This window comes from Mytilus californianus, unplaced genomic scaffold, assembly GCF_021869535.1.
Source record: "Mytilus californianus isolate M0D057914Y unplaced genomic scaffold, xbMytCali1.0.p SCAF_9, whole genome shotgun sequence".
In the NCBI taxonomy this organism is placed as follows: Eukaryota; Metazoa; Mollusca; class Bivalvia; order Mytilida; family Mytilidae; genus Mytilus; species Mytilus californianus.
Genome location: NW_026262745.1, coordinates 47,364,150 through 47,436,238, shown reverse-complemented (window position 1 = coordinate 47,436,238; position 72,089 = coordinate 47,364,150). Strand labels below are relative to the sequence as shown.

Genomic DNA, 72,089 nt, shown 5'->3' with positions numbered 1-72,089 from the left:
ATTTGTATTTTGATAACGATAAAGGCTATTTTGTTCCAATATTTCACCAATTACACCGTAAAGTAATGGACTTCTAATAAAAATTCCAATTTTGCTATTTCGAGTAGAATAGGAACAATTTTAGAAACTCTTTGTTTGTTGGTAGAATTTTAATTGTTGCTTAAACGGATTGTGTACTTTTTAATAACACGCTAATACTGCTGTTTTAAAATCTTTAAAACGCCCTATCCATTGACAGCTTCTTATTATCCAATATGAACACAGCTTGTATTTCAGAAAACCTAAATAAATTGCGACTCTGTGGGGTTCACGCAATAATTAAATGATTACTGTAAATTATTAATTACGTTTTTGTGAGATGCAAGGATTTAAAATCCTTGTGAATTGAAATCATGCATGATTTAGTCTCAGTTTAAACTTAATAATGTTAAGGAATATTCTTTTGGTCTTTTAGTATCTTTAAATAAAATTAGATATTTTTTGTCGAAATATCGTTCTGTTTCATTATCTTTCTGCTTTCCGACCACTGTGTTTCCCACCTAAGATAAATATTTAAAACAGAATTATCGTTTTGTCATTTGTCGTCTTGCTTCCTACATTCGACCCGGCTATGATTGAGATACGAAATATCAGTGGTATACGTTCAGAAATAATTAGTTCAATCTGGGACATAATATCACAGGTTCATTATCACAGTGCACAATAGCACGTTGTATTAAATACTACTCACACAACGCGAGTAGGGACCGTTTTAAAAAATGAATAATATAATTGCGTAATCATAATACTTGATGTCAAATAAACATTCGCATTATGAAAAAAGCATATGTTCTGTCAAATAGGTTCTAATATTTAAATAGTTGTTTTTACTGCAATTTAGTGTTTATTCTGTTACTCTCCGATCTACAAATAAGCTTTGATAGTTGAAATATACAATGTCATGTGGTAGCCAATACATATAGGGACCTATCAAAGACATAGATAACTACCTGTAAAAATGATCGAACATTTTCGAGAATCCTGTTTCCGAGGATATCTGAATGGACCATAGAAGCTAACAAAATTCATCGATTGATAGGCGTGAATCCCTCAAGGGGATCATGGGGTTCACGCAAAAAGAAGATATAGGACGATCGAAAACATGAACACTTACCTCAACAGACAAAAGGACTTGGATATATATGTGAGCAACTATTGAAGTTGATGTTTATAACATTTCTATGATAACGATAATGTGTTAGTATGTATATTTTTACCGACATAATCACAAAATTAGTTGACCGACACACTTTGAATAATTCAAAGATCAAAAGCGAAATGTGTTGCAGAAATAGATTTTATTGTGATGATCTTTATATTGTTTGAATCAGATTATAACATCGGTTAACTACCTTGCCCCTGATTTAATTATAATTGGTTTCTCAGAGAACTGCAAACACTTTAAGTTCATGAACATGTACTTATTTTAAAAAGTAATTTTTTCCTCTTTTCAGATGATAAGATAATGATACTCGGATCCATTTGTTTATACATTACTCTTGTATTGGCATTTGCAAAAATAAATTTTCCTTTTCTTATCTACAAATCAAATTTCCCTTACTTTAACAATGTTTAAAACAATATTTTTAATTAAATACCATAAGTGGTAGATAAAAGTGTATATATTTAGTACTATTATCAATCAATATTTAAATACACATTGACTGTAAATGTTTTAATTGACGATAAGTTAGAACAATAAATCCTATGAAAATATGTTAAAAATATGAAGTTACAAGCATAAATGCCAGCTAAAATAAATACCATTTAATTACAAAGGTTTGAAACGGAATGTATTCACTTTTTTCACATCAAACACATATTTACTAATAATATTATTTTTTTTCAATTTTGAATGCAATTTCTAAGCAGTTGTAACGTTAATCTTTCAAATTGCACTGAACGAACCATGGACGGGATGGCGTTATATTTTTAATGTAACTATAACAATAATTTCGTTTCCTAGACGCAATTTGTATGAAAAAAAAAATATCTAGTTGCAAAATCATAATACAAATTAAGGTGTGAAGTCACCTAAATGAAATTTCCTAACAGCACATGATCAACTTTATATGATATAGTCTTCTTTTTTTAGAATATATAATGCATTCCTTTAGAATTATTTTTTTAAACATTGAATTGACAAAGTGTGATAATGTTATGAAATTGTATAAAGAACATGAAATATACACTTACATTAATTATAAGATATGTTAAAATTGTGTGTACAACTAAATTCGAATTGTGATCTGTAATGTTTCTCACAAATATTATAGATTATTTGAGAAATAAAGGAAAATAAACGACAAATGATGATCAGAATAACATCCATCTCGAGTTTGGCTTAATTTCTCTCTAAACTGCACGTGAATGAAAAGAAATGTACACCGGGATATGAATAGCATTGCAGATTGGAAGATCGGTCATTATTTATATAACAACGCATGGAACAAAAGTAAGGGGGGGTGTGTCAAAATTTAAGATCTCAGTTTCTGAATCATATCTTAATAGAGTATCAAACGCAAGTCAAAAAAATGTTATTGTAACCCGATGCCAAAAAGGTGATTTCAAGCAAATTGCATAATGTTATCATGTGTTTTCTTAGGTTACTATCCTATAATTTTTGGGACAGAAGTTGCGGGGAAGAAAGGGGATTAAGTACTTGGAGAGTTTTAGTAAGGACTATTTTAATTTGATTTTGTAAAGACAATAAGTTATTATGATTATAATTTGTTTTCGCTAAACAATATTTAGTATATGTGATCTACTTGTTCCCTAGGCAGATTTCACCTGATCTATATCTCATTTCATTATTCAGTGCTTAACACTCAGTGTTGGTGATCAGGTCAGTTGCTTAATAAATATTAGCAATATTTCAGATCTATTTGGTATATAACGATGTTGTCTATCAAACTGATATTTATAAATTTATGACTGCATGATGTGCAACATAGTTATTTTTTTTATTTTTTTTTTATATATATATACTTTCCTCTTCATGTAAATATTCTGTCGCCTGCGGACTTTCTTACACACAATATTCTCCTCATAACATCACAACTATAGAGACCGTTATAATACAAAGACATAAGTAAATAATAATGCTTCTGCAATGAGGAGTGATTAAGGATAAACACAGCTGCAGCTTCACTATTACCGAAGTCTACCTGATTTCATTAAATAATATACCTAGAATTATTTCTCAACACACACAATTGACCATATCAATTTAATTTTGTCTTGGACAATTAAATATGCAGTAGAGATGAGGAAAAGTTAAGGAGTACAGATCTACGACAAATAAATACGTTGAATAAATGAGGATATTTCTAGCTTATGAAAATCATCTATATCGTCTCTCTATGTTGTCTGCAATTAGAACAATAAGTATATAGAAAAGAAGGTGTTATGGATAGTATGGTATCACAACGCAAATTGATAATAATCGTCTCAGTCATACAATATATATAGCTTGATAACGATGATCATGTTTTACAGATTTATTGATATATGTAATTTTAACATGGTTTTGGGCACTATTTTATTTATTTTCATATTTCGAATACGGAGAAAAACGTTGGGTGCTCATACAACCTACCAGATCTGCGATACTAATGATGAGTATACTTGAATGCAAAGAACTACCACCAATTATTAAACAAGGTTTAGACACAAATATACTATAAAAGAAACAGATCGCTTGAAATCGACATTTTTCCTGATAATACATTTATACATCATAGTTTATCTACTAAAAATAACAATGTTGAAAGGTTGGTGCTTCACGAAATTGGTAGCATAAACAGTTGTTCGTTGTTTTCTATTACCTTATCAACACAGTATGCCATGCATTATATCCTAGGGAGATTTGTTTATTCATCTAGCAAAATAGCATGACATGCGTTAACCAACTTAAGTGTGCTACGATAGAGGAATTAACTTTTACAGAGAGATATTTTCAATCGCCACTTATATTACATTAAACTGCAGTTATTCAGAATAAATATACCAAAAACTAGCGTAATTAACTGTCAATGTAATGTTTTTACATTGTTTTATCTGACTGTCAAATTAATTTACGTTAACAGGCATCTTAAAAACTGCCATTTTGTTTTTGTAACAGAGTAATTATTCATCAAATTATTATCAATCATTTTTGTCTGTAAGATCAGTTGTATAAATAGTGACCCATTGGCTACAGTAGCATTAAGCTTTACAAAGAGCACTATTTAAATTTAATTTAAAGATACAACTAATGGTATCCAAATCACATAATTCAAACTGGGATGCGTCGGACATCTGACGGATACACCCTGAATAAAACGGGTAACAAGGCAGCCCTCTCGTCGGGTGAACGAATCATTCGTTTGTCCATTTGACAGTTCTTTTGGATAAATGTTTTAGTGTGCAAATGCTTTTTGTCACTCGAGGTTATCCGTCTCAGGTTGCAAAGTGAGCCCATACCCTCTAAGGATAGGCTGGGCCAGCGCTCAACATGCAGGTATATAATTTTAAAGTAGGTATTAAATATACTTGAGTTACCTATGTTTGACATGGGATGGGCCAGCACTCAACATGTCACGCGTAGAGAGGTATAATATCTCGAAGTAACACGTGTTCTTCGAATTATTCTTCGAGCTCTTGTCAATACTCTCTACTAAAGGCTCTCTTTGTTATTCAGTTCACATTGTCTGAGGTTTCATTTAATACTCTACAAGTTATGTTTCTTTAAGATGTATACTCAAGCGGCTCATAATTTTCTCCTTATGGTCTAAGTTATTTGAAGTCACAGTAATACATCTACACTCTATCGTCTATTGCAGTTGCAGCAATAGATGCTCAAATAATGTGAATTCAATTTCGAAAGTTCCGAAAATATTTCTATAAAATTTTGTTATGTCTAGTAAAATTTGAATTTCATGGTCATTTTCTTTGTTACTATTATCTATTTGCTATTTTGTTTAGAAGTATAATTTTTTTAAACAAAAATTAAAAAATTAGAAATAAAAACATGTGTTGCCAGTCTTCCTTTACTCAGTATATTTTCCAACTGTTCATATTAAAATATGTAATGTTATTGTTAGGACGCACCTCAGTCGGATTAATAAAGCTTATGTAAAGTTTTATATAAGTCTAAGATTTCAGAGCGGCAATATTTGATTTAGCATGTTAAGATGAACAAGTATTCATAAAATATATTTTTTTCTATTTTGTTCTTTTGATGCCCTTTCTAAGCTTGGGATGCATTATCATGTTGCAGCAATCCAAAAAATATGTTTGATGTCTTTTAGAAAGTTTCTTATTTTTTTTTTAATTTAAATGTCTGATTGCGCTGTATTACATCTTTTCGATGAAAAAGATTGACATTTTCAATAATTACAAGGTTGTATATCATAAAGCATAATTTTTTGGTTTCTTGAAACTTCTCGCAGTTTACTATAACCGTGAAACGAAACAGCCTGTCCTGAAAATATATCATGTAAAGTCATTTCAGTGTGTCTATGCAAAATTAATCGTTTTTAATATACTGTTATATTTGTATGTGCATGTTTTTTAATCAGTGTATATGCTAATTACACCGACGATACTTGTTAAACATTGTAGTGCTATTAAATAGGAATTTTCATATTAATCCTGTATTACGTCCAAGTATAGTCATATTGGGTCGAGGTTATATTTATGTTCTCGAGGCATAGGCGGGGGCCAATACAACTTCCCGAGGATCCAATACGACTGTACGTTGGCATAATACAGGACCAATATGAAAACACCAATTTTATGACACCTTTTTTAAAACATGTAAAACGATGGCTTAAAAACACCAAAAGCTGACTGGAAACCATTTCAATTGTAGGAAGACTAAAATTTATTTGATTAATTTGCAATTCAATGCCGAATAATACTGAACATTAATAATGTGCGATGAATTACCCTTAAAATCACCGGTGAAAAGTAAAATAGCAAAAATACCGAACTCCAAGGAAAATTCAAAACGGAAAGTCCTTTATCAAATGGCAAAATCAAAAGCTAAAACACATAAAACGCATGGAAAACAACTGTCATATTCTTGACTTGGTACAGGCATTTCCGTATGTAGAAAATGCTGGTTTAAACCTGGTGTTATAGCTAGCTAAATCTAGCTAGAATGACGCTTTGGGCTTCTTATCACAATTTTTATATTTCATCAAAATGACATCACTGATGTATGTAAACAAAATTGCAACGGCCATATTAGAAAATGGAACTTCATCGAATGAGGGGTCAACCATTATTAGAAATTCATCTTATGCCGAGGATAACTTTCACAAGGGGCCTTTTCGGTGCTTTTAATATGTTACAGAAAGAGTCTACCTTTACTGTAAATACGAGGCATTTTAAGACACAAAATCATTCTCTGACGCAAGTGTGTTGACAATCTGTTACTACAATAAGGCATGTTCGAGAGCTTCTTTACCGTGTATCTAAAATTCGAAAGGCTCTTCGACCGTTAGTTTGGTACAATAAAAATAACTTCAACTTTTTAAGTTATTTCACTGCGGACTCCGCCCTCAGAGAAATAATCTTTTACAGTTGACAATTCTGGATGTTTACCCTTTCTGCGGGCAACAATTGAATAAACACAAAGGGAAAATATCATAACATATAAAATATAACAATTATTATAGCTTTAACGTCAAACTTGTTGAAATCTAACATTTCGTGTAATAAACACTTTCATTCTTTTACATCTTTTTTGTAACAATAACCTTAAGTTAAAATCATGTATTAGACCAGTTCAAAAAGACAGACGTAAGGAGTACACACTTAGTAACCAATGGAAAACCGACCGTTAGTCCAGAATTTTGATGATATCATTCTCGTGCTATTTAATTTTAGAATCAGCGTGATTTTTCATGACCTTAAACAATATATTTGTAATAACGAACCATATTTTTGTAGATGACGATACTAAATATTTTTTTAAATTATACATAGATGATGATATTAAATATTTTTTATATTATATATTTATGACTATGAGGAAGAGTAGTGCAAAACGTACATTGTTCACATTGTTAATTTCTATTGCAGACATAATCGTTAAACCTCTTTCCGTGTATTTCTTTGCTCATTTGCATACGTTTTAACATATTTCAAAAACGATGTGGAAGTGAAAAATAATTTTGTTTCACAGATTTAAAGTAGAGATAATAATTTACATATATCATTCCATTCATGTTAAAAAGAATTTCGCTCGCAAGTCAAATGTTTGATAAGTAATTCATATTTGCTATCGTGGTTTGCAATGATAAAAATCCTTACAATACACCACACGCGGTTAGAATTTGTTGACACATTATGTACATTGAATGAATTAATGATCAAACTATTCTATACAGGTTTATTAGTCGTGTAATGAAAAGTTTGTTCTCTATCCCATATGTACATACTTTCTTTTATGGTTAGAAAACAACATATTGATTATAAATTATCACTTGAAGCGAAAAACTATATTTTATTAATATATATTAATATGTTCCCGACAAATCTACATTAAAGATTGTATATCTAATTATGTTTTGAAGAATCGAGAGGAGCTATAACTTTGGCATTATTGATCTGTGATGAGGAATTGTAAAGAACAATGATTGCTTCAGTCTGTGTTCCCATGAATTATATCAAAAAGCTTCTTAAATTTTAGACCAGTCTTTTTCATATTCCCGTAGGCCTTACAAAATTGATATATGTATCTAAACAAATATTATTGACACAATTTACATAATTGTAAATTCGCGAATGATTAAACAAAGCAGATATGTTATGATTAGAAAATGTCAAAATATAAAGTAATTAAAATGAAGCTATCAATATTCATAATTTCATTATTATCAAATTTAACAGTATGCCTCATATGTATTAAATTGTGTGTTAAGTACTGTTTGTGCTGAGCAACAGGGCAACTCCCCTCCTATTTCTAATTAATATGTGTGTTTTATTTTCCAAGAGAAACTTCTACAGTGATCCAACATCTTCAAGTTTTATTCCAAAATTACCCAAATGTTTACATATTGACAAAGTTATAGCTATGCGTATGAACTATTTTGTTTTAAATATGTGTAACTTGCTTGTGTGTTCATTCTAACCGGGCCCGACTTGATGCTTTTTTACTTTGGAGAATTCAATTATATGACTGCAAAACTGTCAATCAGTAAAATACAGCACAAGCAGCAATATTTACCGAGTGAAACGAACTATCAGGAATTCCTGAAGCATTGTACATATTGCTCTCAAACCTGTTTTTTTCACTTATATAGTAGATAATTCAAAACATTAATTGATCATGTGAATACTTTTATTTGATGGCAGAAAATTAAGACCAATCAGATGATAGCACTCTGATTTGATTTTTAACAAGACTGCACCCTTCCAATGCTCTTCTACGAAACGCCCGTCTGGCGTACAAAATTGTAACCCTGGTGTCAATGATGAACTTATTAATAAAAGACCAAAACATAATGAATTATAATATGCAGTCTAATATGTACATTTGAAAAAGCTTGATGATAGACCAATCGACCTTAATAATGTTCGCTCCTCTATTTCAAAATAACAAACCTTTTAAAAGACTGTTATAAATTGATAGTGAACAAATAACAGAACTTAACAAGTAGAAAAATTGACAGGTCCGTGTCCTTGTTCGTGTTGTTTTTGAGACATAATCCATTGAAAATTTGGCCAGAAATGATTTTCTCTTGATTTTTCATTTAACATTGGCACTTTTTACTTTCAAAAACTATGAAAAAAATAACAAGGATTGTATAATATTTTGAAAAATGGCTATTTGTTATAAAATAATGAAAAGAAAAGTAGGACTTAGTTTGCACATTTTTATTGACGCTATATGGATAACATAGAGGATACCAAATATCTGACATGAAGTCAAAAAAAGAGTAGCGAACATCCTTCACTTAGCTGCGTAATACAAATATCCAAATTAGGACAAACTCCTATAAAAAAATTAATTTCTTAAAGTACTTACTTGCTTCTGTGATAATTTAAAGGCGAATGTATGACCAGGCCACTGTTTTGGACTCTTTTATCGGAAAATCAAAAAGTTTTATACATTTATCAAAATCATCTTTCATGTGTTAATAAGACATTTATTTGTCAGATATCAGTACTGATAAAGGTGAGTTATTTTGTAGTTTGTAATTCATATTTTGATATGAGTCAAGGTTTAACAACAAATATGACCTGCCTTTAAAGACATATTTGAAAATGATATGAGTATATCCTTTTGAGCAATCTTTAGCTCAACAGAAGATGTAAAAAACTAGACTAATTGTACATGTAATACGTCTATTGCAGGTCATATATGTAAATTTCGACATGTTTATGACATCATTGCGACTTCAAACGTGACTAAAGTGTCCAGATTACATAAACATTTTAATTTTATTATAAAATCTATATAATCACGAAATATTTCTACATTTTTGCAATTACAATGGCCAAACGGACGACTCTAAACATACCTAATGTCTTAAAATAAAACATATAAAACAATCAGTTTAAATTAAGAAAACCACATTTGAAGTGTGACTAATATTCAAATGATGACAAAACTAAGCTTTCGTCCATATTGCATTTATAAAGTTTATTTCTTTAAATATTTATGAAAATTAACGCACTGAACTTTCTTTAATGTTCTTTTTAAACTGAAATTAACAAGATTTATATAGTATGTAAAATAATAAACAAAATGCATCATATTTACCCGGTGTATCCCCTTTATAGTAACGCCAGTTAGCCGATACAGTTGTAGCCGTCAAGTCATTCAGAATAGAAGTTACCAACTCACATTTCAAGTCGTTTGCATGAAAGAAAAACGATTCACATCCGCTGGCTCGGGAACACAATAATGCGCATTTGACAGAAGATACAGGTCTTAATTCCAGAAGTATATTTGAAGCACCAACACGATCATTAAATTTTGAATCTACGATGTATGTCTTTGACAATTCTTGTCGTGTTCCCAAACATACTATAAAACACGATGAAATCAGTAGATTCCAAATATGCATGTTGCTTGTATCATACAATCGAAGTTATGATATCTTCATTACTTTTTTAACATAGCACATGATTTAATTAGTATTTAATTTATTCATAAACAATATGTTTCGTTGTCTAATGATTATATTGATTTTACGTACTTATTGAAACATGTTAAAATAAATACCAAGTTGAACCCTTAGTGACAGTACAGGAATCGAATATTCAGGTAGGAATACTATACAAATAGCCTTTATTTTATCTGTTTTAAACGTCTGTTTGAATTACTTGCACTGTCTGCATAGTTTAAATTTAAATGGGAGTTTATAATGTGTGTCTTTTTATTTGAATTTGCATCTAAATATACGCGTATTGTCAAATCGCTATCAATATTGCGCTACCCAGTATCTTTGTCAACATTAAGATAAATTATGTACAAATAACAGGTGCGCAAATTAGTTTTTGCTTGATATGTACGTTTACAAATAAGTCTTTTGATGTAACTCCACTTTCATATGGAGCTAACGGGAATTTGAATATTTCATTTTGGGTTACAGTTCATTTTAGGGTCCTTTTTTAGGTCCGCGTTGAAACTATGTCGATTCTTTAAAAAATGTGACACCTATTTGAGTTTGAACAACTAAACCAAATGGTGTCAGGTCTAAATTGCGAGATGAAAACAATATATGTACATTGTCGGAAATATACGTTTTATTTGTACTCGCTACAAAACAGGAGAAAAGCTCGGCGAGCCTCAATGGTCGTCCTGTTTCGAATGCTCGTACAAATAAATTTTTATCTTTTCCGTCAAAGTACATAGATTGTATATTCACAGGGTCTTTTGAGTAAACATAAATAATTCTTGCTGTCAAATTCGCAAATGAAAAAAATGTAAGAGATGCAGACGTGTTTACATCGCGCATATAGCCATCCAGGTTTAACATTGATAATCCAATAAATAAATATTCAGAATATCTAACGAACAGAGCGTACAGAAGATTTAAAAGCAACAGTAAAGTTTTATTTTGAGAAAAAAATATACCTTTAAACATAATCAGTAATTTTGCATACCTGAAAACAGGCTTTGTTGACCAGTTTGTTGCTATTGAGGTTAATGCTACTCTGCTGATTTCGTTATGCGGTTTATGTTCACTGTTGAATAATGATACGATACGTTCTATTGTATATTCACAATTTTCACAATAGGAATCTTATTCGTCTCATCAAATACGGTCATTATTAAACTAGATCATAACTAAATAAAGTCAGAAGGATTTGAAAATGGTTATTTTGTGTTAAAGTCTGATGAAATAAAAAATCGGATTCCGTAACAAACAGTATTAATTGCTAAACATGTTATATTCTATTTCCCTAATAATTCGTTTGAATATATTTGTCGGATAAAATTTATCCTTTTCATTGTTAAAAACATACACCTTAGACAGTAAATCACATCCACGCTTATCGAAAACTTTTCTGTTTTTTTTTTTTTAATATCAAAGGTAATATACAACACATACTAATAGAACGTCATTAATGGGTGCATAATGGACAAAAAAGAGCGATCACACAATGATTAACATTTAACGCTCGAGTGTTACGTTTTCAGTTTGGGTTTATAATCAAGGTGTAATACATCACGTATCGATGCAGCGTCATCAGTTCGTATATTGTGGACATAAAACGCACGCCTACAGACCTTGACATTTCACGACTGAATGACTTTGGATAATTTATATGTCAAACGAAACGTTAACAGTGCATACATCATGTACATCTTACACAGTAACAAAAACGTGCAAGCAACAATTCAGAATTTGTTGTTACGAATACATAAATACGTTATTTTGAAATTGTAATGACATATAGAGAATTGTATTTTATTGCTTCAAGATTTAAAAAAGTTCTATATCACAGGTACGTATAACCGCCGTACAGTTGTTTCAGGATGTTGCTGCGAATCGAAAAGAAGCTGGTATATAGAACGTTCATATAATTCTCTTCAAAGATTGATGGCAGTAACGGTCATTTTTCAATTCTATTGCTTCCTGACAGCTTGCATATTGTTTATATTACATGAACATCTATTATGACTTTAAACAACACAAAATCACCAAACGCACGATAACAATTAGTTTTCGACTCAACATACCATGCTTTTATTTATAGTTTAATCGAGTTTGTGTTTGCAAATAATTAGTAAACTTGCCTATCTACAATCGTCACAACTAATGAGAAACCCATTTTTAGATTTCATTATAGATGTGTAAAGGTTTAATTCCGAATTTTGTCATGGTTCGTTTTCTGTAGAATTAGTTTGTTTGTTTGTTTAATACCACTCACTGTGAATTCATGTAAAGCCAATTGAAATGGTACAAATATATATATAATCTTTCGTGAGAACTTCTGAGCTTATTTAAGCAAAGACTACAACTTTTCAAAACATTGTCACAAAAAGGGTTGCATTAATGGATTTCATACTCCGAAATATTGTCGAATTCGTGACACACTAAAATCAAACTCACAGAAAATCTTTAAGTATGCATAATGCGAACGTGTATCCCCTCAATACGATGTGTCACATATCAACATAACATGATCTCCGTGCGACATTGACCTCACGATTTTTGGGATATTGTCGCGAAATCTACCAGAAACTGGATTGCAATCAGGTGGTTCCGATGAGTGGCAATCTGCTCGGTGTTTTTACAAACGGAGGATAAAGTACTATTAGAAAAACGTGTAACGAACGATAGATATAGATTTTTTCATAACTTATGAAATTTTTAGAAAATCATGATAAATAAAGTAGGTATGTGGGATATTTCTGGAGGCAGACATGCTCACTATCTGCACATATACCAGTTGTTATTTTAAGTTATAAAATGATTGCAATTTTGTCAGGACATTTTTGTGACCAATGTTTGAAAACATACGTGCTTATTTCATGCAATAACTACAGTTCAAGTTAAAAATTGGAATTATTTTATTTATATTTATAATCACTTAACTTACATACAACGTGTTCAATACATTTTTGTATACACTTCGTGTACATCACTATCATAATTTTTAAAATCATATATCGCATTATTTTACCTTGTGACTGTTTGTCGCTTTAGACACACGATGTCTGGAATCAACTGTAGGGCGGTTATACGCCGTGTATAATCAAGCAAGAATGTACGACAAGTTTTGATTGTTACAGTCTTTATATCATCAGTATTGAAGTAAATTCTTTTTGCATGTTTAATTATCACATAAAACCACAATGAAAATTTATCACACCTTTAAAAGCCCCAAATTAGAAAAATTCGCATTTATAAGCAAGATGAATCGCTTTCAATAATCAATATTCCATATCACATTGCTTTAATAACTCATTTTTTGTTAAATCCTGTATGTGTACATTATAAAGTCATAGCGTAACGAAATTGTATGACAACATACATTCAAACCAATTGTTTTGTATTTTCAAACGTAAACACACATATGTTTCCCATAGTGAAAATGAACTAGTTGGATTCGCACTTTGTATACACTGTTGTCGCTTACAGCGGAATACTTTTATCCTAACTTAAGGAATATGGAATTCGACATTAATTATATGTCATCTAACATTTTGTCAGCAGCTATATGATTCAGCATTATAAATTATAATGTCTATATAAAAAAGTAAACATTGTTATCATCATAGAACTGCAATGTTTTTATCAAAAACTAAATACAAGTCTATAAAACATAAAATATGACTAGTTGAATAGCATATTGACAGTTAGAGATATACCTTATATCGAGTCATGTTTGTCTTTGTACTTTATTTGGCCTTTAATTTTAATTTATTCGAGCGTCACCAATGAGTTTTATTTAGACGAAACGAGCCTCTTGCGTACAAAACTTTAATCCTGGCATCTGTGGTGATTTTATTTACTAGCTATTTGGGCTTTTGATGGGGTGGTTAAATCTTCGCTATTTTTATATCTCGCATTTCATGACCTTGTACAATGCAAATTTAGGAAAAGTGATAGTTCGTGATTAATTATCTACTGTGAAAATATCAGGAATACACAAACGCAAACCTTCTCTGTACTTGGGGAGGGGGCGGGGGAATGGAAACTGGCTCCTATAAATCTTTACATCAGAATTGCAGAAAATGTTTATCAATTGTACTTTAAATTATGCAGAAAATTGTCTTCAAGTAATAGGTACCAAAATTGTCGATCGCCCTGTCTTTTTTCTTAGAAATTTTGAAATAAACTAAAACAAGAAGAACCGCAATTGAATTTCAAGGTGTATTTATTTTACTTTTCGAAAATTAATATCTATAAATCGGGTAATTTAAACAGAAAAACTCGACAAAAGACATTTCGGACTGTCTATGAAGACAACTTGAACAATCAATAAGTCAAATTACACAGTACAAAAAGTCAACTCGGACCTTTTAAAACATCAAATTGGACAATGTTGAAACAGAGAGTTTGGGCTTTATATTAGATATTTTAAAGTATTTTTTTAAATTAGTTATTTGTTGATTAGATTTTTTATTTATTTTATCTCATGGCATTTGACCATAAATTATATTAATTACCTTAGATTTTATAATCAACCATTAATGTAGACGCAGTTCCTCTAATTAAATGATCTAAATTTTATTGACGCTCTTAGTTTAATTATAGACAACACGAGTAGAAGTTATTATAAATGCAGGATAAGTTATTGACAGACATTAGGAAATAAATTAAAAATAAATAATGTGCAATGGATCGAGACATAAAATTCAGTTTTGTTTTTAAATAGTTCAAATCATCTATTTACACTTTGTCTGAGTTTACATTATAGACGGTCCGAGTTAAACGGTCTTATTTGACTCTAGGTGACTGTACGATATGTCTTTGTAGATGGTCTGAGTTGACATATTGACGATACCAATTGACTCGAAGTGTCTGCGGGACGTGTTATCAAATATTCATATTATGTACGTAATTAATGATAAAATATTGAACAATTTGACTTTAAAAATCTTTTTCGCAATCAGCTGCTTTATGATATTTCTTTATTTTTGAAGAAATATTTCACCATTCAGTCTACATAGTCACGACCTGAGCATTGTACCAAACATTGGTCGGTTGGGGTCAACTATTGTTGTGACCTTATTCTGGTAAAGATATGAATTATACCCGGATAAACGTCAATATGAGGGCTAACAGAAACTAACCATATGGCACCTGATACCTTGCTTTATTATCTTTGAGTTTGAAGATTCCCGATGAAGGTAAATCCAGAATAACGCATTTAATGGTTAAACTAAACCAAGGGTTTTTTCCGTATGAGCTGAACTAAGAAACAAATCCATAGCAGTTTTTACATACTCTTGCAGAGTTCTAAAGGACACAAAATTTTTTTACATTTTAGAGAATTAAAACGATAAAAACTGTTAGTTAACCTATAGCTAAATTGATACAAAAATATAGCTATGTAGATGACTATGGCTTGTTTTTGTTTTAACAAGCTGTTCAAACTACTACATATTTCAGAGTTACACATGGCTCTATTTTTGTAGGTCAACCAAAACATAAAAACGAGGCCGGAGTCGCCGAATTCACCACTTAAGCAAACGATCACTTTACTATCATATTTTTAGTGATTGTATAGAACAGTTAATATTATAAAGCATTAGAAATTCAATTGTATCGATTACTTCTGATAACTTTAATGAGACTTGATCCTAACTTTGTTTGAACTTTACATTGTTTTACCATCATAATATGTTGAAAGTCTGCCAGTCGAGCTCATCAACCATTAACAAATTTTCTTGACAAAAAAAAACTTCTTATTTCAAACTATAAAAGTATCTCCTTCGGGTAATACAATCCATTACAGTATGCTGGAATAAATAGCTATTTTCTATCTGTTAGTTTACTTTATAATTATTTAATGTGACTTGATTAGAAGGATTTGGCACACGTTAAACCTTATAACAAAATAAAACTAGTTGCTTTCTTTAAAAAAAAGAAATGCAATTGTGAACGTAAATGCCTGTTGTGTACATAAGATCAGATAACTGTTCTATAAAGATGCATGATTTTACCTCATTTTTATATCAGATGTAGAAAAACTGACATGGATTCTTAGTGAAACTTTTGTTCAATTTCTGGGCATAATTTTAATGTTTAAGAAAACATTTTCCTCTCGCCAATCCCTTTCTTCCGATAGATAATATTACAACATGCTGCATATGAGGCAACTTCTGTATGTTTTATTCTGAGCTGCTGTTTTGAAAATTAGTGATAGCTCCCTGGCTAAAGCTAATATACAAATGTAAAAATAGTCCTTGTTTTGAATAATTCAATGAAATAAATAATGATTATTTGTTTGTGTAGCCAGTTTGAATATATTTTAAAACCCTACGCTATATTGCAATTAGTTAATCCCAAACTTAAACCGTTTTGGAAAACCAATTCCACTAGTTTATATGGTTTAGTCATTGGCTATGATATTCAAGATATGCTTGATTTCAATTTATTTATACCGAAGACAACAACCTCCAATTAGGCTTTTAGAGTAGAAACAGTTTGACCCCTAAACTTTATACTAAAATCAGTTTGTTCAAACAAATCACATGTTTTCATTTCATTACTTGCCCTTTTGTAAATTAGTCAAATTATAATGAAGTTGTTGGTTTGTTGTTTTTATACGATTGTGTGACAGACAGAGGGAAGCAAGAACAACAGTGCCAATTCAGTATAGCTTATGTCCAGTTCACAATTTAAAAATCCTGTTTTTCGATCGCATGACCGTTGAATACGGAAATTGAATAAAAAAATCACTTTATTATTATATTTTCAGTGATTTTATTAGTCAGTTAATCTTATATAACATTAACAACTCAATTATATTGATTCCTTCTGATAACTTTAATGAGAATTGATCCTAACTTTGTTTGAACTTTACATTGTTTTACCATCATAATATGTTGACAGTTTGCCGGTCGAGCACATCAAAGATAAACAAATTTTCTTTGAAAAAATAATCTACTTATTTTAAACTATTAAAGTATCTCCTTCGGGTTTTAAAATCCATTACAGTATGCTGGAATAAATAGCCATTTTTTATCTATTAGTTTACTTTATAATTAAGTAATGTGACTTGATTGGAAGGATTTGGCACAAGTTAAACCTTACAACAAAATAAAACTAGCTGCTTTAAGAAAAAAAATGCAATTGGCAACATAAATCACTGTTGTGTATATAAGATCAGATAATTGTCCTACAAAGATGCATGATTTTACCTCATTTTTGTATCAGATGTAGAAAAAATGACATGGATTCTTACTGAAACTGCTGTTCAATTCTGGGCATAATTTTCTTGTTAAATAAAGAATTTCCCTCTCGCCCATCATTTGCAAATCCCTCTCTCTCTCTTCCGATCAATAATATTTCAAAATGTTACTTAGGAGGCAACTACTGTATGTTTTAATTCTGAGCTGCTGCATTTTTTTCATATCATAACTTGCCCTTTTGTAAATTTGTCAAAATATAATGAAGTTGTTGATTTGTTGTTTTTATACGATTGTGTGACAGAGAGAGGGAAGCAAGAATAACAGTGCCAATTCAGTATAGCTCATGTCCAGTTCGCCTTTTAAAAATCCTGTTTTTTGATCGCATGACCGAAATAATTTGTTACTAATTTCTGCTATTTTTTGCTTATGAATACAATCATTTTTCATCGCCAATTTTTGAAGATATCGTCCTATCTTTTGACCAAAAACGCTCCACGCCTCTGTCAACTAGACCCTCTAAATTCGCCTATGAATACATATTTCCCCAACTCCTTGAGAACAAATCGACGGAATTTCAAGAATTCTGCACTTATTCTATCATTGATAGGTGGAACATGAAGTTGTGCACCCACTACAGTAACTTCAACTTTTAGTCTGATTTTGTGTGTGGGGGGGGGGGGGGGAGGGGTGGGGGTCACATATCACAAAGAATATAAGTCGGTGTGTCTGTAAACCACTTTATATCAATATAATTATTTGAAGGACTCGAACTGTTACGATATGACATATGATTTCTGCATTTAACACTCCTAAAAGATGCCTTTAAATTTCGTCGTTTTTTACAGGGTTAACTTATGTTCTTAAATAAAACAAAGTGTGAATTCTTTATATGATAAAATGAAGATGTGGTTGAATTGCCAATGAGTCAGCTCTTTACCAAATGAAGTAAAAGTTAACAACTATATGTCACACGTATGGCCTTCAAAAATGAGCATAGTCCATACCGCATAATAAGCTATAAAAGGCACCGAAAGGACAAATACCAAATTACTCATACGATTAAATATTTTATACGAAAAAATAGCTCCCTAATGTCATTGAGTTGTCTAATATTATTTCCCTTGTTTACTTATTGATATTTTGATAAAAATGTAGAACCTTAATTAATATAAATATAAATTCAATTATAAATAAAAATTCATAATCTCATTTCTGACTGTATCTATCATCGCTCAGTATCTATAAAAGACATACATTATTTTATCTCTGATCCTGTATTAGTATTTTACCGTTTGTATTGCATATGCACAAAATCCGACATCACAGACTTCACGCCCAAATAATCGTCAGAATCGTCTTCATACGGCTAACAATATTTGTATAACTTAAAAAAAGATAAATGTTTCGTTGTAGAGTCGTATATCTACATATTACACATCTCAACGATTCTAAGGTTCAGTTTTTGTTTCTTTAATTTATTTTTGATTTACTCTTATTTGTATTTTGATAACGATAAAGACTATTTTGTTCCAATATTTCACCAAATACACCGTAAAGTAAAGGACTTCTAATAAAAATTCCAGTTTTGCTATTTCAAGTAGAATAGGAACAATTTTAGAAACTCTTTGTTTGTTGGTAGAATTTTAATTGTTGCTTAAACGGACTGTGTTCTTTTTAACAACACGCTAAAACTGCTGTTTTAAAATCTTTAAAACGCCCTATCCATTGACAGCTACTTAATATCCAATATGAACACAGCTTGTATTTCAGAAAACCTAAATAAATTGCGACTCTGTGGGGTTCACGCAATAATTAAATGATTACAGTAACTGTAAATTATTAATTACGTTTTGTTGTGAGATACAAGGATTTAAAATCCTTGTGAATTGAAATCATGCAAGTTTAGTCTCAGTTTAAACTTAATAATGTTAATGAATATTCTTTTGGTCTTTAAGCATCTTTAAATGAAATTAGATATTTTTTGTCGAAATACCGTTCTGTTTCATTATCTTTCTGCTTTCCGACCACTGTGTTTCCCACCTAAGATACATATTTAAAACAGAAATATCGTTTTGTTGATTTTCGTCTTGCTTCCTACATTTGACCCGGCTATGGTTGAGATACAAAATAGCACGTGGTATACGTTCAGAAATAGAAATATGCCAGGTTTATTATCATAATGCACAATAGCACGTTGTATTAAAGACAACTCACACGACGCGCATAGGGACCGTTTCAAAAAATGAATTATATAATTGCGTTACCATAATACTTAATGTCAAATAAACATTCGCATTGTAAAAAATGCATATGTTCTGTCAAATAGGTTCTAATATTTAAATGATTGTTTTTACTGCAATCTAGTGTTTATTCTGTAACTTTCTGATCTTCAAATAAATTTTGATAGTTGAAATATAAAATGCCATGTTGTAGCCAATACATAGAGGGAACTATCAAAGACATAGATAACTACCTGTAAAAATGATCGAACATTTTAGAGACGTTTCGAGAATCCTGTTTCCGAGGATATCTGAATGAACCATAGAAGCTAACAAAATTCACCAATAGATAGGTGTGAACCCATCAAGGGGATCATGGAGTTCACGTAAAAAGAAGATATGGGACGATCGAAAACATGAACACTTACCTCTACAGACAAAAGGACTTGGATATATATGTGAGCAACTAATGAAATTTATGTTTATAACATTTCTATGATAACGATAATGTGTTAGTATGTATATTTTTACCGACATAATCACAAAATTAGTTGACCGACACACTTTGAATAATTCAAAGATCAAAAGCGAAACGTTTTGCAGAAATAGATTTTGTTGTACTGATCTTTATATTGTTTGCATCAGATTATAACATCGGTTAACTACCTTGCCCCTGATTTAAGTATAATTGCTTTCTCAGAGAATTGTACAAACTTTAAGTTCATGAACATGTATTTATTTTACAATTGTCATAGTTACTTTAATAAAGTAATTTTATCCTCTTTTTAGATGATAAGATAATGATACTCGTATCCATTCGTTTATACATTACTCTTGTATTGGCATTTGCAAAAATAAATTTTCCTTTTCTTATCTACAAATCAGATTTCCAATACTTTAACAATGTTTAAAACAATATTTTAATTAAATAGCATAAGTGGCAGATACTAGTGAATATATTTAGAACTATTATCAATCAATATCTAAATACACATTGACTGTAAATGTTTTAATTGGCAATTTGTTAGAACAATAAATCCTATCTGAAAATATGTTAAAAATATGGAGTAATAAGCATAAAAGTCAGCTAAAATAAATACCATGTAATTATAAAGGTTTGAAACGGATTGTATTCACTTTTTTTCTCATCAAACACACATTTATTAATAATTTAATTGTTGGTTTTTTTTCAATTTTTAAGCATTTGTTACGTTAATTTTTCATATTGCACTAAACGAACCATGGACGGGATGGCGTTAGATATTTTATGTAACTATACCATATGTTCGTTTTCTAGACACAATATGTATGAAAAAATAAATATTTAGTTGCAAAATCTTAATTCTTATTAAGGTGTGAAGTCACCTAACTGAAATTTCTTAACAACGCATGATCAATTAACATAATTTAAATGATGTAATCCTCTTTTTTTTCAGAATATATAAGGCATTTAGAATCATTTTGTTAAACAATGAACTGATAAAGTGTGAGTGATCATGTTATGAAATTGTCTAATAAACATGAAATATACACTTACATTAATTGTGAGATATGTTAACATTGTGTGTACAACTAAATTCGAATTATGATATGTAACATTTTTCACAAATATTATTGATTAATTGAGAAATAAAGGAAAATAAAGAACAAACGATAACACCCACCTCGAGTTTGGCTTAATTTCTCTCTAAACTGCACGGTTTGAATTGAACGAAATGTTTACAAGGATATAAATAGCATTGCAGATTGCACGATCGGTCAATATTTATATAACAACGCATGGAACAAAAGTAAGGGGTTGTGTCAAATTTTAAGATCTCAGTTTCGAAAAGGCGCACGACCCATTTTCGTTTTAAGATTCACAAAAAGACGATCATATTTTAATCGAGTATCAAATGCAAGTGAAAAAAATTGCATGTTATCATTGTAACCCAAAGCCAAACAGTCGATTTCAAGCTAATTGCATAATGTTCTCATGTTGTTTGTTAGGTTACTATCATATAATTTTGGGACAGAAATTGCGGGGAAGAAAGGGGATTTATTACTTGGAGAGTTTTAGTAAGGAATGTTTTAATTTGATTTTGTAAAGATAAAAAGTTAATATGATAATAATTTGTTTTCGTTAAACAATGTTTAGTATATTTGATCTTCTTGTCCCTTTGACAGAGTTCACCTGATCTATATCTAATTTCATGATTCAGTGCTTAACACTAGGTTTTTGTGATTAGGTCAGTTCCTTAAAAAATATAAGCAATATTTCAGATGTATTTGGTATATAACGATATTGTCTATTAAACTGATATTTATAAATTTATGAATGCATGATGTGAAACATAGTTATTTTATACGGTATATATAATATGAAGCACAATAATGAAAATCTAATGTAACAGTTACGGTAAATAATGCTCCATTTGTGTTTTCAAGATCGGACATTAGTTTGCATTGGTACGACTTTGATACGATGCAAGATTGTTGAGAACGATATTGCACAGAAAAGTAAAATGCATGAAGTAAACAGAGACGGTCAACTGCGAATGAGCAAACGACAGATAAAAAAAGATAGATTTTGAATTCTGTCGAATTTAGAATTTGATACTGATTTCTGTTTTACAGCGCATTTTGTATTAAAATCATTGATTACAATCAAACGATTGAATGTTGTGTTAAAGTCCTATGATATGTCAACGATAAAAGGCTAGTGTGTAATATAATATAATAAGTTATATGTTACAGTCTATTCGGCTAGAACATATATAAGAGTATATGTTTGATCCGGAAAACATTAAGGTCAGTAAGTTTCATGTTGTGCAAATAAAACGGGGTAGGTTACCAATCCAAGTGTTTAGAAATGTGGAAAGAAAGATTGAAACATATCATGGCATTTACGCGTAAGCGTATACATTTGCTCTGGAAAGGATAAACATACAGAGAAGTCTGTTTTTATGTGTAATTGTTGGTGTCTTAATCAGTAGCCTCGAATTGTAAACGAGGATAACTTATAAAAATTCCAAGCGTTATGTTTTATTGCGCTAAGCCTTGTCGTCAATAATCCTCTTTCAATTTTGCAGGCAATTACCCGAGATATTAAAAAATCTCGATTTCTATGACTACACAGTAACAAGCTTAAATATAGATCTCATATTTTCAGGAAAATTGAAGAAAAACCACAGGAAAAGTCTGAATTCTTTTTTTAAGCGTAGCCGTGAGACTTTAAAACATTTCAGTTTCAAAATATTAACAGTTTAAACTTTCAAAGTAAAATGTATTAACATTAAAAAAATTACGGTCGATATAAAAAGAAAATCAATTTTGCAATCTATTCATCAAGAAGATACAACAGAAAATGTTTAATCCAATCCATATAACATGTATAACGGGGATACAAACCTGTGTTTATCATTCATTTAACAGATATATATTCAAAAAAAGAAAATAGATGATAAGTCTATATATAATCCAGTAAACAAACAGGACAAGCCTTATTGGATATGTTTACAGAGCAAAATAGATACAAATACTAATGGAATAATTGGGAACTTCCGGTTTTCTGAACAGAAAAGAGTATTTACCTTTCTAAACATACATGTAGTATTATACATTTGTCAAAGCAAACGATGAGTCTTGCGTACAACCTAAAGCCTGCTAACTATGAAGAATTTATTTAAATTACTGGGTAAACGCCATTTCTGGTGGAGGTTTCCTCCTAGAGGGTACCATTAGCCCAGTAGTCAGCACTCCTGTGTTTTGTAATTAATTATTATTGATATAGTCATAATTATAAATAAACTGTTTACAAAACTTTTTCTAAATACTCAGGATTTTCTTCCCTTGGAATATATTACCTTATCTGTATTTGGCAAAACCGTTTGGAATTTTGGGTTTTTCAATGTTCTTCAACTTCGTAATTTATTCGGCCTTTTTAATACTTTTATTCGAGCATCACTAATGGGTATTTTCTAAACAAAACCCACGTCTGGTGTACATAATGTTTAGCCTAGTATCTATGATGAGTTTATTGGTAAAATTGAGGATGCAATGTTCGATCATTTATGGCATTTAAACTGATATATATATAATCCTTTCATGATCATGACTCTGTTTTCCAGGCTATTTGCCTAAAGCAACTGAAACGGCGAAGTGCTGTATCTGAATTTTATTGTGACTACATACAATGGAAGGAAAATGTACGTTTTGGAAACTGAAGTGTTATAGACATCGATCCGGTGCTGGATGCCGGATTTTACATGACTGGTAGTTGTTCGTAACGTTCTTTGTTTTGTTGACCCTGCACTTGTTTTGCTATTTCTTATCGATCTCTGTATCTTTTATTCCAATTTGGACATGGTTGATGCAGTATGTTTTTTTCAGTCGAAATAAATAAAACAGTGTCGTTGTCTATGTCAGTAATGAACTCTATCAAATGGAGTAATGATTGTTGATATTTGGTTACTTTTGTTTGTTTGTTCATATGTGGCCTCTTTTTGATTAACATCTTAGACACCTTTTTGTTTTGTAGAACCTTTACCATTAATCATGAAGCAATATAAGTTCTTTCAGTGGATTGAGTTGACGTCAGGTGGACTTTTAAAACACATCTCATTTTATAAATAAAAATATTTTTCTGAGTCCTTTGAATGGTAGATGCAAAATTCTTCTTTATAACCAAAACGTTTAATAACATTGAAAAAAATGTTAGAATGTTTCACCCATCAACACCCTCAGATTTCAAAGCAGTCAGAGATGAGGAAGGAAAACCTTCAGAATAAACATTGAGTACTTTTAAGTGTAGCAAATTTGTGATATATATGATTTATGTATTTTTATGTGTTGTTTATGTTACAAGCATATATTTGATTGGGCTCAATATCAAAAATACCATTACTTATATAATATAAAGAAATGCTTTTGGTATGCATAAAAAAAGGGCATCCTTCGTTGCACATATTTTCATGGACTCAAGCATTGCCTACAATTTCGAGTTAGAAGGGTTTGGATGGTATTGCATATTTTAGTTATTAAAGTATGGCTATATTAATTATATTAACAGAAGATATTTGTTTTCTTTATAATGTATGATTTCTACCATGTCTAAAGTTGATGAAATAACAGGTGACTAAATTTCACACATTCAACTGGTCGAGAATGCTAGGTGTGAAAATTTAATTCCCAAGTCAAAACCTCCAATAAATCTTGACATGACAGGGGGAGTAATAAACGTGACTTATGAAGACTCCTTAAAGCATTAAACATATTTCCTGTCTATTCAACTGTAAGGCAAAAACATTCCAAATGCAGAAAACAGAAAGTCTGATCTGTCCAACCAAAATATTTATATATATATGATCATTCATGCCTATAAGTAGGCCCTACGTACCAAAAAAAAAACTAGGTAAAATTAATATGGTATCCTTAGCAAATGCCTTATTTGAGTTGTATTCTCGTTTTCTTTTCTCGTTACTGTTACAGAGAGAAGCAACTGTTATCTGTGGATTATCTGATCATCAATAATTCGAAATTTACACTTTCTATACAAATGGAAGTTTTATTTGAACAAAAAACCCGCAGAAAGCGCTTTGTAAAATTTTATAATCAGAGGAACCCATTTGTTAAACCAGGTTTAATCTATCACATTCTACATAAGTAAATGGCTGTACCAGGTCAGGAATATGACAGTTGTTACCCATTCGTTTGATCTGTTTGAGCTTTTAGATTTGCAATTTGATAGGGTATTTTCCGTTTTGAATTTTCAAAAGAGTTCTGTATTTTTAATATCTTACTTTTTATTCACAAGCCGATCGGTATTTACATAAAAATCGTCGATGTTGGTCTTTTTGGAAAAAAATAAAGGTTTTTTTTGGGTTATTTTCCAAATTCATTTGCTTAAATTGATGAGGTCATAGCAACTGTTACCAATAAAATGGTCATCTTAGTACTGAACTGAGTTATACATGTTATATGCAAGATTTGTAAACTACATGATCTTGTAAATATTAATTGGAGAAAGACAAATGAGTAAAGAGATGCTGAAAGTTACGTTTAACTCACAGCATGAAATGCAAAGTTAATATTCTTGCTAAACAATATAAAACATGAGAAGTCCTTAAAACATTTATTGTTTGATCCCCTAATTTGGCTTCAAACACCTGATTATAAATTATTCCATTTTGTTCTCACGCTTGACGCTCTTTAATCATTCCTCATTTAATTTTGCATTTTCACAATCGGAGATCAAAAACAACGTTTTATTGAATGTTATGCAATATTCATCAGCTGAATATTAGTGACCATCAGAAAACTTTTATCCACCAAAGACTTAAAACTATAAAGATCACTAACAAAAGCTTATTGATTGATTGCACACTAAACGTGTTTTTTTTTCAACCAGTTAAATCATCATTTTGATCATTTCAATGATAATTCATATCAACGCAAATGGTGACTACTGGGCTGGTGACAACCTTGGGAAGACACATCCACCACCATTGGCATCGACCAAGTGATATTGAATATGACTTGATTGATTGATTTACCGTTCTTTTATTCAATCCTATTTTGGTACATGTCGTATCTTATTAGTAATGGCTGATTACGTTTTAGTAAATATAACCTCAACTAAGTGTCATACACAGGCTTAATATGTTCAGGATACATTAAGTTAAAAAAAGATCTTTGATTAAACGAGAGCTTAGCTTAGATATTTGTTTCCTTAAATAGCCATGCGAACAACATGGAAAGGTTTTTGATAAGGACAACAATAGTTTACAGTCATATGACCAAGATTTGATTTAATGTTCACTTGACATTCGTTTTATGTCTTGAAATACGAGTCATAACATCTGTCGCAACAGAGAGTCGAAAAGTGTCATTTTAAACTCAATATACAGACTCATAACAAACTGTCAATGCCATGAAAAAACGAAAAAGACAAAGACGAACAACAGTACACAAAACACAACATAGAAAGCTTACGACTGAGCAAGCTTTCTTTTTTCGCACACACATATTCACAAAAATGTAGGTAACCGTCAAAGGTAACAGGGCTGTAAATAGGCATATGTGAACGTGCGGATATTTAAAGAATTATATTTTCTGTACTCTCCCTCGTTTTGTTTTGTTTCTGTTCAATTAAGATTGTACCACATGTTTAATTATTTTTATAATTAAATTATGTAATATATAAAACTTTCAATGTAAATTCGAATCAATCGGTATTTTTTTTTCATTTTCCTTTCCATCAGACTACATACTTTCTTTTTGTTTATTTGTTTTTATCCGAAGTTGAGGGTTTTAATTATTCTTTTCAGGTTTACAACAGATCATATGCCAACATGATTTTGGTACTATATCCTGTGACTTCTATTCATCTATATCAATAATAAGTTCAGTGTACGGTCGATTGGATGAAACGACATGTACGACTGGATATACATTACAGGGTCAGTGTACCATGGACTCAACCGCTTGGTTAAGACAACGATGTCAAGATAGACAATCTTGTACCTTGCGACCAGGCGACATCGGTACTGATCCGTGTCCGAATAAAATTAAGTACATTACAGCTTCATACGAATGCATTGGCACGTATAATATACATTATTCACTGCGTAGAGAACATATCTAAAACACATGCCAAAACATTGATGGAAATGTGTACAAATTTAAAAAAAAATTCAATTAACAATTAAGAATATAATTTCAAATGCCTTTTATGTAAATTATTATTATAATGCGAATATGAAATACAGAATTGAACATATAGCTTCATGTATTAGTACACAATTTTTTAGGAGCCAGCTGAGAACCACCTCCGGGTGCGGGATTTTCTCGCTGCGTTGAAGACCAATTGGTGGCCTTCGGCTGGTGTCTGCTCTTTGGTCGGGTTGTTGTCTCTTTGACATATTCCCCATTTCCATTCTCAATTTTATCATGAATCCAATTATGTAAGGCAATGATAAATATCCAATAAACAAAATTATACTTTGAGTATAAGATTATTTTTTAACCTACTAGTACATGTAGTATAGTATTCATTTTTTCAAATACTAAAGCATCTGTTTAATATATATTAACATATACTCTTTATGTTTTATATAGAACGTATTACAAATATATTAAGTATTTCGAAGCAACGCATTATCGACCATCGATGTAAAATTACGATTTGTATTGCATTGCCAAAACATTACCCCCAATATATTCCCCTGTCTAAGTTGATTTGTAAAATCTCGAATATGCAAAACACTGTTTGTTTTTTGTTTTTGTTCTATCTTTGTGTTAGACAGGTCGGGAATTCTAGATTATCTGACGTCATAATATATTTGCATAGTGCAATTTCCAAAATAGAAGGTACAACTGACCAATTGTCTCAATGAACTATAATGCATGGTTGGCTACTACGAGTTTACTACCACTTAAAAACACGTGGAATTAGTGTGAAAACTGTAACCTTATATAGTATCTGGGATTCTCATACTAAATTTTCATGCTCAGATTAAAAAAATATTGTTTACTGGCTTCACGATTCGACTTTCTCTTTCGCCTTGTAAAAGTAATTGACCAGGTTTTGTCCATTGTTATGCATTGAACATGTGCATTAATTTCACGTAAAACGCTGTCCAATTTAAAATACCTGTATCCAACAAATGAGAGAAATATAATAGGTTTATATACAACGCTACAATTTTCACAAAACATATCAAAGTTTACGTCCTTGGCACACATAAACATTGAAAGCAGCATACATGATTTTGTTAAGATTGGCTAATATCCGAGTCCGTTAAAAATATCAAAAATTTCACATTAGAAGAAAACTAACTTTGCAAAGACGAAAACAAAACGGAACTACACCTGCTTGCAATGATAGATTAAAATATTGCTTCATTTCCTTCTGAATTAAGGAAACAGAAATAGAAAAGTAAAAAAAAATGAAAAATGTCAAAAAATAAATATTTATAGATTTTGTTAACATTGTCAGACAAGAATTAAGAAATGTCTTGTGCAGTTTTGATGAAATATGATTTAGGTTAAATACATGTTCTGTACCTGTCACATTCTAAATATAAAAATATTACGCAGTATTCTATAGTAAATATTATTTTCAAGATAATGGAAAACCAATCTTTCTGAAAGAATGTGATATGATTGCCAATGCGACAACTAAGTTCAAATGAAGTGGTTTTAAGCAATTATATGCAACTTTAAGGCCTTCAACAATGAGAAAAACACATACCGCATAGACGGCTATAGATGCCCCAATTGATGATTACACGTGTTTGTTTCTGAAAGACAAATTAATAAATACATCTCCTTTCTCGATTTTAATGATTTTTTAATCATAAAAGAAGGTAAAATATCATGACTGTTACATCAAATTTGGGAACAGCTGGGAAATTTTAGTGACCCGAACAGATATTTGACACACTCTAAGTCTTTCCCTTTTTTACGAACCCAATATTCAAGGATCTCTTATTTTTTTAACTATCTGAATGAAAGTTTATCTTTTAGGTAATTGTGTTTCTCACTGTTGTTTCGTTGCTGTCTTGTTGACGAATATCTGAAATTTTTGTGTATTCATTAATCATGTTAATGGTTATATTTCGGGTAATTCAAACACTCGTTTCTTTGCATAGAAACAACTTTTCGTTAATCTGAGCATGGAACGAATACTTTATATCACGGACTATAAATGTGGATACAAATAATGAAAAATTAAGCAAATTTGTGGAACCAGCAATGCATGAAAAAATGTGTTGTATTTCAGTATATAACACGTGTTCTCGGTTGATCGTAAATACGTAGTAGTCCATCATGCATTGTTACTCATTCAGTGGATTGTTCAAAAACCTAGGTTAAAACAATGCGTCATACGTAAATAAACAATTACATGTGCGAGGATATAAGTAGGCTAATGTATGCATATCCATATAAGGTAGTGTTCCCAACCTGTTAGAGAATAGTATAATTGTGTTTGATCTATCCTTTTTTTATATTACATAAAGTATATTAGTAGTGTTTTCTTGTTCCTGTTGTCCTCTAATTAGTATCATGGGTTTTGAAAATAAAACATTCTGAAATTTATTTGAAAAATAAGTAAACATGTGTAAAACAATTAGAAAATATGTTAAAGGGCAACATCAAAATTATTTATTACATAAAGAGTGTATGCCATTAATTATGCTTTAACTTTCAAAATGTGGAAGCATTAAAAGAGGCAAAAGATATCAGTGGGGACAGTCAAAAATCAGAAATTAGAATAAAAAGAAACACAACAGTCTACTAAACACTGCAGAGAAGAATAAAATCAGAGCAATGCTATTTCCACAAAAAATAGGAATAATCTTAAGTTTTCCAAATAATTCAAAAGATCGTGCTCCCTTAGTAAATCCGCTAACTTCATGGGTCATACAAGGTCATACAAGGTGATCATGCAGCAAAATGGGGAAACAAATTGATTTTTCTTTTTTAACACAAAGACCTATTCCCTATCATCCAACCATCTTAAATAAATAAGAAATATGTAATCCTGAGATTGACCAACATTGTGAATTGAAAATACCAGTGTTAAGAAAATACGTCATAACCGTTCGTAATCCGTTCCATGGGAACACTTAAACTTAAAACTGAGATTAGGTCTTAGCGCTCAATATTATCCTCGTAAGCAGCAATCCAATGACATATGATAAGAAATGCAAGCTCTGGAATACCGGATATTTCTGGATACTTATTCATAGCATGTAGCTACATATATCTGGAAAATTTAGAATAATATACGTCAAGTTATTCTTTTGGTCTTAAAATGTTGATTTTGTTTACTTATAAGTAAAGAACGAATTAATATTGTATAGTATGAGTCTGCAGTTGTAAATGCAGCTTATATAATCATGGTCATAGTTCGTCACAAAAAATCTAACTGAAAGTGCATGTTAGCGGTAGTACACAGTCTTATCATGTTGTATTTGTATGATATATTGTAGTAGACATTTCGAAAACTGTTTTAAACTTTAATGTTTACATTGATGATGAAATTTACAAATAATTTCATAGGGGCCATCTCAAAGTGAACAATGTTGAGAATATCTATTAGGATATATCTTATCAGCTGGTGAAACTATTTCTTCAGGAAAGTCAAGTTCACCATTTCTCATACATGACTAATTGACCTCATCATAACAAACTGTTTCGCGTCATTTTTAATGTCCCGAAACCCTGAATCAATATAATAAATGTTGCATAAATTATCGATAATGACCTGAGTATGACAATGGCGATGTCTAGAAAAATAAATCTCCTGAGGCTCAATGAGTGACCTGTAAATTTTCGTTAAGGTACCGTCAATATAGCACCCACTGCCATTGGGAGTTTTTCTCCGTTTCCCACTTTTGCTCTGCATTCGTTTAGAGATGGCCGCTGTGCCAGATTACGAGAATTTTGGTGAAACACAAGAATGCACCAATAAGATTTCATCATGTATTGTGGACAATCGTATGCGTTTTATCACATCTAATATTAGATCCTGGTATAGTAATATGCTTAATTTTATCTTAAATTCGTCGTTTCATTTAATTACAAAAAAAATATATCAACATAGGACGTGTTTTTGCAACGTGGAATATGGTAGTGATTAGAGTATACTCTCGATTAAATCTGGAGTGGAATGTAACTGTAAGTTTCTGATAAAAAAGCTGAGTAAAAATAACAGCATCGATGCAGCTAATCAGCTGATCTATAAGAAATGCTTGGCTAAGAAATTTCCTAAAATATTGAAATCCTTGGGAGTCAGCTCTTTTTCAGAATCAGAGGATTAAAAACAGTATCAAATACTTTTAAAAAATAGCTGATTTCATTTTGAAATTAAAATCATTTATCTCATTGTTTTGTTTTTTAAGTGTATCGCCACATCTTTCGAGACATTGTGTATTCTGAGATGACCCACAGGTCAGTTTACCTGTAATTATTATCGTCAACTTAAAGGCCAGTGTGAACTTTAGTTTCCGAAAATGTTTAGTAGCACATATAGAAGAAGAACTCAATGATCTTTTTTTTAAATCAAATATGATAATTTATGAACTATTATTTTCACTTTAAAATGTTGAAAATCTGACTATTGATAGCGGCAGTATTTTTAAAATGACCTACATTAACTTTCTTTTCTCTCAAATACTGACGAATGCGCAACAAGCCCTTGTCAAAATGGTGGTATATGCAATGATGGTCTCAATAGTTACACATGTACATGTGCCTCAGGATATGCTGGAGGCAACTGTCAAACAAGTAAGATCAGAATTGAATCAGACATGATGTATACTCTGTATCTTTACATTCAAACAGTCAATTATTGGTAAAAAAATTCTTATTCAATAATACACATCAGACAGTGTAGAGTTTCTTTTAACATATCGGACACAACTTCAGCAATGATACACACAATTAGTTAGCCTTGTATCTTTGATGAGTTTGCCAAAAAATTAGTAACTCATAAAACTCTAAAATATTAGCACTTTGTGCCAAATCTATGTATTTCATTCTACTTTCCGTAGTTGCCTGTTATTCAGCTAAATATAAATATGAATAAATAACTTATTTGATCATGCTTGTCAGCATTTATGTCCAACTGCTTTCGTTAAAATATCGTGAACGGAATTCTGTATTAAAGTTGATGCTGGGAATATGTAAAGAAGACAATACAAAAAGACACAAAAACTTATATACTACAGTAATTGTTAAGATATGTGAAACATTTCGAAAATCAGTTGTACATACTACGTTTGGTAATTGACGTTTGCAAAAGCAAAGCTAAAAAAAAACAAGAAAAAAGTATATGTGTGTGTGTTTATGGTTCCCCTTCCTAGCCTGTTACTAATGTTTATCAAACACATAGTATTATCATGTTCGTCTTGTCGATGAAATACTGTTTAAGTGTCTGTCTACTGGGAGATTATATCTCTTGAGATGCAATCGTGTGTTATTGATTTTTAAATGTGGTAACCACGATACACACTTATAAAGAAAGCATGCTATATATTTCACTGAATACTTATACCCATAATATAATAAGCATTTTTTATCTTTATAAACTTAACCAAAGAATGAACAAGTATTTTCATAGACTGGAATATCACCAAAAACTTATAATTTGTGTATACTATTGGCTGATTGTTTGCTGAGACTTGTGTATTTCAAGCAGACATTCCATGTTTTGCTGCATGTATTGCATCCAGTTAGTAATGTTGGAAATATATGAAAATGATGGTTACCGTCAAACAAAGAAAATCTTAAAACATTTTAGGAACATTGACTTTTCATATTATCCATTAATGAATTACTTAATTCTTATTTATTCAGATTTTAACGAATGCTTTTATGTTAAAATAGTTGTACGGTTTATCAAACAGTGAAATCTATGAACGTATTTAGAATTTTTAATCATTGAAATATTGTTGCTGTTTATTTATACAGTCATTCATATTGTGTTTAGGTAAAAAAAAAATCGGGAAGAAGTTATATTAAAATTATTCTTTGTAAAGGGTTTCAATTAACAGTATATCAGTATCGCGAAATTGACCGACGTGTGAAAACAAATTTGCAGAGAATGGGGTTATAAATTCGACATACACGTTTAGCAATATGTAATTTGGCATCAATTTCCCAACCAAAGGACATGAATACTCATCAAGTTTGCATCACTTATTGTATTCGCAATAAAACGAAAACCTGTCTGGTCGTTGTAACCTCTGAATTATTAACTACTAATTGTAATGTTCAAGAAATTTTTTAATCTATGTTATCTTTATCAGATATTGACGAATGTGCAACAAACCATTGTTTAAATTATGGAATCTGCAATGACGGTATCCACAGTTACACATGTACATGTGCTACCGGATATGAGGGATTCAACTGTCAAACAAGTAAGATCAGGATGAAAGAAGACTTGTATATGTTGCAGTTTACTTAGTGAGGCAGCATTGTAACAACCATCTAGAGGTTAACATGTCTTATTCAACATCAGACAAAATAATGTGTAGTGTTTCTTTCCAAATAACTTCATCCATGGTACATACAATGAAACTCTTAAAAACTATTAAATATCTTTTAGAAATGTTTAACTGTGTATACTTTTTTTAACTACTTAAAGCTATAATGGTGTTATGTGAACCTAGTCAGCTGCAAGTGTACGAAATTGTTATTGAAGTGGCAAAGCTTCTCCTTTATCATGTTTATTATAATTTATTTCAATGTTATACATACTGCAAACGCGTGAGTTACTAGTAAATCCGATCGACTTACTACATTACTGATCGCAAAAGTTACGTTTTGAACATATTATCATATCAATTGGTTAAATTCGGGTATACTAAGATACGTATTATGTGGTCTTACTTTAAATTAGTCTTTTCATTTTATTTTTGCAATTTAAATATGTAATTGCGGGTGATTCGTGAATAGCAGTAAGTCCTTTTCCAATCAACGCACCCGGTTTTGCTCCCTTTGAAGTTCATGCGATCCCCTCAATTTTGACTCTTGCCATGATTTGTCTCTTCTGAATCGATTTACAAGATTTGAACATCGGCAAACTACTGTCTTCGTTTTGTTGGTTTATATAGTCGAGTCTCAGCTTTTTAAACATGTTGACAGTAGTTAAACAGTTTGATTTTGAAAGGTTTACTCAATGAGGCAGCATTCCTATAAACATCTAGAGGTTATGGTGAAACACCACTAACTCTGACCGGATCAGAAAGCACATACCAGAAAGTAGTACATATTTAACACAAAATAGTTCCTATGGATGGGTGTAACTTTCAAAATATGTAGAATACTTTGGTAATTCTGGTATCAAATGAAAGCTGAATGACTGGTGATCATTGTAGAACACTTTTTGACTGATAATTATAAATAATAAAAACATTGCAAGAAAGTAAAAAAGGAGGGTTTATGTTGCCTGTTTGTCAGATCTGAAGTACCTGTTTTGGTACATTAAAAGTTTCGGGAACCAGTTCCCTCTTAAATGAATTAAAGGTATGTTGATTTTTGCAGTCAAATACATCATAAGGTGTTGCTTTGGCATTCAATTATTGTCACTTTATTTGAACTTAAGACAAAAGAGCTGTGCCTCTTTTAAATTGAGGAATTTAACATATAAAGTAATGGGTCCATGAATTGGTAGTGTACTTCCTTTACATGTCTTATTCAATATCAGACACAATAATGGGTAGTTTTTCTTTCAAAATAACTTTATCAATGCTACATGCAATGAAAACTCTTAAAAACTCAAAAATTTTGGTGCTTAGTCAAAACTATTTCTTTTACTATTTGCTTTTCTGCCTTGGCACTGCCGTCGTTCAGTAAGTAAACATAAACTACATGTGTTTTACACATTGTTGTCAATATAATGGAATTGTATGCGACTTTCATACAACATGTACAAGCGAGAGGTTTAGCTAGCTATAAAACCAGGTTTGATCCACCATTTTCTATATACGGACATGCCTGTACCAAGTTAGGAATATGACAGTTATTCTCAATTCGTTCGATGTGTTTGATCTTTTGATTTTGCCATTTGATAAGGGATTTTCCGATTTGAATTTTCCTTGGAGTTCGGTATTTTTGTTATTTTACTTTTTAAAGGATGTAATCTATGATGATGTAGGTTACCTTAATCTGTAAACACTGTGAAACGCATAAAATTTCATAGAACTTGTTACTTGAAATAACTACTTATTGATAATAGCGCATAAATCAATAAATAAGAAAATGGATTAAAAGTAAGTTTCTCTTATCTAAGAAGAGTAAAAACAAGGGAAGTAATTTTCTCTTCTATTTATAAATCCTACTTGAATAGAGACAATTCTAATGTATAATGGCTCCATTATAATTTAAATACCAGAAATGCAAATTGATGAAGCTGATCAGTATTAGTATAAAGCTGCTAGAATTATATTACTCATCAATAAAATTTACTACATTAAACTGGATATAACAAAGTTGATCAGGAAACGTTAAGAAGACAACTATACAAGTATAAAAGATATACTGAAACGGTCATTTAAATCTTAAAAACTCTCAAATGTATTAAATAACCACAAGGAAACATGTTCAGTGTTTTCTCAGTCAATTAGTACAATTTCAGAGGACTTGAATTAGGCAAGTGTACCATCTTTGCTTATGATAACAATACCACCTAATACAGGGTTCTATTTTAAAAAGTGTAATTTATTATAGTAGTATTATGGTAGACTTTGCGTAATCAATAAATTTAAAATCCAAGATAAACTTATTATGTCATAAATTTTGAAAACAATTTACAATCTTATGGACGCATTGAAACTTCAAATCTGCATTATTGATTGTTATCTCAGGTGAACGAAAAACGTTCTGGTCAATGTAATCTCTGAATAGTAAACGACTTTTTATATTGTCTAAGAAAAATTCAAACGTAGTGGAATTAAGTTTTCTTGTTTGAGACTTCATAATTTGAAATAATGTCCCATACCATACATTTCTGATAGTTATCAAAGGTACCAGGCTTATAATTTTGATACGCCGTTGCGCGTTTCTTCTACATAAGATTCATCAGTGACGCTCCGTTCAAAATAGTTGAAAAGCCAAACAAGTATAAAGTTGAAGAGCATTGAGGACATTCAAAATGTTGTGCCAAATACGACTAAGGTAATCTTTGCCTGGAATAAGAAAATCCTTAGTATTTCGAATAATTTTTACTTTTGCAAACAGTTAATTTATAAAAAAAACCCATATAATTGATATTCATGTCAACACCGAAGTGCTGACTACTAGGCTGGTGATACCCTCGGGGACGAAACGTCCACCAGCAGTGGCATCGACCCAGTGGTGTTGATAGTTATCAAAGGTACCAGGCTTATAATTTTGATACGCCAGATGCGCGTTTCTTCTACATAAGACTCATCAGTGACGCTCCGTTCAAAATAGTTGAAAAGCCAAACAAGTATAAAGTTGAAGAGCATTGAGGACATTCAAAATGTTGTGCCAAATACGACTAAGGTAATCTTTGCCTGGGATAAGAAAATCCTTAGTATTTCGAATAATTTTTACTTTTGCAAACAGTTAATTTATAAAAAAAAACCATATAATTGATATTCATGTCAACACCGAAGTGCTGACTACTGGGCTGGTGATACCCTTGGGGACGAAACGTCCACCAGCAGTGGCATCGACCCAGTGGTGTTGATAGTTATCAAAGGTACCAGGCTTATAATTTTGATACGCCAGATGCGCGTTTCTTCTACATAAGACTCATCAGTGACGCTCCGTTCAAAATAGTTGAAAAGCCAAAAAAGTATAAAGTTGAAGAGCATTGAGGACCCAAACTTCCAAAAAGTTGTGCCAAATACGACTAAGGTAATCTTTGCCTGGGATAAGAAAATCCTTTGTATTTCGAATAATTTTTACTTTTGCAAACAGTTAATTTATAAAAAAAAATACCATATAATTGATATTCATGTCAACACCGAAGTACTGAACTATGTTTCCTAAATAAAAATCATGTCCTGTTAACTTCTTAGAGCTACGAAATAAAACGTATTATTACCCTGATTAGTTGTAACTGTGATACACCTACCTTACAAGGCGCTGTACATGTTCTATCAGATGTTGGTATCAAAAGAACAAGTGTTAATAACACTATAGACTTCGTTCAAACATACTATGCACAATCAAAACGTCTAATAACCAAGAAGTGCGATCAAATAAATGATCGAAAATTTTGAAACTATACCTTTTGAATAATCTATTATATTTATGAGTAAAATTCATTCACTATTTCTTCAGTCACACGTATTCTAATGAATGAGTTATGTATATTTTTTTTTGCTGGTGTACTACCGGTATCATATGACAATTTCCATTATTAAATAGGTTGTAATGAATAATCGTGATTTCCAAGTAAAATAAAAACCGGTAATTTCACATGTGAAAAAATCTTATAATTTCTAATGTGAAATAAATCTGACAATTGCACTCCTCTTACGTCATACAACAATGTGTGTTATCAAGACGTTGTCGATGATGCATCAATATGATTGATAACTCGTGAAAAAAATATGTAATATATAGTTCCACTCATTTTTTACTTTATTTCTATTAAAAAGTTCATGGTTAATGTAATAAAAAGAATGACTAAATAAATCTATAAATCAAAATATCGAAAAAAAAATATTCAACTCGTGACTGAACAACACTGATAAAAAACTCATGCGCTACGCACATTTGTGAATTAATGTGTTGTTAGGTCACTTGTTGAATATTTTTAATCTTTGAATTCTTGGATTAGTTGTTCTATATTTAAACTGCTACGAACATTATGGTTTCTATATACTTTTGAGTAAAAAATCAAAGAACATTTGCTACTTCCGGTGTCATATGATAGTTTTCATTGCACTGATTAAAAAGTATAAGATTCTATTTGCCTTTGCTTGCAATAAATGAGATAATTTGCTACTTCCGGTTAAAAAATGTCACTGCCTGTTCATTTGAAAGGAACATTCACATTCATTCTTAAAATATAAGGTTTATAGGTTCTTTAACATGAAATAAATAAAAAAAAGAAACATTTGCGGTACACACAACGTCACTTCCGTTGACCTTTTCAAGGTCATATATGTTGTCTAGCATAACGCAAAATAGCTTAAGGATTGATCGTGTACCAGTATGAATTAATAGCAAAGGTGTACATCTAGAACGACTTATTTTATTTTAACCTTGATCTCAATTTAAGCTCAAAGGACATGGATCTTATATTATAAACCCCTGCTCAATTATATGTATGGTTAATAAATGATCCTATTAAACAGCTGATTTTGAATATATAATAGGAAAAAACTATCATAAAAAGTTTCATGTGTACATCGAACTAATGCATTAGCGTAGCGTCATGTCGAAACTTACAATTTGTCAAAAACTTGATGTCGGTAGCTTTTACAGTTTCTGAAGAGTTGCAATAAGAAACAAATTTCAATATGTGACCTTGATCTCAATTATCTGCTTATTGACCAAGAACATGCAGACAAAAACAGAAAAATAACTTTCGTTACATGTAAACGGACCGCTTTTGGACCGCCAAAGGATTTTGTTCAGTAACTCATAATTATTCTTTACTTTTCATCCAACTAAGCAATGGGCTATGGGTGGTACCACATATGAAATCATAAATTCAGGTGGAAAAAGGTGACAAATTTCTAGAAAAATGGACGGATGTTAAAATCCCGTCCTATTTCAGGCTAATAATATTTGTAATATATGAAGCAAATACATAATTTTCTTCTCATACTTTCAAAAGTATAACATTTAGCAATACAAACCCATAAGATTTAATCAAACAATTTTAGTTCAAAAAATTCCCATTAAAGGGTGGTTTATTTCGGTTACTGTCTTCATTTGTTTAACAGATCTTTCTGGGGAAGTAACGAAAAATTACCTGTAACGCTCTCTGGGAAAAAGCCATTACAATAAAAAAGAAAAAATAACTCCCATTTGGAAAAGGGTGAATTTCAAAAGCGAAATAACTGTTCGATATGATGTTCGAGATATCTTATCGACATCAAAATCACCATGATAACTGTCCGCTATGATATTACAGATATCTTACCAACATGTTGCGAAACAAAAGCGACGAAAGCGAAAAACATTAAAAGTCCGAAAAAAATCAAAAGGTCTTTCCACGAAAATGTGCAAAAACCTAAATACAAGGAAACTCAAATTTAAAGGCAGACTTCGATGAAATTGAGTTGAAAACAAGTATAATGATTGTATATGTTAACTTTGATTGAGATTGTATTGACTACTCAACTTATATTGACAAGACAACTTTTAGGAAAGAAGCTGCATTGGGATATCAAAAAAATACTATCTGTTGTCTGTTCTATGGTCGGGTTGTTGTCTCTTTGACACATTCCCCATTTCCATTCTCAATTTTATTGAAAGGCAAATTAACGGTGTCGGATATAAAACTACCTTTGGTAAAAAGATGCTTGACTTTATTTATCAATTTGTTTTTGCAGATATTTGATATGATGAGTTGTTCTGTTATACTTACAAACATTGATGAATGCATGTCAAATCCATGTCAAAATGGAGGGTCCTGCACAGATGGAGTCAATGGGTATAGCTGTTCCTGTTTTGTAGGGTACAAAGGAACTGAATGTTAACAACGTAAGCGATTAATGAATTAAACGTTGGAATGTAATATTCCTATACTATAAAAAAAAAGTAACATAACAAAAATACCGATCTCCGTGGAAAATTCTAAACCAAAAGTCCCACATCAAATGGCAAAATCAAAAGCTCAAACACATCAAACGAATGGATAACAACTGTCATATTCCTTACTTGGTAGAGGCATTTTCTTATGTAGAAAATGGTGGATTAAACCTGGTTTTATAGCTAGCTAAACCTTTCACCTGTATGACAGTCGCATAAAATTCCATTATCTTGACAACGATGTATGAACAAAACAAACAGACATAATAGGTAAAGGAACTTTCTACGTACTATTGCATATTTTCTGACATTATTATATCTCATATAAAAAAATGATAGCATTACACGTTTTCAACCCATACGAAATGTTATCCAAACGAAAACAAGACTATAAGGTTTTGGTTTCATCGAAGCAACTCATTTGATTTGCATGCCTGTGGTTGTCGTTGGTTGATGTCGGTGATTTTTGTTTTTCGTTAATGTTGTGTATAATTTTGGCCATTACGTTTCGCGTTTCATTTGTTTTACAATTTTCATCTCAAAACGGTGGGGCGGGCTTTTATAGCTGACTATATGGCATGGGGTTTTCTCAGTTTTGAAGGCCAATCGGTGAACTATAAATCCTTTTATCTTCGTAATTTGAATTATAATGGATAATTGTCTCATTGACAATCATACCAAATTTCTTTTTTTCATGTACAGTTATTATTCTTTCTACTTTATATAGACTAGGACGAATCAAACTAGATCCGGTTATTTCAATTTAATTAATTCATAAAAACGTAGGACAACATTTACGAGAAATCAAATTTAGTGTATGTTTTTTTGCTAAAAAAACGAGGAACTTGTCGAAGATAAATCTTTTCGCCGTCAATGTTAATATAATAGGTTTTTATTTTTTGATGAATACACTTAAATCTCGTAAATAGTTTAACAACTTGATGATGAACTTAAATATAAAAAGTAAACAATAGCATGCTTTCAGTTGTCGTATTTATCTTGTCGTTGCAAAACAATTTGTATGTATTAGCTATATTTTCCCATCGATTGAATACTATTGAACATGAGCAACACGATAACAAAAAATACAGATATGAACTTATCTTATCTAAGTCGACGTTGCACATTATCATTATAAGAAGTGCGTCCATGTAGACGTCAATACAGTCGCCAAAAATTTATACTTTTTTTTCGCAGTACTTTTAAACTTTCAAAGAATATGATTTAAAAACAAACAGGGTAATACAGACTTCAATTCATTCGATTTATAATGATTCACTATATATCATGTTTGTTTTTGATTTATATGATTCACCTATATATCATGTTTGTTTTTGATTTATATGATTCACCTATATATCATGTTTGTTTTTGATTTATATGATTCACCTATATATCATGTTTGTTTTTGATTTATATGATTCACCTATATATCATGTTTGTTTTTGATTTATATGATTCACCTATATATCATGTTTGTTTTTGATTTATATGATTCACCTATATATCATGTTTGTTTTTGGTACATCAGCTATAAATGTCAACAATGCTTATCTGAATATTGCAAAATATAAATATTTCAACAGTCCTGCTATATACATACAAACATTATTTGATCTGTTTTTTTTCCTTTCACAAAGATGATCGAAGATTTTGACAAATGTCAATCTGACCATTATGTATTTTTTAACATAATGGGATTTAAACATGTTAAAATAGAATCCGTTATTCTTCGAAACAATTAACTCTATTCATTTTGCATGTTCTATTTGGTTATTTATTACGTAATTTCCATTTTGACATTGTAGAAGATGAGCTCTTCTTCGTTCACTACGTCCAGCAGGAACATATAAAATCTCACGAACTAGTGCAGACACATGTAGTTAGGTCACGTATACAATGTGCACGAGTTTGCTCTCTAGACTACGTGTGTTATGGATTTATTTATAGTTTGATTGGAACGACATGCCAAACGTTTTCCAGAGCTACGGTTTCTTCTGATCAATTGACATACTATGTGTAATAATGAAAAGCAATATTTTTTTAATATTCCTTGTACAAATGAAATTAGAGTGCTTTTCGGGAATTTTCTGTTGTCAGGTTTAGGCAACAAACACTCATTCTATGTAATAAAATAACTGAGACGGAAATTACTTGACGTTATCATAAGTTATATGATTTACAGAATACGAACTAAATATTCTCTCATACAATGAAACAATCAGCAGCATAACTACACACATCGTGGAACAACTTATATGTATCTGCATTATGTGGAGTATTACAAAATACAAATAGATGGAAGGTTTGCAAATGTTTTCAATGTTATAATTCACACTTTATATTATATCGTTACCTATATATACGTGTCAGTACGCCTGGGCTATCACGTTTACTCGAAAAACTTAACGTAATATTATCCATTTATCAAAAGGAAACAAGTGGCAAATAAAGGCAACAGCAGTATAAAAGTCAGGCGCACTTCCTTTAATTGTGTTGTTCTTTTTAAGACGGGGTTTGGATGTTATTAAACAACTGCAGTTTACAATAATATTATGTTGCAGTTTATATTACATAGAACTGTTTCCTCTACTGAATGAATTGTTAATTTTCTTTGTGTCGAGAATTTATTGCACGATTTAAAAATAAACCATACTTACTAAATGTATTAACACTAATTATTGTTTGGAACATGCACACACATTAATCTTTATAATCAGATTCTACATTTCGTCTACGTTTCATATCATGTTGATTATTTGGTTTTAATGGTACCGGTATGTGATTTTTTTCCTGTTTTTCCTTATGGCCGTCTGTAACATTTCGTGAACTTTCTATTTGGATTTTTAGTCGTTACCTTTACGTCATCAATTAATAAAGTTGTTTTACTCACTTACTTTTTCTGTATTGATTCCTATTCCCAAAATGTTTACAAAAACATATCTACTATGTGACCTTTGGTTTTGACCTTATCGACGTCACATGAAAAGCAGTCCATTGATGAGGACCTTATTGTTTTCTTCTTATTTTATTTTCCAGATAATGGGAACACAAGATATTTCTTGAACGTTATGTGTTTGGTTACAATTTTTCATTTAAATATAGCAAAATTCTGGGTTGATCTTCTCAATATTTTCCACCAGGTACCTCACCATTTTCATCTTAAAATGCATGTAAAAGTCATGAATATGACAGTTGTTTTCCAGTCGTTTTATTGATTGATACAGTTAGGCGTTTGATTTTGTCAGAATTTTACAATAATTTGGAACCTTCGATTAGGATTTCCTAACTTTTAGAGGGGTTGTTTCTTTTCAATCAAAACATAAGGATGTTTGGAATGCTATAACAAACTGTATTTATTATTTACCTAACCCATTATTACATAACTGTTGTTATGTTCATCCAATAATATGCTGGAAATGTCCCAGAGACCTTGACATGTTTTATCAAGGTTTGGGGCCAAGAAGACTATTACTGAAAATCTTAGGTATTTAAATCTAACAGTTGTCGAAATTTGAGGGAGTCGGGGTTTTTGTTTTTGTTTTTTTGTGCACAAAGTTATCCCTCATAAAGATCCATCGATTTCGACCAAATGCTTTGAAGTATTGCCATTAGCAAAGGGACTTTTCCCAACATGAGAATTTCATTTTTCTCTTATGGCTTTAGTGTTTAATACATAGCAAGTTTTCGAAATTCAGGGAGATATACCCATAAGGAAAGACAACTCGGTCTGCCTTGAAAGTTACTGAATAGATAAGATGGACACCATACGTGATATCGATGATCCTTTTTACGTTGCAAACATTCTTCCTGAATGGGTTTCGAAAAGTGCTGAAAAATTAAATCAGGAAATATCGTTTATCTTCGTCGTTTGAACTCTGATGGATAGCTGTCTCATTGTGAATCGTACCACATCTCTTTATTTTTTATAAAGACTTAAAAATAATGTGAATGTTCCTAAGGAATAAAGTCAGGTTTTCCGTCCGTAACGGAGAAGACTTCAAATGAACACAATGATTGGCATGATAATCCAACCTACATGTACTATCTGACTCATTTAACAGTTTTGAATTCGAACCTTATGTTTTTCCTAACAATAAAATTGCCTTTTCTTTGTACCAAGATAAACAAAAGTTTGAGTTGTGAATGTTCATAGGGATATAGTTGAGGGTAGCGTCTCCACATTTTCACATCAATATCTATTGCTAAAGTATGTGTAAATCTTGCACTTATAACGTGTGTAACGATAGTTATAAAGAAGTAAAATAACAAAAATACCGAACTCCAAGGAAAATTCAACACTAAGAATCATTTATCAAATGCCAAAATCAAAAGCTCAAAAACGAATGGAAAACAACTGTCATATTCCTAACTTGGTACAGGCACTTCCTTATGTAGAAAATGGTGGATTAAACCTGGTTTTATAGCGAGCTAATCCTCTCACTTGTATGACAGTTGCATATAATACCATTATATTTACAGCAATGTGTGAGCAAACAAACAGACATAATAGGTGAAAATGTCAAAAATTGAGGTACAGCAGTCAACATTGTGTTATAATCTTAATTACTACAAAAAGAAATAAGTATTTCAACAAAGAAAAACAAAATGGCATATAGACACTCAATAGAAAAAGTACATAAACCAAAATGAAAGACCAGAAAAGACAAATGACCATAGAACAATAATACAATGCCGGGAAGAATAAAAACCGAGCAACACCAAAAGCATATTACCAAAAATGGACTAAACAGTAAAGGTTAAAATTATAGAAGACAAATAAAAAGAACACTATAACACGTAATTAAAAAGATAAACAACGTCAGTATCTAGAATCTATTCTTCAAGACCATAGTGTTTTATTTATGAAGTTGATACGGAATGTTTATCTGCTCAGACACTGGTGACGTTTTATAAAGTATGAGTAGCAGCTGCAAGCTCCTGAATACCGAATGAGTTGGGAAATGTATTTCCCATATGCAGATGAAGTTAGTATATTGCTGCTAAGGTGGGGAAAATTTATAATTTCAAACTTAAAATCGTCTCGTTTGTCATAGATTCTGACACTGAGATGACCGCTTATGTCAAAATCGAGGTATAAGTCTAAAAATGAGCCGGAGGAAGCCTTGTCTGTTGTTTCTTTAATTTCTAGTTCCGGAGGATATTTTAATGGAACCCAATCAAAATGATTATTAATGAAAAGAACAAAATCAATATATTTTAATGTAACATTAAATGATCTGGCGTCTTTGATCTTCTTGTTTTTGACAAGTGTCTGGAGGACTTAAACTCGTATGAAAAAAAGAAGAGGTCGGCAAGGAGAGGCGCACAGTTCGTTTCCATAGGAATGTCGACAGATTGTTGAAAGAGTCTACCTCCAAATTCAACAAATATGTTGTCAATAAGAAACTCCGGCATACTGATCACTTATTCCTCTGTGTAGCATGTTCTACCTTTTTAGCGTGTCACCTTTTAGAAATCACAAGCTATAGTTGCCTTACAAAGCCTTCTGTTTCTGTAAAAAAACATACATGTATTTCAATTGAAGATTAAGAAATGTCAAAAAGCGTAAGAAAATCAGGATTTGACATCGTAAACAGTTTAATTGCAATGAAAGGGCGACATCTATGATAATTTTTTCTTCAATGTGGATGGATGTATGTACTTCCTTTTAACTTGTCAAATTAATAAACTACAAATTTCCTGTATGCACACTCGAATAAGCAGCATTGCCATTCAAATACATATTTTGGCATGATTTCCAGGGGAAATGTTGAACCTGTCGACACAACCGGTCTCAATAAAAGCAAAAACCCTAATTTTTATTGGAAAATGGGACGTTTTATTCGCAACAACGTCGTGAAATCTTTCCCGCCGTTCACTATACTACGTTGTCAATTTCAGTGGTAGAGCCAAGGTGTTTTTTTTTAAACCAATGATATTAATCATGAAAATTAATAAAGCTGGCTCCTCGTAAAATAGCATCATATTTGCCAAACCTTTATGAACACAAAATCATACCCACATTAAATCGGGTCAGTTTAGTCAATTACAGTGTAGTATATCATTTCATACAGCAGTCGATATTAGAGCATGAGATTTAATGATTCTGTATCAATAGATAAGTTACCTAAGCTTGTCTTCAGAGTATTTTTTTTTATTACGGTACATATAATCATTGAATTACTTGTCTGTATTATACCTTCAATCTAGGAGTGAGTGCAACCACATTGTTTGTCCGGTCCAACAAATATTTTGTTTCTTATCTGAGAAACTACTTTACAAAAAGACTTCGTATTTGGTCAGTAACTTAACATCAATGAGTTGCAACTCTGGTCTGTCAAATACCTAATTCCTGTGTGCCGATTTTTCTCTCTAAATATGTAAATAGGGGATATGCTTAGCACATCAACGGGTGCGTTTTTGTTTTTGGTCTATAATACGGGGCTTATAACTGAGTAATTTTAACTGACAATTCTTCTTCGTACACTTATATATTCCACGGGTTAAATTCTAAAAATGCCGTTAAACTCTTTAATGTACCTTTTTAAAGTCAGGAACAGTAAGATGCGCTGTCATTATTTATTACGTTTTTTTGTCATTTTGTTGATAGTCTCTGTTAAATTTATCCGTACAATTCTCATTACGATTTAGAGTTATCCAAATGATGAAGTTACTATATTAATTACTTATGTTTTTTTTTTGTGTAGTTGGGTCTCTCTCTCATCGACGTCTTATGTTTTTCATATCTCTTATTCATTTCCCATATGAAATAACATAATTAATGAATAAATATAACAATTCTCGTGAATTGGCCGATTTTCATTGCAGGTATTTTTTTCAAATTCGCGCAATCGGGATTATGACGTCAGTGGATTTCCGCAAATATGACTACATCTAAAGCGACGTCGCGAAATGTAATCGTTCTTATTAGAAACATCGCGAAATTACAACTTTCTGATTAAAAACGTCGCGAAAACAACACGAAAAGTTTTGAAAACGTTATTATCTGCCCCTGCTACTGTATCGTATGCCCTTAAGCAATTTACGAATTTGTAACATCGGTAAATTACTGTAGCCTTAATTCGTAGTCTTTTTAACCTTCTATAAGGCGTTTACTTAGGTATTGCAGAGAAACAAAATTTGGTGAATATATTCGATAATTATTGTCAGTCTTAAAGATTTGTCTGCGAACTTACATTGCAGGAATACACAGTCATGTTTCATTTACATTACACTTACTGTGAATTATTATAAAATTATATTAATGAATTAAACACTTCTTTCCTATGAATACGTTATTTGTCTTTTGTATCGAAGTAGTTCGTCTATTTAATTAAAGAAACAAAGAAATACAAATATTAACTAGATATATCTAAATTGATCGTATATGAACCGAACACTATTTAAAATCCAGATTATGGAAGACGTTTTAATTTAAATTCAGATCAGCCTAGATAACTCTACAATCGTACACATGTTGGATTATTTTGTAAAGACATGAAGTGTGTGTAAACAAACGAGATATCAAAAGATTTTGCACTTTTGAGGTTATCTTTTCTTTAAGCACAACAGTTTATTTTAGGACTTTTGTAACCTGGAAAAATTTATATATTTGTATATATAGGAATAATTGCCCGTTAATATATTCTACAATGGTATGATAACATGTACACCAACAAAAGGTAATTATTATGTACGAATCATAAATTATAATTCAATAAACATACCGCTACTAAATCATTTTAAATATATCGTCAATAACGGAAGGTATGGGAAGAGGTCCATCAGTAAAGCAAGACTACATCATGTTCATGTAGACCAGCGTTTTAAAATTTACAATATCAGTTGTTTACATAAAATGTGAAAATTGTAGGAAAATACAACATTTTTATTTTTATGAGTTCAAGAAACAGGAAGATAGGTCATACCCGCCTTAAATTCTCCTGTTGCACAGGAGGGAATAATACATATACTATTTTACAAAAATGTATTTTAATTATTTTTATCCTGCAGTGTAAGATTGACCCTTTTATGTATAGTTTTTTTTTTTTTTAATTCCAAACAGTTTTCTATGATGTTAAAGCAATCGACATGGTTTCAGAGCAAGCAGCAGAGGGAACCTTAACATGAAACTATTTAAAACGTATTTTTTACATTACCGTTTGCGCAACATAGAGGCAGGATACCAGAAGATCGTATGGGTATACTATACAAATAAAGGAACTAATTAGCATGGCTGTGCAGTTGAAAAAGTAATATAGTTAAACTACTTCAAACGGGACAGCGAATATTCCTGCACCTCGGCTTTTAACTTTAAATCTAGAACATACAAACATACAATTTAAGCCAATAGAAACATTACTCGAATTCAGAATCGTTTCAAAGATTTTAATTCTTTTTTCTTCCTCTTCAAGTATTTATTAGCAACATTTACGTCAAACATTAAATTGCAATTTATCTACTTTTCAGGGTGCTGAACAGTGGACAGTCAAAAAAGTCATTCCTGAAATATCAGTCAGTTTAGAAATAGCAAACTGCAGAGTATATTTACATTTATGTATTTAAAAGTACTTTTAACTTTTAATTGTTGCAATGATTCAAACAATCTTACACAAGGTGCCATACATGTAGGTTGTTGTTAACGAATGTGTCAAATGAAGGAACGATGTGTGGCAATTATGAACAGAAGTAAATCATTGTTTTTAGGAAGAAAGATAATCTTATGTATCACATTATCAGCGTTAATCATTTCATTTGAAATCTTTTTTCATCAATCGATCGGAACTAATATCCGTAAACCTGACAAAATAAGCAATTATAACATTGCCCAAAAAGGACTGAACTCTGTGTTTTTGTCTTTAGTAGAATCGTCTTCTGGCTGGCTGTATGTTGATTGTGAATTTGAGGTTAAAAATGCTCCTTTTATTTGGGAGAAATATATTCAAAGTTGGTTTAATATAACATATCATCTATCTATTTCACATAAAAATCACTCACTAGGCACTTTGAAACTTGACCCTGAGAATACACAAAGTCTTTATAAAAATCAGAGAAAAGGTTATCAGGTACTTGGTGAAATTATCGAGCGCAATGATCTGAATCGACTGAGACGTTGGAATGGACTAAGTGAAAATGAAATATATAGCGGAAGAAAAGCAACGTTTTATGATGTAATTGTGTTCTCTAATGGATGGATTATACATAAAACAAAACAGCTTGCCGTTAGAAATGGGGGATGTTTGTCTGAAAACAAATTACTGATGCACAATGCGACAGTGACGAGATATAAACGCGTTGTGTCTATTGCAGTATTCTGGGGTGAAGGAGCATGGCATTTTCCTATGGAAGCTCTAGTTGGATTAGCATATATTACTGAGACAGAAAAATGGAGCAGTTTTATACATGTGACTCAGAAAAATAAATTGGTGCTGCAATGGTTAAAATTAGTTGGGATAAATGAAAAACGTGTAATACATGGTACAATATTAGCTGATTATTTAATTGTTCCTGAAATCGGGAAATGTGGTAGTCCCTCTCAGGATCACATCCAATGGCTGTATACAAAAATAAATATTAGTGTTCCATTCAAAAGAAACACTATTTTATTAATTAAAAGAAATAAAAGTCGTGTCATGCCACATTTCGCTAAAATTCAAAGATTCGTTGAAAAATTTGCAAAAGAAGCAAACATAAACTTTTTTCTCCATGATGATAATTTTTTACCATCTTTACATGATCAGTTACAACGTTTTGCAAATGCTTCGATTGTGATTGGTCCACATGGTGGAGGCATGGTAAATCTGATTGCATCACCTAAAGGAGCATGTGTTATAGAGTTTTCACCAATGGAGGCAAATGTATGTTACATGCGTTTGAGTTATTTATTAGGGTTAACATATGTTTCCATTCCTTTGTATGGAAACAACACAGTAAAAGAAAACAAAATAAAGGATGCATTGAATTATTGTCAAAGAAAAACTAATACAAATTTTTAAATTTACTGAAATATAAACTCAAAAAGAGAGTTACATGACTTGTGATTTTTTTTTTTCGTTGATGTTTTTAAGGAATAAACTCATACATTTTGCATTTAACAACTTTTGTTTATTGAAGCCAGTGTACATACCGCGGTTATGGCTATTAATAACCGGCCTCTGTCAAATACAAATGTATTAGTGATGCTTCATGAAAACCTGAAAGATTTGTGTTTCTTATTATTTGTTTTTCTTGAGTGGCAGTATATAACCAACATCTTAATCAACCTTAGTTAGCTTCCTGTAGTAGCGAGCAAGTTTTTACCGTGCTTTTTAGATTATGTGCCGTTTTTTATTCCCTTGTTCAAACTAGTGACATCCTGTTGGGTAGTCGCACTAAGAAAATATTTATTCTGTTTTTTTTTAGTATTGATAGGTAAAAGGGGGCAATTTGCACGCACGAGGACCCTTCAACACATCATCTGCTTGTTCTAAGTCAGGCTATCTGGACCATCTGTTGTTCTTTATTGTTTGTCTTTTTTTGTGATTTTGCAAGTATTTCCTTTTTTCAATTGAAATACGAAAAGAACAAGGAACACAAACAAAGATAATTGAAATGATTGGGTGATTGTCAAATATCCTTGTACAGTGGCATTCAGATTTCCGTCTTTCATTTTTAGTCAATCCACCTTGCAGAACTAATGCATAGTTAATGGGTTTTCATACCTTATACATGTATTTAAAAAAAAGAAGATGTGGTATGACAGAGAACAAATGATGCAGGGTGTTAGCAACTATACGTCACTGCACGGCATTCAACAATGAACAAAATCAATACAAAACAGATAAACAGATATAATAGAAAAACAGAGGATATGGGGTATCCATCCTTGACACATAATCAGTATATGCACAGCAAAAACGACACAAAAAGCAAAGGGATAGTTACACAATAAACTGTATAAGTTTAACACCCACAGTCTTTAATCCTTACAGGACACGACAGTTTCATAAATTCATACCATTTAAAGGAACCAGTTTAAGTACACCAAATACGTCATTTGATTCCGTCAGTTGACATTGTAAAATCGTCGCCTGAAGAGAGCCAAAGGGCCCGAGAGCGCTAGTGACTTTATTTTCACAAACTTTAAATTATACCTAATCTGAAATGGATTGAGGTTGCGACAAATCAAGCATTCTTGGTCATCTGTGACACGACACTTATACTTCGTTATCATAACAGTTTTCCAAATTTAAAAAAAAAATCATCTAACCCTTGTTATAAATGAACCTTTGAAACAGTAAACACTGACCATAGTTTGAGTCATTTAATGAGTTGACATAATCTACATTATAGAACGTCAACAACACGCTTATTTTTTATCAGCTTCCTAAAACATATTCCATAAAGTTTCCTGTCGTTTCCTATGATACTGGATGTTACTGTGTGTTAGTATTTGCAAAAAAACTGTACATTGTACTTCCCTGGCTAGTGTTTTTGCAAGGGTATTTTAACATGCAGGACATTCAATAATACATCACAAGTCAATTAAGACGGTGCACATTATGCAGACAAAATGAATATCAAAATTTATAAGTCGAAAAGACCTCAAGCTATATTGTACCATTGCTACCTAATTGGTTCAACTGACTGCGCTCCGTACGAAATTTTTACATTCATTATTGATATTATTGATATGTTCTTGTTCCAATCGTTCAGCACAATTCTAAAGTATAACATGGTGTTGTATGCTTTAATTTCTTTGCTCGTAGTTTTCAATTGCCCCACTGGTTTATTTTATATATCTTTTTTAACTTCTTTATTTTAATTGAATTGTTGGAATTTTTTTGCAAATAGATTAAGGTCTTTAAAATTAGAATTTTTGAAGGGATAACAAAATCGCAAAATACCAGTTTTTGAAGACATTCTAATATTTATACACATTGTTGATTCTGTGCGTGTTAATTATGTCATGGATAATGCATATTTTAAGGTGTTTCCTGTCGTATAACACACAGAGGGGTGTCAGGATTGATAAAAAAAATATTTGGGCAATCCTGACACCACGAGGTGTGATATTCAACAAGAAACACCTTAAAATATGCAGTATCTGACTTATATACCGTCAAAAAATATTATAGTCTGCAAAGATTTCAAGGAGTAGTATCTAGTTTACCGATCACATTGAAGTGGGGTATTCTTTTCTAATGTGAAATAAAACTCACTAATTAATCCAGATACATGTATACACGTTAGAAATCACTGTCCAGTTACAATATAAATGGTATAGAAATTACATGAAGCAAGAAGCAACTGAATTGATAAGATGTACGAAAAATACAAGTCGCTTTGTAAGTAATTTATCATATAATATATATAAAAGGGGTGCTGTGTTTTTTTCCTCTAGTTTCATGCCATTTTTATCGCGGAAAAGCAGATTATTTTTTCAACAATTTCTAACAAACTCTTCAGAATAATTGTTTTCTCTCTTTTGTCTGGCAATACATTTTTTTCTTCAAAGTTGAGAATCAGGGTGAACTATTATATTTTAAGTAATCTGTAGTTTGCATTTAAATCAAGGAAAATAATGACCTGACGCATGCCATTATTTTATCCCTTGAAGCACATTTCATTGAAACTTGGTATCGTCCAGGTTGTTTCGTCAAAAGAATGACCTGTCTTTCTGAAAGGAAATAACTCCATAAAGGTATATAAGTATATCGAATTTAGTAAAAATTGGTCAGTTAATTATGGTGAAAAATTGGAAACGTTTAACATAGATAATATAGTTAAGAAATCACATTTGTATTTTCCTGAAGAGAACTGCATGCATTGTTATGTTTTAAATTCAGTTTATCTCCCGTTTACCGTTAAGGAAAACAAAACAGCTAAAATGTTTCTGATGTTATCTTGAGCCAGTGGCAATAATATATACATTATCTGATAAGTCCAATAATTAGTTAATTTATGTACTTTCAACACATCTTACTAGGGGATCACCATTTGATATTCTGGGGGAAAGTAGGAGGATAATTTCGGATTGACTACTCATTTTAATCTCTTCTGTTGCTACGCATGCTTATTTTTATTTGCACTTTTGTACACGATTGATTCCTTTATTTTGTGTTGCAGAATATTCATCCTGTCTAATGTAAGGTTATTTATTTTCAGCTCTTACCAGGCCAGGATATTCATTTGAAAAATCCTCCTGTCCACCCTAGCAAATCATATTTTCGTTTCATTAGCTGCTCAGCGTCAGACCTGTTCCTATGTGAATACACGAGGAAGTAGTAGAACACATTGTCTTTGCGTGACCGTACAATCGTGTTTTGTTATTTCTTTACGGTCTATTATAACCAGATTTTTTCATTTTTCTCATAATGTCTCCCTTAGATATCAGTCTATTCTCACACATTCATAATTTTGTTTTGAGACGTTCCATACATTGCCGATAAAATGTACTTAATAAGATTTTGACATTTTTTTTCTATATCGTTTTATTTTCAATAATTTGTGCAATTTTTTTTTGTTTCATTTAAGCTATTCAAATTTCTTAGGATATTAGAAATAATTTCAAACAAACGTAAGACAATTTATTAATGTGAAAGTGGAAAATAATACTATTGATTTAAAATAAACTGTCATTTTATTCAATTGAACTTATTAAATTGGATAAGTTGTGTAGGGATTCCAACAAAATTTTGAAAGGTTAAATTGCAAAATAGGCCTAAAAAATATCTTTCTACATCAAAATACATATTGACTGTTCAACATGTACCGTTATGTTTCTTTACACATATTTTCGCGATAATTTTATACGAGACTACCTTTGACGTTACAATGTTAATAAATCATAAGTCCAGTTATTATATTTTGTTTATGGAAAAAAGTAAGATTGTGAAAAAAAAATATTAAAGAGGATATACAAATCTGAATGATTCTATTGTTTTTAAAGTTAAGATTAATAATATTTACAAGTAACACATAAAAAATACCAACGAGTTAAATCCACGTTTTTATGCCGGGTTGACATTGGAATCATTCATTTTATATTACTTTTCTCAAGGAAAAGAGGAAAATAAGTGGAGTCAAACGGCTTGAGATCACATGAAACATATATGTTATGCAATTTGTTATTAATTTTGTTGTCAGTAACGAATCGATTTTTAAATGAAAGCATTAATTAATTGTGCTAATAGTAAATGGCTTCTTTATAACGGAAATTGCATGTTCTGGATTAAATGCCTTAAATCATGAAGCTTTATGAAAGTGGGCCTTAAAACTTCTGCAAACAGAAATTATCGATAATTAAACAAAACTGAAATTTCTGTACCGCATCTTAACAACCATTTTGCAGATTTGGATTTTTTTCAATTAAAATATTGCACATCATTATGTACAAGTATTTTACACTTTTGCGCAGCTCGTTCATATGGCCATGTAAACTATAGGCATCACTCTGTGTCCGTTGTAAGTATATTTACCTGTCGTTACATTGTCATTATCTTCTATAAAAACATATTTATTCAAACCTATTTCACACAACTGGAAAAAATAATATATAATAGATCCTTTATCACAAATCTATTACAATATGAAGGAAAGCGTAGGCGATTTTAAAACTAGACTGACTAGGCTGTTTATAAACTACATTGTGTATATCGAAATAATATATATTTATATATATTATATTTGATATGAAATGTAATTTTGGGAAACTGTTTTTATTATCAGTTATACTAATGGTATTACATACAAACATAAATTTCCATGAAACAAAATTTAATATTCTTATACTGTTTCTATAATGGAAAGGTTCGTGTTATTATACATTTTACAAAGAAGAGACGTAAACAAGCTGATACAAATTGCTTGAGATCACATGAACAATTCATGTCATGCTTTTTTCGTCAGTAAATGATCGATTTCAAATGAAAAGCTAATTGATTGTGCTAATAATGCACAACTACTTAGAAACGTAAATGTGCTCTTCTAGATTTAATGCATGTAGTCATGACACCGTTTGTATTAAGGCCTAATTATTCCTTCAGATCAAAGCAATAAAATAACAATTTAGCAAAACTTAAATTTCTTTACGTCAACTTCAAAATCATTTTGTTGTTTTGTTTTCATTTGAATTCTACTGTTGTACATAGTGTATGCCATTTTTGAGATAACTTTTAGTAACAAATTCCCGACTTAGATTTATATTTGTTCAAATATCCAATTGGATGAAATCATTGTTACCTGAGGCATTCTTTGATTCTGATTGACCAAGTTATCAACAAATCTTATTCCCTGAAGACACAACTTTGATAAACTGATCAGAAGAAAATCCTCTACCACGAAAACAATGACAGAAAGCGCTAACACTTCGATATCGTGTCAACTTGGAAATAAATATATATATGCGGGAATTGTGACAGTAGCTACGAAAAAAATGAAAAAATCACAATGGGAAAATTCGAATCATCTTTTGTGTCGTAAAGCTTAGTTCCCAACCGACCGTCGTTGTTAATTTCAAGATGTAAGTCAAGATATTAAATCTTACAGGTCCTACATATAAGAAGTTTACTAAACATATATACCAAAATCATTCATTACTTGTATATTTGTTTGAAGAGAATAGACACATTTAAAGGGATTTAGTCGTAAGGAAATGTACTACTCGGACGTTCGAAAGAAAAATATGAAACTGCGCGGATATATCTATTTGTTTATTTTTAATTTCAATATCTTCAATAACTAAGTATTATATACCATCAGCTATTTCAAAGCAACGCTATCCCATGCAACGATACTTTGCTTGATCATTTAGATTGGGTTTCCAAATATATATGGATAAAGGCGTTGAATATTTTATCTGTAGTTTACAACGATTACATAAAATATCTGATACTATATATCGCAAAGCAACATCATGTTCATATATGTTAAGTGACCAAGAAAGATTAGTCTTATTTGCCGTTTCCAAATATTGTAAATAGACTTAAAAAGGTGCGTGTTTTTGTTTATGGGATACTCAAAAATCACTATTATCAAAAATAAATAGCAGGTGCACAATATAATGTACTGTACAAGAATCAGTTCAAATTTGGTTAAATTCTGTCAAACATTTTTTAACGGAGTTACAAATTTACAAAATGTATGACGCGGTTGACGATACAATACGACAGAATTATGCCTACATGTAAATGTCGCCGCAGCTTTGAAATTATGCTATACAATACTAAAGCAGTTCACTTTACACATGTTTCACCAAATGTTTTAAGCAAGAAGTTAACCTAGCTGTCACAAGAAAAAATTGTAAGGTTGCATCTTCATTGGCGATGTTATGAGAGCTCAGTGTTTCAATTTACCGACGATAATCTTTTGAAAGCATAACCCTTGGATAAAATATCATATTCATTACATGAGAATTTGTGTATACGTCAGTGAGGCATCATCTACACAGCAAAACTAAGTATATTGTTAACGAGATTTACCTAGACCGATATGAAATGTCGGTTGGCATATTTCTTAGCAGCAGGTTACGCAGAGCATTCTTTAATACGTTATAATGTGTTATGTATTTTGTGGTTTTTGCACAAATTAGTAATTGTACAGTTAAGTGCTTTTTCTGGTTTGGTTTTATTGAATGTTATTTTACGTACGCCTTGTTAATCTACTCATGATGATTACAAATGGTGAAGGGTTTGAATCTAGAATTAACAGGTTTAAACCTGTCACATTTGCATATGCCTATCCGAGGTCAGGAAAATTTGTAAGTAGAGAATTCGGGTTGAAATGACATTTTTATTGATAGTTTTTGTTTAATATATTCACAATTTGTTTACATCTTCCTGTCTATTGTTGAAAATTGCAAGTTAAGCGCAAGATGTCTTTTTGTTATTTTCATCTTTTGGTAGCTGTCTCATTGACGTATATTCCCCATGTTTTTTTATTCGTATGAAACATTTTTACTTTTACACATTCAAAAAAAGTTGGTGTGCATTTCAACTTAAACATATGACGGTAAAATGAAATTAACTTAGGATTAGTGGAAGTAAAGATCAACTTAACAATAATATAACAAACTATTGTAGAATATCCACAGTTACGAGGTCTATGGTTCTAAAATTGACTATAAAACACAACATAAGGAAAGTAATAACAATCGCTTTTACAGTTAGTTAATGTTGTGTTAATTGATTATGACCGTTATAAAGTAATAATCTAAAAGCAAATTCTGTCCAACACTATATTTATTGTTTAAAGCATTTAAACTAATTTTCATGTTTACATAATGATTGGTTCTCTGTGTGGAAAATACTTCGATCATTTCTAACCAGACTTACATTTCAACAGCATGCTCTCACTCATTATCGGATTTCCTTAGGAGTTTGCCATCGTTGTTTTAAAGCCATTTAGAATTTTATTTCTGAAAAATGTTTCGTGCGCAAATAAATCAGTATTCAACAGTTTCTGAATAACCATTTCATTTTCAAATATATGGTCATTTGACTTTAAATTATTTTACTAAAAATAAACTGTATCAATTAGTGCGAACTTTTCGATAAAGAAAGAAGTGCAAAGCATATGCATATGCGTGTTCAAACGTACTTAAAGTATACTGGCTTACAAAAACAGTTCCAAGTTAAACATGTTTTGTTGCACTTTAGTGTTCCTCTTGTTTCTTTGTTTTCCTCTTACAGATGATATGTTTCCCTCGGTTTTAGTTTGTAACCCGGATTTGTTTTCTCTCAATCGGTTTATGACCTCTGAACAACGGTATACTGCTGTAGTCTTTATTTAGTGTCTATTTTACATGAGAAATATTTCCAGTTCTACTGAGAAACTATATTCCATACTTATAATCTATCGAACTTCTCCGTGACTGTTCGTATCTAAATTACAATACTATATATATATATTTCGAGTAGGTAGACAGGTATTCCTGTAGATTCTAAACTTGTTAGCTTAAACGTCTAAAATCCGAGCAAGCTTGGCGGTCTTGTGCAAAGCAGTGTGGATTCTTATTCGGATTCGCGAATTTTAACTTCTTTTAATCAGTTGCAGTTGGGATTTTCAAGGCGTTTTTACACACGTATTGGTTGTTTATCTGCGAGACGGAATCAAAGTTAAAAATGAATTAAACAAAATTCGACTCCACCATTGCAGCAGCACCGGAAAAGAATAGCAGAAAATCTGAGAAAACAGAAAAGAAGAAAAAATATGAGAAAAAGCCTGAAAGAAGTTTCCAGTTGCTTGGGATGAAGAATTTTCAGGTCTTCTGTACGCCATGTCTGTACCAGAAACGGGAAAAGAGTTTGGCAGTTATGTCATGTTTTGCAAAACTGGCACCTCTGTTTTCAGAAAGGATACGTTGGTGACTAATTGAGAGAGTAGAGCACACTTTAGTTGTGATGAGAGGCTAAACTGCTTGAACCCACACAAACTACAAGCGAGGAAGACCAGCTAAAACTTGAGACCGTAGGGCCAATAGTAAAATATGCAAGGCAGATTTACAAAAAAGAATGAAGTGAAGATAAAAAGACTCACTACCACAGCTTATCATGTTTGTAAAACTGAGTGTCAATTGAATGATTATCCAAGACTAATAGTGATACAAGAAAAGAATGGGCTTGATATGGGAAATGGGAAACTTTTACAGAAGTGATAATGCATGCAGGAGGTAATTTTTTTTTTTAATTTGACAAGTCAACGAGTTATATTTCTTAAGTGGACATAAACTCATACTGACATTTTAAAAAAAGAAGATGTATGATTGCTTTACAAGAGTTAGAGCTAAATAAAAACCTAATCTGAATATTTATTACATTGAGATAATCATGATAATATTTTAGGCATTTTCTAACAGATGAAAAACAATCTGACATGATCGAGTCATAATAAGTTATTGTTTCACTCTGTTCGTTTATGGAACTCATAATCTTTAACAATACCAACGCTGCAGATGCGTATTTTAACAATTAACCAAGTATCATCAGTGATGCTCGAGACCGAAATATTTAAAAGTCCAATACCTACTATAAATTTTGAAGAGCTGATAAAACAAAAAAAAGGACCAAAAGTTAAGCTAAACTTCGAAAAGGAATCAGAGCAATGCATGAGGGATATTCATTCCTTTATTTAAAATCATATTGGCCACTGACTTATTTGCCACATTCAATTGAAACAAACTGAATTTGCATTTTAAGGTTTGTGAAGACAATTTATGATGATCTAGTATCAACAACAATTGAAATATTGAGAACGGATGTGACTGTCTTCACTACTGCAATAGATATCGCCACTGATGTTTCTGTTATCAGAATAGAGTTCATTTATAAAGGCAACAGTATTATACCGTTGTTCAAAAGTCATAAATCGATTGAGAGAAAACAAATCCGGGTTACAAACCAAAACCGAGGGAAACACATCATCTATAAGAGGAAAACAAAGGACCAACAGGAACACCGAAGTGCAACAAAAACAAGCGCCAACATACATAGAAAGAACTATTTCATAACAACTGCCATATTCCTGACTTGGTACAGGACATTTTGAGAAAACATGGTGGTTTGAACCTGGTTTTATGTGTCAGATAACTGCAAGATGGAATTTCTGCAAATCGATATTTAAGAACTGAAGATATTGAAAATGTTAATTCTCCATGTGCTTTGAACAACATCAATGAGACATTTGATCGAGATGGGTTGCAAGACTGTACGGAAAGGCTATTGGATTTTGATGGCGCATCAGTTAACTTGGGGAACCGTCCAAAAGTTGCAAAGTAGATCAAAGATGAAGTTCCCTATCTCATCATAACTCACTGTGTTGCATACAGTCTCGAACTTGCAGCCAACAATGCTATAAAGATCATGTGTGAGATACAGGACAGTCTGCAACATATTTACATACAATTATCATTACTTGCCAAAAGCCCTTTGATCATTGAGAAAGTTAGTTGATGCACTTGAAGCAAAGATATTGAAACTTACAAACCTTTTTGGGACACGTTGGCTGCCGTTTATTGAATATCTGCTGCATTTGCTTTAAACACAATACCTCAATGTAAATTAAATACACGTATGCAAACAGGGCTAACATTTTCAACATCTGTTTTAACGGTAACTGTCAAGACATAATTATGAGGGTATATTTTGTTCAACTGTCGCCTGGTGATTCCTGGTGAGATTAATAGTTCAAGGTAAAACTTTATGATTCCGTACGGACTAGGTGTTGATTCACTTTTAATTGTGTGACCTAAGATATAGTAATGGCACCCGCATATATTTGAAACTAGTTGAATATATCTGCTAAGTGTACTTCACAGCGTGAATTTGTCCATTTTTGCGTGAAGGTGACATGCAAAGTCAGGTGACATGTCAAACCGTTTATTTTGTAATTAAGATTAATTAACAACATACCAGTCAATCAAAGTAGTCTGTTTTAATTATTTTAATCTGACAGAGTAATCAGCATTGCTTTGATAATAATTATTTCCAGTTAAATGCTCCTCGTGTAAATGTTAACAATAAAATGTGATTTAGTGATTATATTTTTGTCACTGAATGCTTATCAACCGCTATTGGGTGATGCCCCCAGTTGGTGAATTCTCGAGAACTATCATATGATTTCATAACTTGATATTGATGTCAGATAACTGCAAGATGGAATTTCTGCAAATTGATATTTAAGAACTGAAGATATTGAAAATGCTAATTTTCCAGGTGCTTTGAACAACATCAATGAAACATTTGATCGACATGGCTTGCAAGACTGTACGGATAGCTTATTGGATTTTGATGGCGCATCAGTTAACTTGGGGAACCGTCCAAGAGTTGCCAAGTAGATCAAAGATGAAGTTCCCTATCTCATCATATCTCACTTTGTTGCATACAGTATCGAACTTACAGCCAACAATGCTATAAAGCATCACAAGATTATGTGTGAGATACAGGACATACTGCAACATATGTACAAACAATTATCATTACTTGCCAAAAGCCCTTTGATAATTGAGAAAGTTAGCTGGTGCACTTGAAGAAAAGATATTGAAACCTACAAACCTTTTTTTGGACACGTTGGCTGCCGTTTATCGAAAGAGTTTGGTAGTTGACCTCCTTGTGATTATGACATATTTTAAACATGTTGTAGAATCTCGCCGAGGTTCAGCTGAAGCTCAAGAACTGGCCCATTTTATAAGGAGAACAAGTTTCTTTACCTAATTACCTTTTTTCATCTTGGATGTTTTAAAGGTTTTGAGTGTTCTCATTAAAACCAAGCAGCGTTATGATTTAATCTTATCACAACTATTTGATGCTCTGACAACGGCTCAACTCTCTCTCTTCTAGAACAACGCAGTACAAATAGAAACAGTTGTTGGATTTCCTTTATGAAGCTAAGAGCGATGTTTTTTTCGGAATATTAATCTGAAACAATGTTCAACGTGGAAAAGTCCATGCAACCATTAAGGAAGAGATGCGGAACCTTATCTGCAAAAAAATGAGAACAACACATTTTAAGCTTCGGATAACAGATTTCGACCAACTGAAAAAGATACATTGTTTCTTCCTGCTACAAAATTAAATATAATGACTGGCCTATGCGTGGGTATTCAAAACTTTCCAATATTTGGACAAGAACAGCTGAATCTGATTCTACAACATGTTTAAGATATTCTAAACAGAAGTGGTTGTAACATGGAATGATTTCAAAGCATACATCTACAGGCACAAACCCAACACATCAGCAAATTTTCTTTAAATAGCAATCTTAAAACTCGAGTTAAGAATCTGTTGATCTCGGTGGAGATCATACTGGTATTACCACTGTCTTCAGCAGCTTGCGAGCGTGGATTTTCTGCAATGAAGCGTATTTAATAAGACTGGGGGAGTTTGCTACAGGCAGAACAGTGTTCATTGCTACTGAAGGTCAATCCGTCAAAGATTTTAATGTGGACTCAGTGTTCATAAGGTGGTGGTCTACAGGACGACCAAAGTATCCTGGGTTCAACCCAGACGACTACAAAATGGATAGGTTCATAAGATAACCTGATGATATGGGCAGTCATGATAATTGAATCCATCATAAATTTTACACATGATAGTGACATTTATTCCGAGAACTTACTTTGGATTGGCAAATAATATTTGAAAATAATAAAACGATTTTTAATGTAGTATTCTATTATCTATTTGCGTTAACATTCACGTGTCTCCAATATATCATATTTTTGTATACAGGTAAACTTACTTTTAAGGGGAACTTTATGATATTGATGGTGCAATATAGTATGAAATAAAACACTTAAGGCCTAATTTAACGCACATAAGTTTGACCACCACAAAAGTTTGGAAATAAACCTGCAATTTTTTAAAACAATAACAGACATTTATTTCTCACTAATTCCATTTTTTTCTTTTCTAATTAAAAGAGACAACTAGGTAACACCAATCACTTTTATTTACTTTCATTGTCATAACAAGTACGTAAATGGGTGATCTATCTGAATTTTATTAAGTTTTGCAAACAAATATAACACGAAGAACTGCTCATGGAAATCGAAAAATGATGTGGGTAGCTTTTATACCTTCTTTGATACAGAAAAAAGCAACAATCAATCAAGTGAATGTCTGCTTAATTTTATGCATATTGACAATTATATCCTTTTTATGGGGTCGACACGAGGATATATCGACCTAAAAGAAGTATATCGACTGAAGACGAAGTTTGAAGTCGATATATTTATTTATGTCGAGATATCCTTGCATCGACCTCACCCAAAGACTAAAATTGTTATAAACGATGGCAACGAACAATTTATTGACTGTAGACAACTTCGACTTTTATGGACACTGGAGTAGAGTATTGTAATTAGAAAGTGTAAACAAATTTATATTTCATGCATGAATAAACAGCAAATATATCGAATAACCTAACTCATATACTATAATGGGATACTAGCGAGTAACTTATATAGAGAACAAGAGGCTCATGAGAGCCTGATATCGCTCACCTAAATTTCAGTTTCAGGCATTTGACTTTATTTGTAGATCTTACTTTGCTGAACAATTTTGTCATTTACATTTTCTCTCTTTCTATAATAATATTAAAGATAATACATAACCCAAAACTGTAAAATTTCCTAAAAAAATTAACTATTTCTGGACAGTCACCAACAATAATTTGTCTTATTGGTCTGAAGATTACTTGACAGGTAGATCTAAACCTGTTTAACACTTTCACCTATGTAAGTTTTGCTCTTACTGCTTTAATTTTTGAGATGACAGACAAAAACTTCATTTGAATCCTATATTCTATTTTTAGAAACTACCGCCATGTTTTTGAATGAATCAAATCCCTGAATACAATCTATAAACAAGATACCCTAAGGAACATTCAATTAAAGTTTGTAAGTATTTAGCCAAGTAGTTTCAGAGAAGAAGATTTTTGAAAAAGTAATTAGACTTTCACAAAAAATTTAAGGGCAATAACTCCTTAAGGGGTGAATTGACTATTTTGATCATGATGACTTATTTGTAGATCTTACTTAGCTGAACATTTATTGTCATTTATACTTTCACTCTATCTACCATAATATCAAAGAAAATAACCAAAAACAGTATATTTAATAAAAATAAACTATTTCCAACAGTAACCTAACAATAGGTTGTCGAATTTATCTGAAAATTTCATAACAGATAGATCATGACCCATTTATCACTTTAAATTCATTACACGTTTGCTCTAACTGATGTAGTTTTTGAAATATAAGCCAAAAACTGCTTTTGTCCCCTATGTTCTATTTTTAGCCATGGCAGCCATGTTTGTGAATGGATCAAAACTTCGGATAAAATTTATAAACTAGATACCCTTAGAAACATTCAGTTAAAGTTTGGCAGTATTTGGTTCAGTAGTTTCAGAGAAGAAGATTTTTTTAAAAAGTAATAGACACACAAGAAAATGTTAAAAAATAAAACTTTTCAAGGGCGATAACTCCTTAGGTAGTCAACTGACTATTTTGATCATTTGACTTATTAGTAAGTCCTGCTTAGCTGAACATTTTTGCCATTTACACTTTCTCTCTATCTATTATAATATTAAAGATAATAACCAAAAACAGTAAAATTTTGGTAAAAATAAACTATTTCGGACAGTAACCCTACAATGGGTGGTCCAATTGGTCTGAAAATTTCATAGAAGATAGATCTTGACTTATTCGTCACTTTAACTCCATGCTCTAACTGCTATAGTTTTTTAGATAAAAGCCAAACACTGCTTTTGACCCCTATGTTCTATTTTTAGCCATGGCGGCCATGTTTGTTAATGGATTAAAACTTCGGATACAATTTATAAACCAGTTACCCTAAGGAACATACTGGTAAAGTTTAAAAGTATTAGGCTTAGTAGTTTCAGAGGAGAAGATTTTTAAATGTTAGAAAACATGATGAACAAATTGTGTAATATTGTCTTTTAAGGGCAATAACTCCTTAAGAGGTCAATTGACAATTTTGGTCCTATCAACTTTTTCGTAGTTCTTACTTTACTGAACATTTTTGCTGTTTACAGTTTATCTTTATCTTCAATAATATTCAAGATAAAAACCATGATAACCAAAAACTGCAAAATTTCCTTAAAATTATCAATTTAGTGGCAGCAACCCAACAATGGGTTGTTCGGTCCGTCTGGAAATTTCACGGCTGATAGATCTTGACCTATTGAACATTTATACCCCATGTTAGATTTGCTCTAAATGCTTTAGTTTTTGAGATATAAGCCAAAAATGTTCTATTTTTAGCATGGCGGCCATGTCTGTTGATGGATCAAAACCTCGGATACTATTTATAAACTACACACCCTAAGAAACATTCAGTTAAAGTTTGAAGGTATTTGGCCCAGTAGTTTCAGAGGAGAAGATTCTTGAAATAGTGTACAACGACCACGACCACGACAGACGACGGACGACGACGGACGCCAAGTGATGGCATAAGCTCACATGGGGTCCTTCGGGCCCGGTGAGCTAAAAAAAAAGAAACGATTGTTTTGTCAGACTGTGGTATTTTGTGTTTGAGACTTACTAATTACAGTCAATAGAAAATATACTTCAAAGACGGTATATTTTACATGTTTTATAATGACAGAAAGCATGAATGCAATTTCAACAGATTACGTACCTGTTTCGAGCTTGCTTTTTATTACAGCGAGGAATCTCCAATGCCGTGTTACTTAGAGTTATTCTACTGGTACCTGGTTTGCCGTTGAGTCTATTAAAGCTTATAAAATATTATTGTACATTCTTCTATGGTCCTTTTGATTCTTCCCTGAAAAAAGGCAAAATTAAGCTAAAAGGGTTTCGCCTACTTAAACCCTTGGCAAATGTTAGTATCACTTTCTCAGGAACTTCGTCCGTGCTTGCCATGGAAATGTTTTTGTTTGTGACGTGATTTTGTGAGGATTGCAAATATTTCGCGTTCTCTTTCGTTATCAAGACTCAGGACTAATTAGTGATATTTGGTATTTTAACTTTTTGCCGTAAACCATAAGTTACCTTAGATGTGTTTTACAGTTTTAGTTTTGTTCATGTTGTTAGTAAGTTGTCCTATTGACAAGTACTTCAATTCTTGTTTTCTTTTTTTGGCTTAGTATCTAAGAAAATAAGATGAACATTTATGTTTTCATTATTTCTTGTTATTTTCTGGTCTCATGTTTGGCTTAAACATCTTTGATAGTGTTTAAAGTATAGGGTCGATATACATTTATACATAATGATATTTTTTCTTAAATTTATTTTCATTTATTCTATTTAATTTTTGTTATGACATCACTGTCCGATTTCAACAAATGCTATCATGGATATCACAGACCTCGGAGCACATCGTATAGATTCATTGCTAGAGTGTGGAATGCTGTGCTATGACGATGGATAAAGATTGCAATGCGATAAAATTTATAAAGAACAGAGAAAATTGCGTGACTTTAACATCTAATATCTGGAACAACCATCTAAGTATCAACAACCAAGTTGAACTTTTGAACATATATCGACGTTGTGATGTTGTATTCAAATTGAAATGTGTACACACCAGGTGAGTGCATTTCATTAGCCAATAGATAAGGCAGTGTATTTGAAAGTTTCACAGGAAATAATTTAAATTCTGGATAACCATACGTCACTTCATCATCCTAATTGACATCGGTTTTGTCTTATATGTATTGGAACAATGTGGTGTCAGAACATGAATAACGCTTTTCAGTTGAATCATTTTGCAATTTTGCAAGACAAAATAACCCGTAGATGATATTATCAAACAAAATACCACATCATCAATTATAATTATACATTTTATTACAAAGCACAATTGCTGAATGTTAGACCAAAAGGCCTATTTAGTTTTCAGACAATTGTTTATTGCTTTTTCTAAGAACAAAACGTAATGTTAGTCGGATATTTTGCTTTGCAGGTAATTCGCTAACTGTAAATCCGAATCTGTTAAACGAGACCAGTATTTAGTGATGTTAACACTGTTTGCAAAGCACAGGTATAACAAACAAACAAACAATGTTGTACAAAGATATTAAACATAAGTATAAACAAGTACAAACAAAGAAAAAACAACAATAAAAAAACAACACTAAAGTGCTTATATTCAATGAATTTAGTGATATAAACTACAGTAACTGCATTGTTGATGCAGAGCTCTGTATATGAATTCAATGTGATCATGGCAAACGATTATGTACAATAACCATATACGGGTATCATGTGTCTAATATGAATAACTATATGAAGTAAATAAGGATTGATTAAATACAGATTCAAGTCAGTGCACTAACATATTTTGATTGGATAAACTTGTTTAGAAGGGTATGGAGTTTTCGCTCAACATACATCCGAAAAATAATTTTTTTTAAATTTGCTATCTCGTAGGCTTACATTTGGAAATTTATTTTTAGTTTTGTTCAGATCCCATATAATCTTATTTGTTTTTGGACATTCTAAAAGGAAGTTACTCAAATCCTTCGTAGCAGATTTACACACATTGTATATTCTTTGATTGACTGGTATATAGTTATATTTTTCGCTTTCTATTGCTATATTATGTGCACTTTATATTGTAGTTACATGTAGTTTTCTATGGTTAGATCTACCCCATTTGAGATCATTTGCATACGAAGGTTTGTTTTTGAACACTTTGTGTGTTCTAAGTTTATTACCTTCAGACATAATTTTGTTTTCATTAAAAAGGTCAATCGTCCATATAAATTACGTAAAGTTTAAATATGATATTCTTTTAATGAAATTTCGAACAATTTGAGTTTTATCTAATTAAAAATAATTTATTTAGCTAATTATATTGCCTTACCAGCTTGGCTTATTTTCAGTTTGTAAGAACTAAGGTGTATTACAGGGTACAGTGACTAGGTCACCGGTTTTGTTAATCATTTTTACGAACACTTTCAAAATTAAAGCGAATCTACCAAGTTCTCCTAAAATTGCTAAGCTTATATACATTTGTAGTGCTTAATGTCTTCCAAATTACATTACAATAACAAATTTGCTATGTATTGGGTTACAATATTTGTTATATTGCCTAATGATCTTTTCTACTGACGATGAGCCCCAAATTACATTTCAAAATATAAAATCGCATGTTATCAAGTTCATGGCGTTAAAGACATTTTTATAATACATGTAATAGGCCTTCAACTCATTTTCACATAATATTTGCTTGTCAACTGTGAAGCTATTATAATAAGTAAAATTTACTGTAAAATAAGAATTCTTTTTTTACATTTCTAATCATATCATAATTTATAGTAAATGAAGCTTGAATAAGCCCCCATTATTATCAAATATGACTGATTTAATTATGTTTGCCGTTTTTTTCTAATTCACGTAAATACTATTGAAGCCCATTTTGGCATTTCATACAGCAGAATAAGATCATTTAATACATGCACATGAAATAGTTCAGTTTGAAATTATTCAAATCAACTAGGTGGCAGTTACTTTTAAATAATCTGGCATATCATTAACAAATATTTTAAACATATTATGTCTACAATCATCCCCCTTGCGAACTCCAATATGAGATGAGAATCTATTACTTCCAATAAATGAACCTACTTAAACAAAATGTAAATGGAGAATGTTTCCATGGGACACAAATGATGCCCCCGCTTGCAGATAACGTTATAAAAGGGCATAACTCGAGAACGGTTTAAAAGTGACGCCAACCAAATTCAAACTTGATCTTTGTTTTGTGGTAATAAGATTTGTGTATAAGTTTCATAACATTTTGGTTAAGGCAAACTAAAGTTAGAGAATGGAAACCAGTATCGGGACGTACGTACGTACGGTCGGACGGACGAACAAGGAATCCCCCCCCCCCCACCCCTCCGATGAAAAAGGCTTAGGTTCATATCCGTAATAACATTATAATGGGGGTCACTAATACTGCTATTCCTTAATTTGAAAAAAATGGTTCTTCATGTTTCACTGTGTCAAAAATGGACGTCTGAAATCAACAAATTAATCAGATATGTGCAATATTACTCAACACCACAATTAACGTGAGACCAAGCAAATATTTTGTGACGGTTTGGTTTTCTTCCAAATATGATTACTGTTGAAATATGCCTATAGTTGGACGTTGCACAGTACCTTATACGAGTACGTTTAATTTAATGTCAATTTGTAATTTAAACGCTGATTTGAAAGAAGTTAGAATAGCTTCCATGAGTATAGTATATACTATGACATAACTACTCTATTCAAAAGTCGTTTATAATACATGAAACATATACATTGGAACTTAAAGTTCAAAATAAATTAAGTACACAAATTGTGGCCAATATCGAGAATAGTAAGGCCAATTTTGTTGTTAAATGAAAAAAAAAAAAACCTTTTTGTATTTAACATTTTTACTTTTGAAATCAATTTAAAATAATGAGGGGCAATTTCAAATTATTTCACCGTTTCAGAATCTTAAAAGAACAGTATGGTTATTCCATTTTAGCGCAGGATTAAAAGTAGTGTGAAAACATATATTGAATTTCAATGTTTCCGAACGTAGTTTGCCAATCAAAATATGAAAATATTATCAGAAAAATTAAAACCTGAAAGTCAGTGGTTCTCTCAGGGCACTCTGACTTCCTCCACCAATAAAAACTGACCGCCACGAAATAGCCAATAGTATTCACATTAAAACACCAAAAATCAAACAATCAATCAATTTACCAAGAATGCAGGTGAAGTTTAAGCATAACTATTATAGTTGATGTGTTTCTCCTGGTTTTAGTTTGTAACCTGGATTTGTTTTCGCTTAATCGATTTATGACTATTGAACAGCGGTATACTACTGTTGCCTTTATTTATATATACATGATGTATAGTATTCAACGTAATGTCTAATTGTCAACGGTATAGTAAGTATATTCTTTTGGCGAGACTATATAATTGGTAGTCGATTCGTTATTAGGTATCGACTTTTGTTTAGTAACATTTAAAAAACAATGTGTTGGATACACATAAATACGACAGCAAGCGCCTAAACGGTATCTTGTTGGGTACACATAAATACGACAGCAAGCGCCTAAATAGTATCTTGTGGGTTACACATAAATACGACAGCAAGCGCCTAAACAGTACCTTGTTGGGTACACATACATACAACAGCAAGCGCCTAAACAGTATCTTGTTGGGTACATATACATACGACAGCAAGCGCCTAAATAGTATTTTGTTGGGTACATATACGTACAACAGCAAGCTCCTAAACAGTATCTTGTTGGGTACACATAAGTACGACAGCAAGCGACTAAATAATATCGTGTTGGGTACACATACATACAACAACATGAGCCTAAACAGTTTCTTGTTGGGTACACATAAATACGACATCAAGGCCCTAAATAGTATCTTGTTTGGTTCACATACATACAACAACAAGCGTCTATACAGTAGCATAAGCTCAAGCTTCACTAATCGAGCAGGAGCTTCTTTAATACCCTTCAGTAGCACCTGAGTTCATCCCAGTTTTGATGAAGTTTGTGTTGCTCCAATTTTAATTTTCTACAATCAAAATTTGTCTAAAAAATATACTACAATGTATCTGACATGCACCTTCACCTTCTGACAAAAAAATCTTGCCCGAATCCTCCGCGACATTCGAATGTATGTTAATAATTTCACCGTCCATATTGATGGACATGTTACAAATGTATGCCATTAATATTTATAAAGAACATATTAAAATCCTTTACTTTTTCTTGGTTTTCAGATAAGTTCGCGCTTAATAATGTTGACATTTCTAGCGATAAACAGTTTCCTGGTCAAACACATCATCAATGTTTGTTCTTCGAGCAATGAAAAGTCTTACTGCTCACGTTTTGTTCTTTAAGTACGAGAAAATTGATATTAAGTCATCTTAATTAATAGAAAATCTAGATAAAGAAGAATGAAAGTGACACCTGATCGTTTATCCGCTAACAGGACTGTAATAAAATCGATTGATTCACCAGACAAATGAGGATCATGTAATACATAATAGACTACACCTTCTTCGCAAAATCTGAAGTCTAATTAATTAAATTCATAATAGAAATATTGATACTATTGATTAATATTCATCGTTCAGCTTATTTTCAGTTTGACTCTGACGTTGTCAATCAAATCATATCTTTAATATTTGATAGTGTCACGTGGAATAAACTTCACGTTCGCTACTATTTTAATTCCTATCAAGGGTTAAAATGTATGGACATGACTGTTTTTAGGATTGATGATGAATGAAACATTATAGGTTGAATAGTGTCATTTTTTCTATAGTTTATATCTATATAAAAGGACACAAAGTCTAATCCTTCCAGTATTGAAGATCATATTCTCAAAACTGTCAACATAAGATAACTTATATGGATTACAGAACAATAAATGATATGAGTACAGTTAAGTAAACCTTCATCACAGAAATGTAGTACCAACTGGATTTTACTCGTAAAAAAAAAGAGAGCGTTGGCAACTGTTCGGTTATTTAACGAGAAAAACGAAACTGTCATTTGGTCAACAGAAAATGGCAACGAACTGCACACACAATGACACCGTTCCAACAGAGAATGTTATTACATTTAAACAGTTCCTGATATGGACTATGGCGTTAATGTCTGTGATGACATGTATTACTAACATTATGGTTATTGCCACCATTCTAGGAACCAAATCACTACGAACTTTATCGTCTGTTTTTCTCCTCAATCTGGCTTTCTGTGATTTTGCGATTGGCCTCGTGATAATGCCGTTAATGGTGAACAATCTACAACATGATCGTTTGACACTGAACGAGGTAAATATGTTTATATAGTTTACAAATATACATTTTGTTTTTTATTCGTTTGTTTGTTCTTTTTCAACTGAATTGAGTTGTAAGTATTGTAAAATCCAGGGACTTTTTTTCACAAAAACTCTTTCAAAATTTATCGTAAGTTATACTGTAATGTTTATGACTTACACGAGTATTTTTTTCTCGAATAATTTTTGTAAAGTGAGTCGCTATTTGTTTATTCTTATTGGTATAGTCTGATATATCTGATGACAGAGGACCATACTTTATGAACAATTTTTTCAGAATAGTTTCGTAATATTAAACGATAAATTACATCCCTACTTCAAAGAAGATATATTTTTTCTTATTACATGTAGTTCGTAATATTCAGTTGGACTTTTTTCGTCTACGTTCATACTTTGTGTTGGCCTGAATTACTGCCTCTTTAATGCGTATACCACATTTTATACATATCTTGTGCTGTCTGTTTTTGTTGTTCGTTTCAATGTGAATAAAGTGTTGCCAGTTTATATCTAAGATTGAAAGATGTATAAGGATAAATGTTAACGATGTTAAAGCAGTAATTAAGTAATCGAAAAGAAAAGGGTAATACACGAATAACAAGATTAAAAAACTAAAAAAGGTGCGGATAACAAAACAACATCGAGGAAATGTTAACTGGCAAATAGATAAAAATTAATTAATTGCGATAAAAGTAGTTTTTGTCATTTATTGCAAAAACTGAGGTAGTAAAACGAAACTGTTGAAGGTTATTTATTACATAAAAAATGATCAATTATAGCTCAAGATTATATCTGTCGTGAGACAGTTAAAAAAAATTGTCGGATATTGCTTTCGTCTTTCAAAACTGCCCTCTCAAGAAAAAAGAGTTAAAGCAGTTGTTTCACAACATTTCAAATTACATCAAATATTGAATTATGCAATTTGTCATATTTTAAGTAATGAATCGATTACAAAGTAGTTGTGCTACTTAAG

The 72,089-nt window shown here is 31.4% G+C and overlaps 1 protein-coding gene across 1 annotated transcript; it reads left to right on the top strand.

Annotated features, from left to right (window-relative positions):
• The first annotated feature begins 47,303 nt into the window (after positions 1-47,303).
• On the top strand, positions 47,304-49,896 carry LOC127714192 (uncharacterized). The gene is made up of 2 exons (XM_052220206.1): positions 47,304-47,489; positions 48,277-49,896. The coding sequence occupies exon 2, from the start codon at positions 48,453-48,455 to the stop codon at positions 49,800-49,802; it is 1,350 nt and encodes a 449-aa protein (XP_052076166.1). The 5' UTR covers positions 47,304-47,489; positions 48,277-48,452; the 3' UTR covers positions 49,803-49,896.
• Positions 49,897-72,089: the final 22,193 nt, after the last annotated feature.

Bases quoted from the DNA above. Each gene is read 5' to 3' on its own strand.
- LOC127714192 (XM_052220206.1), top strand. From the start codon at position 48,453: ATGTGTCAAATGAAGGAACGATGTGTGGCAATTATGAACAGAAGTAAA.